This window comes from Lipophrys pholis (genome assembly GCF_963383615.2).
Source record: "Lipophrys pholis genome assembly, chromosome: 4".
In the NCBI taxonomy this organism is placed as follows: domain Eukaryota; kingdom Metazoa; phylum Chordata; class Actinopteri; order Blenniiformes; family Blenniidae; genus Lipophrys; species Lipophrys pholis.
Window position 1 is genome coordinate 24,564,598 of NC_137637.1, and position 56,602 is coordinate 24,621,199.

The following is a 56,602-nucleotide window of genomic DNA, read 5'->3' on the forward strand; positions in this document are numbered from 1 at the left end:
TATCTGTACTATATCTCCAGTTATCCAAGAAAGTTCCACTTTTGTCGGTTTAAAAAAAAAAAAAAAAAACAGTATGACTGATCAACGACCAAACTTGTGATCATTAGGACAATCATGCACTTCAAAATATATTAAACAAACAAAAATGGCACTTTACTGAGGCCAGACTACTGAGTAAGCACTTTAATATTTGCACTTTATGGTAGATTTGTAGGAAGAACAATTTTATCATCTTTGTCTTTGTTTTCCCATATTTTTTAAAATGTTATTATCCTTTTTTTGTATGTTTGTAATCTTGTATGTTTTTTTTGTATGGAAATCAGCATTGTGCAAAATCCGACATATTTAGAGTAACCTCATGATGAGATGGCTTGTTCATTAATATGCACTGTCCTGTCCAAATAAACAAATAAAAGGAAATGATTATGTTGCAAAGCAGAGATTTTTAAGTGTCTATTTGGGTTTGTGTATTGTCTTGATCTGTTATTAATAATGCACTCAGTTGAACCTGGACTCAATAAATGTCCCACATCTGAAAAACAAACTATCAAGTGTGGTTGTCTGACCCACCTGACCGCCACAGTTTTCCTTAGACGGCCAAGCAGCAGAGAATAGCACTAATGCTGCACACTCAGGATGCACCAGCTGCTCCTGTTTCCAATAAAGTGTGGAGGTCAAAAGTCAAAGCTGATGGGTCGCAACCTGCAGGGAGGTGAAGACCCTGCATAAATGATGCAACCAAACGGTCCCTTTCCATTTAAATATAGCCGGAGCTGTAGCTGTGGAGTACAAATGGGATTTCATGGCATCTCCATGAGCACTCTGTTAGCAGTTGTGATTTACAGCTTCAGCTCTAACAGGGTTAGCGCGGGGACAGGAGCGTCATTCCTGCACAAACTACAGGGTCTGTTCAGAGGTCTGACAGGAGGAGCAAGGCTAGTTTGAAAGGCCATGTGAGGATAGAAAGGGCAACTTCTCCTGCAATTAACATATTCAGAAAAGGCCTGTGTTTAAAACGTTTGAACAGGCAGTGATTTAACGTGAGGTATGCCTTGAATAGGCAGCTTTATTGTATTGAAATCAAAAATGGCTATGTCAAGTTTAGTTGAGGTTTGAAGTGGCACAAATGGACTATATGTTATATATTTTATTTCATTTTATGGATATATGATGACATAATAGCTGAAAATGTCGCTTTTGCAAAATTAGGCTAATACAGTATGTATTCTTGTTTTTAATGAAAATCTCTTTGTTGAGAATTCTATCTGATAATAATGAAGCAGTTGGCTGATCATGAGCCACTTTGAAAATATCTGCTATCCTAGCATAACCTGCCATGTTTGGGAAATACATGAGTACTGCTTCACTGTGTACATCCCGGAAGACCTCCTGGGGAAGACACCGTAGCCACCTGCTTCATCAAATCCTTTTCCCAGGACAGGAAGGCTCATTCTGTCCAGGTGAACAGCCAGCAGGGGACACACCTTCACCACCAATGTCTCTGTTCTCACTGTATTTAGCTTGGTTAAAAAAAATATAAGAATAATAATAAAGGAAGATAAGTTCTGACTTACTTTCAGCTCACTGTATTTGATTCCTGTATTGTGTTAAACAACAAAAATTGCAAGATAAACAAAAATGTGTCCAACTCGTCCTCATGCTTACAGAAGACGTATAGCAGACATTCGTTCCATAAGAAAACCTCCAACAGCACAACAACTTATACTTATAGTTTCATGATTGACTAACTTTTTGGTAGGTTCCAGCAACAGGTGATCATAAATTCAGTGAGAGATTTTGTCCAATTTAGGGAATTTTGTATACCAGATGGTGGAAAATTTCCAACAGATATTTTATCACATGTAAATGGTCCAAAGAGGATGTTGTTTCCACCATAACAATCCTTAAATCACTCTCTGTGATTGGCATTTTAATTTCCAAGCTTTTTTATTTTAATTAGTACCTTATAAAAGATGAAGTAGCTATATTTAGATAGATTATACTCATGTAACATTACATAGTTGATACCCAAAAGTGCAAGAACCAAAAAATACCACTCAATTATTGTGATTTGATAATTGATTACTTTTTGCTGTCATGTTACACTCCTGCATAATAAAATAAAGACGAGGCGCTTTCATTTGGCGTAACGAAGCGATTCTGACATCTATGCTTTCTATGAACACTGCGGGGGAGGACCCGGGGGAGGAAGAAGGGGAGGGCACCAGAATTATGAGAGGAAAAAAGTTCCAGGCTCTTTTGGGTTGAGTTCAGCACGTGGGGAAAGGAGTGGTCTGGGACTGCAATAATGAAACCTGGGAGACAGAAAGGGAGGGAAACGGGGCTCAGATTTCAGCCTGACAGGGGGCAAAGGGGGCCGGGCTGATATTTGGGAATATACGAAGATTCATTGAAGGCTGCGGGGACATAAAACTACAGCGTCTGGCCTGGAGCGGTCGGTGCTGAGTGTCTGCTGCAGGTCCGGGTCCTGGCGCTGGATTCCCCCATCGTTTTTTTTTCTTTTTCTTTTTTTTTTTTTTTTTTCTTTCGTTTTGGGAAGGGTGAATGTCGAATGATCCGGCTTTTTTAACTGGGGATATAAAACACTAAATACTGAGAGAAGCCTCCGCTCCTCGCACCTTTATTTCTGCCTAAAGGCCCCCCCTGCATGTCTAATATTTAGACATGTTCAGTTTAATGGATTCCAGGACTGTACTGCTACTTGTAGCAACCCAAGCGTGTCTATTAGCCGTTGTGAGATGTCAGGAAGACGAGCGTAAGTGACAGTTTCATTTCTCTTATGAAAAATGTCTAACTTGGTCGTGAAGTGAATAGAGAGAACAACATTTTAAAATGCATTATGGTTTTTTATTTATTTTTTTTGTCATTCAAATCAACTAACATTTGAATAGTTTTGAGCTCGAGTTGGTGGCTGGAGTGATTTGGTTATCCCATGCAACTTTTACGCACAGAAAGTTTGCGTTATTATGGATGCTTTGTTGCGTTAAACAAGCTTTAGAGGTGATAATAGTCGTCGAGATTCACCTTACCGTAAATGGTAATCGTTTTGTTTCTGTAAGTTGTGGAGCATTTCATAGAAATACAGTTTGTAAAGTGCGAAGGAAATAGATGGAGAAGTGCGCGACTTTTACGCAAGATTATGCGCTCCAAGCAGGAGCGCATAATTCCTTTTCTTGCTTCTGATTTTCTTTCCAGACTAATCTTTTATTTTCATTCTAACTTTAGTTCATAGCTATAATTTGTAAAATTGCACAAATAAAATGGAGAAAGTTTTCCCAGCAGTAAACCGAGTTCAACGCTTCACCATAGCTCCCACTTCTTTCTTGAAATTGAACTGCCAGACACCTGTGGGTGCTTTAGGGGACTTGACAGACTCCTGTTGTAACTGCAGATTCATTTAATATGGGGGGGAGGGGGAGAGGGAAGTGCAAAAAGTGAAAGGTGGTCAGGCTCAAGGGCCTTTGGTGAAAAGTGTTAACATTCCTTTGCTGTCAGAGGGCATCCAGGCGAATCCCAGCTTGTTGGTGCGGAAAGGTGGACTAATAACTTGAATTTCCATTTAAAAAATACCATTTTAAAGTTGCTATCTTGATGTGAACTGCATTAAGGATCGAACCCTGCTTATGTCCATATCCATCCCTAAAAGTGAAAGGACGATTATTTCTCAGTTCAAAACTAGAGTGAAAATATTCATCATTATTATTGATTTTAAGTATTCACAGGAGACATTTGGGAAAGGATGTGTGCCAGCAGATTTGGGGCCAGAAATAATGTTCCATATGATTTCAGGGTTTCCATCTGCTTAAAAGATTACCCAAAAGCTGTGACAGTCCAGCCCCCACAAAAAAGCCAGAGCCAGGGTGCCAGAGAGAGGTGATTGGAAAAATATAAGACAGAGACTTTATTATTGTGGCGTTTAGCGGCACAGTTTTCACACTCTGCAATGAGTCAAGCATACCAACATTTAGAAGCAAAGAAAAGGTATATTTTTCCAGAATAAGAAAGAAAAAAAAAGTGGGAAATACTCAAAGCAAATGCAATTCTCAGGTTACCTTGTCAAAGATGTAGGTCTGTGGATATATAGCAAGCCCTTGTTTTCTAAGTGTAAGCAGTGGGGGAGATGGTAAAATGGTAAAGAGGTCTGACTGTGACCTGAGTACACCTGGATTGGTGACCTGGAGTCACTCACTGAGAAGATGGATCAGGTCTGTTTATTCCTTTAGCAGCTGACTGAAGGTTCATGAGGGCCAAGGGGTTAGAAAGCTTATCATCCACCAATATAGTTACTCTGCCCACAAACTGTGAAAATAATGTCGATTTAAGAGCCTCAAAGTACACCTGGGTTCACTTTACAATTTTCATTGTTCATTTTCCTCCTCTGGAAAACAGTATGGCTGCCAACACACAGTAGAGAAAGCTTCCACATTATCCTCACAGACCCCCCCCCCCCCCCAAAAAAAAACTTTCTGTCAGTTCTCCAACATATAGAGGATCTCTTGTCCCACAGTATCCAATATCAGAAGGATCTTTCATATTTGAGCCAGTGAAAGGACAGGTGCAGGACTTTGATAGTGCACAGAAGAGCCTGCAAAACGAAATGTCAAAACTGCGAGGCATGTGAATGAAAACTGGCCGTTTTACTTTTCTCAGACGTGTTTGAACTGGCATCTGACACAGCTATGGCTTCCAGATGGGGGTTTAAAATGTGCCCCGTGTTTATACAAGGCAGTAGTCTGTGAATTGGCCACTCTGTCCCGTTCCAGAAAGGCCGCATTCATTGCCGCTAAGGTCCGTTAGGTTACCTAGACTTAAGCCGCACGCAAAGGTAAATATAGCTACTGTACTTGCTCCCTGTGCACTCACCCTTTCAGCAGCCTGCACCCTGAGGCCATTCTGTCTGTACGTCAAAAACCCCTCCGCATAGGTTCAGTGGCTCCAGTCAGTCTTTCTTTCAGCACGTGTTTGATCCTATGCTAACAGCTGAGGTAGCTGTCAAACTGAAAATGAACCTAATCATTGTAAACACCCTATATCTAGTGTTTGATATCCTGAGTGGTGGAATTCAGAGCAGGTACAGTAGCTGTATTCAAACTCGATTGGCCCCCCTAATCATTTCCTTGCACACTCCTGGCTGGACTGTGGTTCGTTGAAAGAGAAATACAAACATTTCAATTCGCTGAATGCACCATCTGTCTTCTTTGCACTAAATTAGGGTGTCTCCCGCAATGTAAACTGGCCCTATATTTATCTTGTGGAGGAATTCAGGCAGAGGGTCTCCAGGACCTGTGAAGTTATTGGAGGTTTCCTGTAGGTTTTTCTCCGCTTGAACTGTAATTCTTTGAGGTTAGGCTGCCACCTTGTGGCTACATCTGGCATTGCATTTATATTGAATTATTAGATCCAAATGTTGGGTAATTGGTTGTATTCAATATTAATAGTCTTGAAAAGGTTTGTTACCCGTCATCACACAAGCAATTGAAGAATCATCCACTATTCTGATAAGTATGAAGAGGGAATTAAGAAAGGTCTATCCAAATTGATATGTTCTCCTACAAAGGCCTTTAAAATGTGAGAATTTAAAGGTTTATATTTTTGAACAATAACATAACATCTCATGCTTTTAAGCCATTAAATGGGTTTTTATTGAACCAAGCATTCAACTGTAAAACAAATCAATTAAAATGGGATTTTCAGTTTCTTTAGTAAAATACTTTCTTTTATTACTGGTGTCATGAAATCAGATTCACCTTATTCACCACTGAAATACATGAAAAGTTTATTTTGGCATGTGAACACTGTGTTTAAAAGATTAAGAGTAATAGTAAATAAGATGCATACAGCTGTTATCACGTTTAAAGAGATTTTCAACTTTAGGGTAGCTTTTAGTTAATGCAGTGAAGCCAACCAAACAAATGATTTAATGAATTCAGTCTGCATCATACAAGAAAACACTTTTCTTTACGTTCACTTTATTTTTGTATTTGCACTTTAAAGTAACCGGGTAGACTCAGGTGACCTGTTTTCCAAATGATTTGTTTCATATCTCAAAGGCATAATTTGCATTGTGTTGAATACTTGTTGATGTTGTTGTTGAATGTTTTGCATTACAATGACTGATGTTCACATCTGATGCATAATTTCCCTTTTTCCCCTTTCACTGTCTACCTGTCTGGACTTCTGTGTGTCTCTTGCTATGCCCTGACACACAGAGGAGGATGCTTTTAGCTGTGTACAGGATGGACAGCGGTATAGTGATAAGGACGTATGGAAACCAGAGCCTTGTCGCATCTGTGTGTGTGATACCGGAACCGTCCTGTGTGATGAAATTGTCTGCGAGGAGCTAAAAGACTGCCCCAAACCTGAAATCCCATTTGGAGAGTGTTGCCCCATCTGCGCTGCTGACCAGTCTCCACCCATTGGTTGTAATTTATTTATATCACACTTCTCATAAATAAATTACTGTACACAATCATACAGTTTACTTTGGGGAGAAAAGAAAGCGCCACACTGACCATTTGGTATTAATCAAAGGTTGCCCAGCTGCTGTTTAAGCTCTGTCACTTTAACATAATCAACAGGCATTTTTTTTTTATATATATATACTGCACCAACCTTTGATTTCAATACAGTTTTCTATCCCCAAAGTAAACAAATGATGAGAAATAGCAATAACAGTGGCACATCTGTCAGGATTTCAGCGAAATGCTACCTCACAATCATTTTTCCATGGCCGGCTCACCTTGGCCCCAGCTTGTTTGAATACTCTCTCCTTCCCTGAGAATCATGAAAACATATGGGAGTCATTAAGGAAATACCTCAGTGAGGCAGACGCGGCTTCACATTTCTACTCTATATCCTCTCTGTGGATTTCTGCAGATCTGATGGCAGGGAAGGAGTGTGACACTCTGCTGAGAGTTCAGACTTTTTGAAGGAGCCATTCACCACATTTCAAAGTGCCATTGGTTCCTGATAAACACAGACTCCAAAATCCAAACAGTGCTGGTGCAGCCCTGAAACAATAAACAGCTGAGGAGCATGGGTGAAATCAGATGTGTCACTGTTTGCAATGCATGCTTGTATATTCTAATCGTAATGCTTTTAATGTACTTACTTTCCACTTTGGGACATAATGCCGTGCTTAGTAGGAAATATGTGAAACACATGAACAATTTAAAGTCATTAACCACATAAAAAAACATCATTAGATAATTCATATTGTTCGCTCACTCATTACTTGAGAGGTCATCGTAGAGGTTTGTAAACAAGTCGCAATTTATGCGCAGTTCTTTAAAATTCATCACGGTTAAGTTATAATGCAAATGTATTGTTGATAATACTTTGTGTAGACTACTCCCATTTCTTTGCGCGTAGCTGCAGCTGCTTTGCTTTTGCTTCCTTACTTTAAGATGGAGTGTCAGCCTTCACAATGGGCTCTTCATATTACTAAAACTATGAGTTGGTGGTGGTCTTTACTCTAGTTTCATTTAACGGAATGCAGCAGGTCTCCAGAACAAACTTACTGTCTTACTTACTTTTTGAGAAATATTGCGTAACCCACCTGGATGTTTGTTGTTTTTTCTTTCTTGTGTGGTGTTTTCATTCATTAACTGTGATCTGTTCTCCCTTCATAAACTCTTCAATCACACAACAGGAGCACCTGGAGCAAAGGTGAGAAACTGTAGGGTACTTGAAGGCTTTTTGTGTATGTTTGAGAGAGAGAGAGAGAGAGAGAGAGCGAGAGAGAGAGAGAGAGAGAGAGAGAGAGAGAGAGAGAGAGAGAGAGAGAGAGAGAGAGAGAGAGAGATGCACACAATCAATGGGGAGTTTTTAAGAAACAGCTTCTTGCTTTGAATGACAATTTTTGGTTTTTAATTCTGTCTCTTGTCTTATTCTTGATTTTTATTGTGTCTTTTTATGTCACCTTTAAATAACTTTGTTCATCATTCAAGGTCTCAGCCACTCTCACTACTTGTATTATTTCATGTGAAGCACTTTGAGCTGCACTTCAAGTGCGAGGAGTGCTATACGCATAAAGATTATTATTATCATTAGTGTATGGATTGAGATTGTACTTTGATATCAAAATGTGTTGCCAATTCTTTACATTAAATGTCTGCCACTGCTATAGAGAATATGTTTCTGGAAAAAAATATCCTGATAAAGCTTTACATTTTCCGTTTGAAGTGCTCATAAACATGGTCTCTTTTCACAAACTCAGTTTAGATTAATCCCCAGAATAAGTAAAGGTTTGGTAATCTGTCTGTACTTCTTATCTGATATTCTGTTTTTATGTTTCATCTTTGTTTTGTCAGGGTCAGAAAGGTGAACCCGGAGACATTACTGATGTAAGTAGGCGCCAACAGTGAAAGACACTTCAATATTGTCTTTACGTTACCTGAGGCTGTTTCGTTAACACCAGTTTGAAATCTCTGAAAGAAGATGTGAAAGAAAATTATGGGTACTTCCAAGCTACTTTATATAAGAGTAAATTACTTGAGTAAATGTACTCGTGGATATTGTCCAGGACTGCTGTTACAGTAGCATATTATGCTTCGATCTGTACATGTGTAAAAGCAGCTTTAGTATTTATAACTCAGTCCTATAAAATAGTTTAAGAATATACATAAAGTTTCAACGGATTGAAAAAGAGGAGGAGGAGGAGGAAGACAGTCAAGTACAATATGGGCTCCACATCATCCTCCATAAAGATTCTCAGAGAGAGAGAGAGAGAGTCCCCATCTGCTGCTGCTGCAGCGCCACACCTGGAAATGTTTTGCCCCTCAGAGCGAATACAGATTCATGGTAGGAAATAGGAAGGCATTGTTTATTGTAAGTTTCTTATAATCTTTTGCCCGAAGACATTAGTAATTAACAAGTCTGCCGTTATGGGAGGAAGATAATGCTTCCCAAAAGCGCTCATGTGTAAATACATCTGGTACATGTCAGCCTCAGTGGTCCACCTACAGATTACAGATAACATTAGATACATTGAGAAGTGAACTCTTGTCTTTCTTCCTTTTCTTGCACAGGTTGTAGGACCAAGAGGACCAGGTGGCCCCATGGTAGGCACTTATTTCTATACGTTGATCAAGGATGAATACACAACACACAGACCAACATATTGCTCGTAGAAATCTGCAAGATCATTAAGTGTAACAACATTTGCAGACTATATATAAAGACCCAACAATTGCATCTTGTAATATGAAAAAAATGGTTAAGAAGTCCAGCTTTTAACTACAATTTGGTGTGAGATTAAACTCGCAGTATGAGAGCTGGCATGGGGGTCATCCTCTGACATCTTTGAAAACTCCTGCTGTATATATTCATACTGCTCGTCTGTTTTTTATTGCACAGTGAAAAAAGCAAAGAGTGCATTCAGACAACCTATATAGGTATTAAATTTAATTGGCAGTTACTGTGACAGGAAGTGGAAAGTGACACGACAGCAGCAGAGTTCAAAAGCTCCAGCTGTTTCTGTACGGCGAGAACACCTGAAGTTACTGACTACTTCACTCTCTCCTGTTCGCCCAGGGCCCACCAGGAGAGCAAGGACCCCGCGGATCGAGAGGAGATAAGGGAGAAAAGGTAAGTTAAACACCAAGTTAAAATATGGGGGGGGGGGGGGGGTCAATCTGCTTTTTGTGATTTTTCTCACACTGAACCTGAATAAAGTACGGCACTCAGCTCTCTTCAGAAGCACAGTATGTCCTATTGAGTGTGACTGCTTCTAGGAGGGTGGGCACGGGGGATCTGTCATAGCTCGCAGGTTTACAGAATGGCATCCTTTCATTGAGCGGCTCAGTCTAACTAGTCATGTGTCATTACCATTTGGGTGTGTGGTCTGGGTTGTTTAACAGATGTAAGGCTGTAGGAGACTTGTAGCGTGAACCTCTGCGTCTCTCAATCAACCACTGTGGGAACTCAGCAGCGTTTTTGGCAACTTTGATCGTCTCATCAATGCAACAACACTTTAACGTGATAATGACTGCAGGCAAGGAGTTAAATGCAAGGTGCATTGAGTGTTGGCGAGCACAAGCTAAACAGCATTTCAGGTTGTCGTGCGGCACATTTTTTTTGGTTGGGGATTCCTCACAGGGTAATTTGTCACTACATGCACAGAGGTATGCCAGGCGGTGTGATAAATCATCAGCCTGCGCTGCAGCTTGCAGATTTCATATCTTCAATGGTATATTTAGAAAGGGTTTTCCTTTTACATTTGCATTTTCACATTTGTTGTTATGTGCAATTAGTGTGAGATGATCCTGCCGTGAATCGTTCTTCGATGCAAGCAGGTGTTGGATGGTCGAGTTTTTCTCATGCAGACTGCTGGTGCCGTTTGGAGCGAGTTCAATTGATCTTTAGGCTTCTGTCAACAGTATCCGACTAATGTTGCGGAGTATCACTTGCTATCATCTGTGTAATGATTTATCCAAAGAAATGTTGGCACACGGGCCTGAAACGAATAAACTCTTTTGCTCGGAATATTGAGAACATTTTTAACAGCGTATTTCAAACGGACTCAACAATGAAATTACAACAAAAAGCAAAGAATGTGTGGTTTAGGATCACACACAACACTTAAATGCACTTAACTGAGTAAAGCAGAAGCAGTCATTACCTGATTAATCAGCTCATCAGCCAGAAATTCTCTGATTTGCAGTTTTTTAATTATTTTCTGTTTCATTGTATTGATGGAAAAGCCTGATCATTGTTAGGGCCACAAAAACTGAACTAAACCACTACAACAATGATAGACATGGAAAAAGGGGAAATACGTCTACAAATTTGAAGTAAAATTTCAATGTTTGCAGTTATTGGTTAAAATGTCTTTAGTATATATTATTTATTCAGTTACTCCAATGAATACTACTTTCTGAATTATTACTAAGAAAAACTTTAATCACCGAAATTGAATGCGATTAGCTACTTGGTACGACCTTTTTCACAAACAAAAACTAGAATTTTCAAATTATTAAAACTTTATTCATCTGTTTCAGGGAAGCCCTGGTCCCCGTGGCAGAGATGGTGAGCCTGGTACCCCCGGAAACCCCGGCCCCCCTGGACCTCCAGGACCTAATGGACCCCCTGGCCTTGGTGGAGTAAGTATCCCCCGATGAGCCGGAGTGGTGGGTTTGCATTCCCTGCAGGCGTCAGAGCTGACCGATAGAACACTGATACGAGGCCAGAAATGGGTTCACTGGCTGGAATAAGCTGAGAGGGGGGATAAAAACGCAGCCAAGAAAGAGTCCAGGAGCACAAAAGAGGTTGGGAAACGGCCTGCCATGGGAGGAGGCAGACAGACAACAGTGGGTGGATGCAGACAGAAAGAATAGACCAAATGCCACCCATTCTTTGTAGGAGAAAAGGAGCGAACAGAGAATGAGCTTTTTGAGGAGGGGGGTGGGCAATAAGAAGTCTTTGTGAAAAGTGTTCACATGCCCTCTGTTTGCATCAGGATTCACATAATCTGCTCTGCTACTACGAATCTCTGAAACATGAACATGATCTGTCTAAATGAAACAGTGTCTTCCAAACTCCAGTACAATAAAAACACATTCAACTTTTTAGATAGCTGGTAGATTTCTTACCACCGACTGTTTAATATGTGGTGGAATTTGATGCATATCTCAGTTTAACCTTTTGATTCCTCTCACAGATGCATTTGTTGATGACGGTAAAAGTCGATGAAGACATGCTGTCTTTTGCATTTTGCAGAACTTTGCTGCTCAGATGGCCGGTGGTTTCGACGAGAAGGCTGGCGGAGCACAGATGGGTGTGATGCAAGGACCAATGGTGAGCAAGAGATGACAGGACCTGGTGCCACTCAAAAGCGCTCTATTACAGATGGCAATGGAGACGACGTTGTCATTATTCCTCATCAGGGGAGGAGAGTACCTCATAGGATTTGATCCCATCCAGGAGTTAAAGGAACAGTGAAGACTGGTGATGCAAATACGCCATAATGATTTGCAGTGTTTTGTTACGGTTTTGGGATAAAAGTGAACTTTTCTTGGCGGCAGAGAGGACAGCAACCCAAAATTCCGTCATGATGGAAATCAAATACCTCTCATGGAGTACAGAGGGGTGATTTTATAAGCTGAGGAAACAGCCATTGATTCTCATTATATTTCAAACTTGTGAATAACCACAGTAGCCGCTGGTTAACTGGCATGGCAGCCTGCTTATGATGGCGTTACACTGGGAGCTATTTTGGTTTGGAGAGCCACAGTTTGGCAGCGCTGCAGCAGAGCAGAGCACTGAGACTCCAGGAGGGAGCGGATGGTGGTGGGGCGGGCGGGGGTGGGGGGGAGTCGATAATATCCTCTCAGTCAGGAACCATCTGTGTGGCTTCACTCGGGCTGACTGTCCTGCCACATGTGCGAGCGCGCAGCACAATACTGGGTCAGCCCACGTTTACTTTGGCGTTTACCAGCTTAATGAAGGCGCAAAGTGGAACCAATGTTAAATCTCAAGTCAAGCATGTAACTCCTCCCACATTTCATCAGTACCCCCACTTATATTCACCACCTATATACCAAACACTAACAACAGTCTCACTGAAATATGTGTCTACATACATACATGCACGTCCCATAAACACACACTCTATAGGATATAGAGCCCCATTGATATGTTCCTTCCCTCGCTGTGGCAAAGGCTTCCCACACCCACTGAAAGGTGACTTGTATTCGTTTCTGAGGACCAGTGTGCTGCGCCGCAACGTTTTCCTTGGATACCATTCCCGATCTGAAAGGAATACGTTTTTCATCCAGGAGAACAGCTGTCACAAGTTACCATAAATCAAGATGACTCTTTCTGCAAGAAAACGTCAAAATTGTGAAAATATTATTGAAAGCAGGTGTCTGCAGTTTCATCCTTTTTGTATTCGTCTTGTGTGTGGTGACGAAGAGGGGGGAAAAAAAGCACATTTGGCTTGCCGCTTCCACACAATGTGATTTTCTCTTGTGGAGCGCTGACGCATGAAGTTTGAGCAGAAATCGCTTTGGCTCCTGACTATAGCCAGAAGCTCCCGCACAGCCGATTAAGATTGAGTCAGGCAGAGTTTAGTGAAGAAATTTCCCTCCCTGACGAGAGAACTTCTCTTTGAGCAAACACGTCACCGCAGTGTTGCTGCGTTAGGAAGTCATGGAGAGTTTAATCTCCTCTTTCAAGAGTACAACACCACAGCTGATGACCTTTGAACCACAGAAACACACAGCGGGTGGGAGACGTAGCTGAGAGAAGAAGAAAATGGTGATGAAAAGAGGTGGAAAGAGAAGCTCTGAATGCCACTGAAGAATTTCTTTCAAGATTTATGCTTTTGACAAGTGGAGCTGCTGAGTGTTGAGTAGCTCTGGGGCAACGCAGGTGATATGTTATATTTTTGCTTCTGACTGAAATCCGGCGGGAGCAAAAGTTTAAGACTAAAAATACACAACTGGTCAATTTAAAATATACTCTTTTGTGTGATTTATGTGTCTGTGTGATTTTAAACAGTGCTTAGTGATGAAGGATATAACAACCTGTCATCTTAATCTTTGTTCATTTTCGTTCTCTCCCCTCAGGGCCCTATGGGACCAAGAGGACCACCTGGCCCCTCCGGATCACCTGTAAGTACCTCCTGCCCTCCCAAAACAACCATCGAGGTGCACCTGTAGGTGAAATCCTGTGTTCGGTCACAGACAGGATACTTGGGCTAAATCTCTTAATTGCAATGCGCTGTCGGTGGTGTACTTATGCCACCATTCCAACTTCCTCCAGTGTATTTAATGACAATACTGACCTTAAAATGGCAGTCAACTTTTCAGAGTCTAGAGGTGAATACCGGCGGCTGTTAGATAACAGCCGTCTTATAAGTCTGAGCTGTTTTCCAGAGTAAGGTTACACACAGAGGCTGATTTTTGTCTCCCCAGCGGCAGGCTCCGGGGCTTTTTCCCTCCGCCACAACCCAGACACGCTGCAGAGCACCTGTCATTTTACCCTTCACAATGACTATTTGGACTGACTCTCCCAAACAGAGGCAACCTGCCGTTTCCTCCTCCCACATACAAATAGGCTTAAACCTGTTTTTAGCTTCTTCTACAAGCTTCTTTTCAGTTTCAGGACACACATACAGCTGTTTGATCTCAGCTGAGCTTAACTGAATTATACCATAATTCTACAAACATCTGTTAATCTTTTACATGTGCTGAGTACAAGCGAGCACAAGCATATTTAATGCACTCATTTACAAAAGCTATCATGAACAACCTGTAAGTTGAATTCACGTTGTTTTGCGACCGTTCGCTTTAGACTTGGCAAACGTTTGCACAAACCTGCCATCTCTCAGACCCCACCATTTCTGTAGCTTTCATCATGCATGTTTTCAACAATTATTCCTTGTGTTGTTTGACATTTGGCAAGCAAACGGGTACTGCAGCATCTTACTGCAACCTGCTGTCAAGTTCTTGTATTTTGTTGAGCTATTTAAGCTGATCTCACTGAATCCAGCTGTTACTTTGATTGAAGAGTTTCTGTCAATTCCTTTTCTTTGGTTGTCTTTTGCATGGTCATGTTACGAACCGACTCATGGGGCAGTTTTCTGTTTTTGACACCGACTCAAAGTAAAATTGCTGCATTTTAATGTTGTGTAACTTAGCCCGATACTTTAAACACTCTGAGTACACAAGTAAAGAGACACGTGTTTTGACTTTAATTTGCTTTTCGATAGAATTCAGGAGCAGGATACAAATTCTAAGACTGAAGTTTCTGACACTGACGAGCTTCTCAACAGCTTCTCACTAGAATTGAAATATACAGATTAGAAAACACGCATGATGTGAGTAGCTGTCTTTAAACTGTCACAATAATCGTATTATTATTTAACATTCCGCCAATACATTTGGCCTATAAAATATCAGGATATTGATCACAAAAAACTAAATCGCACTTTTTCTCCAGCCAACCAGGCAAGGCACATACAGTATATTGTTGTTGCACCATTCAGACACAAAGAATTTAAAGTGCATTTCAAGAGTTTAAAAATGCATTAAAATGAAGGAACACTAAAATAAATTCATGCCATTACAAAGCGAGGTGTTAAGATATGACAGGAAGCGCCTTTAAATTGTAAATAGATTTTAAAAAAAGGTCAAAATAAAGAATTCATAGGCTGCAGTAAATGGCCATGTTTCCTATATTCTGTTTACTTTGAGGAAAAACCAACAAGAAATATACATTTAAGAAACAGAAGCCAGAAATTGTAACTAAAATACACTATCTGATATTATGAATAGATTTTATTTTTGTCTTTTCTTTTAATATTAGACACCATTTTTTTCTATTTTCTAAAAGATTGGTCTCATCAGATTACCTCACTTCTTTCTACATTTTAGGGCCCGCAAGGTTTCCAAGGCAACCCAGGAGAGGCTGGAGAGCCCGGACAATCTGTAAGTATCCCATAGTGAACAGTACACCCTGAGCTACAATGCCACATGCTTTATTTTCACTATGTGGTCACTTTGATTTTTGAATGCTTTCCACCTCCCTTCTACCCTCTTTTCTTTACTTCTCATGGCTTTTTAACTTTTTATTTCAGTGGCCATAAAATGGCTTTTTTAATTTGAAATTAGTTGGCGGCAATGCAACTTTATGGATGCAAACTGCAGTTAAACCCAATCATGAATCAAAACAAAAGTAATAGAGTGATGTTCTCTCACAACACACAGACACAGACACCTTCCTGTGATTATACTGCAGTTCATTGCCACCCTTTATTCCCTATATGATTATTTTTTTCAGAATCATAAGCCTCCAAAAACATTCATATCCATAACCCGGTTTTTTTCTCTTTTATTTTGCTATAATTTCTGTAAAGTACATTAATGATTTTGCAAGAGTTTCACCCATTGCCTAACTCACAACCTCCAGTGTTTATTGAGTGTCTCTTGACCTTTGAAGATGGTCCTCAGATATGTCTTGACCCCGAGAGGATTGTCCTCCCCTCCCATCGTTTTTCATTTTCCGTTCTTACGCTCTTTGCTACCAAAATCTTCAATCTGCCCTGTCTTCCTTGTCCTCCCTCTACTCTCAGCTGGGAGACAATAAAAAGCCTCCCCGCTGCTGCATTAATCTGCTCATGTGGAGTTCGAATAGGCTGACCGAACGTCTCTGAGATGCCCCCTGCTTTAAAAATGTGCCAGCACATCATTATGTGCGATTAAAATCAAGCTTCTTTACACAAATTAACCTGACACTTGGAGAGGGGTCACAGTGTTGCTCAAGCTTGGAGTCTTGAGATCATTTAAGCCTTCAAGATGGCAATGAGTCAGAAATGCTCAAGCTGTTACTCTGCATCGTGAGGGCAGATTAGTAAGTCGATTAGACAGAAAGGGTTTTTTTGGTTTTTTTTGGGGTTTTGAATGAGCGACTAGTCTACCTGGTCTATGGAAACATATGAAGTATGTCAGTTTCTCTCTAAAAATGACCTTGAATGTGGGTTTAGATTCTGGTTGCAACAGTAAGAGCATCCAGTGTAACAACTAGTCAAGTCTGTGGTGCAAATTGCAGTGACCTGATATTTTGACAGGTTGTTTGGTTGTTTTTGTTGAAAAACTTGTTTTAAATTCTTCTATCTGCAATTCTTCTCAATGAATGTAAACACTATTAACTGCTTGTGTCAGTGCAAGTAACCGAAGTCATGTGTTCAAGTAAGCCTGTGTCTCATTTAGCTCCTCTCTGTCTAACCGTATGTTTGCACTGATTGCATTGAGAGCAAGGAGTTGTCACCATGAATTACAGTCTGAAGTTTGAACTGTCTAATGTGGCCCTCTGTTGGCTGTGAGTAGCAGCAGTCTTACCTTTGCTTGTGTTCTCTGCAACAGGGCCCCATGGGTCCCCGTGGACCTTCTGGACCTCCTGGAAAACCTGGAGACGATGTAAGTCTAACAGTCGTACCTTGATATTAGCGTGGATTTCTCATTTTACAAGTAGAAGCTCTCAGACCCAGACTGCAGAGTGTTGGCTTAGTGTCCTCTTACAGCAGTTTGTCATTTAAACACTAATAGCATCTTATTATAGACCCAAATTAATGTCAAAATGAACAAAAACTGTGAAGACAGAGCTAAGCTGTTATTGTAATATTTCAACCTTCAGGAATCATGTTACTGTTGTTATTATTGTCAGGGACAAGCTATTATGTGTTTCCCACTTAAGTCAGCATGTGTTCTTACCTCACTGGACTTTTCATCAAAATGTCTATATTATTTGTTTTAAGTCTATTTGATTGATTATAATTTCAAGTAAAATGAGAGAACATAATTCATTCTCACTGGCAGGTGTAGAATTATGAATGAATAAATCTGACATTTGCACAGATGGATCTGCTTTATATGCTCAGGGAAAACATTATTGTTATATTTGTACAGTTATACCAAATTCTGTAATTGCAATTCAAGAAGTGTGTGGAAAAAACTTTTTTTTCTCTAATCTTTATGTATAACAGGTAACTTTAAAACCAAACTGAGAAATATTTTTCCCAATTAAAACCAATAAACATGCTTATCTTTACATTGTGTTTATGTCATAAAGCCACAAAGTGTCTTTTGTTTCCTGTGATCATCATAAATGTGTTCAGGGAGGAACATTAAAAGCAGATGAACTTCTTGTTTGGGCGCAGAAAATACTTTGTATTGTATTCTGAATAACTTATCTCATTATACAAGTCTTATGAAAGTCGTTTTAATTGTACAAATTCTGATTGCTCACTGGTAGTTATCAATATGTAATCCCAACTTCAAACCACACGATGGCGCCAGACGTGATGTAACCGATTGTGTCCACTAGGAGTCCTTCTTCAATCACACTCAACTCCTTATAAGGCAAACTTTTAGAGTGGAACACGGGTACAAACAGGGAAAGAAATGAATTGATATACCTGTACTTATTTGCATGTTTGTGATTGTTTTTCAGGGTGAGGCTGGCAAACCTGGTAAAGGAGGTGAGCGTGGACCTACTGGACCTCAGGTGAACTATCTATCTATCTATCTATCTATCTATCTATCTATCTATCTATCTATCTATCTATCTATCTATCTATCTATCTAGTCAATAATTGTATGAAATTCACCTCAGATTAGCATGATATTCACCCATCCCAATATAAATCTAGAGCAAAAAACAACAATCTCAATTATTTACAGAGCTCTTAGAGACCCAGTTTCCTCTCATAGTTTAAAAATATGACTTTGGATTTGAATTGAATTATGCCGATGAATTTAATATTACCTATAGGTGTGAATGTGTTTGGACTGAAGTACCTGAATTGGATAAAGTGATATAGAAGATGGGTGGATGGATAACACAAAAGTGATAATTAAATAAAAATGACAAGCATAAAGAAATATATAAAACAACTCTCACACTGAGTAAAAAATAAATGAATAGAAGTGAGTGGTAAAATATGATTTAAAAGCCTGCCTGGCATATAAAGGCAGTCCACTCTGAAAGGTTTGGGGCTGAAACTGCAAAAACTAAATCACCCAAGTGGCTACAGGCCTAAAAAGATCTTGAGGGGCAGTGAAGCTACAGCAGGTCAGTCAGATCAGATGGACTGAACCTATGAAGGATTTCCAAAACAAAAAATAAAACTCAATTATCAAAGAACACAAGAATGGGTTTGATGTGCATTTTGTCTTGCATGTTTTGATAGCATGTAAAATCATTCCAATATGAAACAGTATGTTATGTTGGACAATAGGTTTAAATTTAAAAAAAAGAAAATTATTAAGTTTATTTGTAAATACGAGATCTAAAATGGACATGTGATTTTGTGAATTTTGTAGCAGAGGAAGAAAACAGCTTGAATTAAAAATATGGAAAAACTGCACACAGTTGAAATGACAGGGAAATTAGTATTTTGTTTATTAATGTAACTGTAGTGGAGATGTGAAATTAAATTGATATATCAATTAGTTGTTTTTTTTTCTTTGTTGGCAGTAATAAGAGATCACTAATCCTGATCTTGAACAGAGAGGTCAGGGTCCTGAAGTCATTTATGATCACTCATCATTTCATCATAGTGAAGTCTCTAGTCTAACCAGTGGTTAATGCATTGCACTTAATCTGTTTATAAAGAACTATTTGACGGACTGGTGATCTGTCCAGGGTGTATTTAAGAATAATATGTATTGTGTTTTTATTTTCATGGCATAAATGCAGACGTGTTTGCGTGCAGTACTCATCTCAGCAATACTTTGGACTCTTCCCTTGAATGTCTCTGTCACACTGATGTCCTCCATCTTTCCTCCTGCTACGTCATAGGGAGCTCGTGGATTCCCGGGAACTCCTGGTCTGCCGGGCATCAAAGGACACAGAGTGAGTTTGTCTTCTTATCTTAACAGTTTACAGATAAACCAGAAGGGGCGTTTGATACTGTGGTTCCTAACTGCGTGCCCTCTGCTCCTCTCTATGTAGGGTTACCCAGGTCTTGATGGAGTAAAGGGAGAAACTGGATCTGTTGGCTCAAAGGTAGGAGGCTGCAGCAACATGCAGTGATGCACTGGACTGCTGGTGTCTGTCCCCCTTTTTTGTTTTGAATGTAATCCAAAATCGATATAGCAATCAAAGGTATACTTTCATTGACATGCTTTCATTGATAGATAACATCGGAATGAGTCTGTTTTTACACTGATCAGTTATACTAACTAACAACTCATCTCCTATAGGGTGAGTCTGGTGCTCCTGGAGAGAACGGCGCCCCCGGCCCCATGGTGTGTACTCCTGGACGCCAGAACAACAACACACGCACTGTGCACTTGTTTACCTTTGCTTCGTGTTAAAGACATCTTCCGCTGTGTTTTCCGTGTGTAGGGACCTCGTGGTTTGCCTGGTGAGAGAGGACGTCCTGGACCCAGCGGAGCTGCTGTAGGTGTCATTAATCCTTCTCCTTGTTCTGTTGTTGTCATATTTGTTCATAGTAATTGCTCTTTGTAATGAACTACATGAATCAGTGAACATCAGAAAGATGTTTGTACATAGGAGCGATGACTCTCTTCATTATACGTTTCAGTTAAGCCTAAATGAAGCAACAGAGACACAAAATAAACTTAATTCAGGACCGAGTTAGGTCAACGTCCCCACAAGTATTCATTTCTGAGAAATTGTATAGAGTTTCTTGGAGTGAACCGCTGTGCCAATTGGCTGGTTGTAAAAAATTACTAGATCAATTTCATAATAGCACGTCTGTTTTCTCCTGCTATGCGCTCATAATGGATCACTCCCTCTCTTCAGGGAGCTCGCGGAAATGATGGCTTGTCTGGTCCTGCTGGTCCTCCTGTAAGTATCTGTCATTGAACTGGCTTTCATGTCTCTCAATTGCATTCACATATTAAATCCTAGTTTATTCCCACAAATGCTTTTTGCAGTGTGGCTCAGTGAGTCTCCACACCTGGACGTGTCATTGATGAATAGCAGAACTGACACACTGTGTGTTTTGTTCTCTGCAGGGTCCTGTTGGTCCTGCTGGAGCTCCAGGTTTCCCCGGCTCTCCTGGTACAAAGGTAAACCGCAAATTCATCCAAGTATTTCTTTGACTTTGACTTTGTCTTTGTCTTTAACTTCATCCTTTATCGTGTTTATTTTGCTTTTCTCCATGCGCCTCTCGGACATCAGTATCCAGCATAAATTAATTTCAGTTATGCTGAAATATTCCATAATATCTTCCCCTCCCAAAATAAATTGTTTGCTTGCAGTTGTACCAAGACGTTTTGAATCAAATCAAAACATTCATTTGTGAGAAAACGGCCTCACTCAGCTCAGTGAGGAGTTTGAAGGGACAAGATGAAACGCTTTAAATTGAAGAAAGCTGTGCTGCATTGAAAAGTGCTTTAAGATTCCATCTGTGTGGAAAATTGGGCAGGAGGGGGTTTAAAAGTGTTAGTCTCTGTCTCTCGCTCCCTTTTACTGTCTGACTCTCTCTCTCTCTCTCTCTCTCTCTCTCTCTCTCTCTCTCTCTCTCTCTCTCTCTCTCTCTCTCTCTGCTTTGCGTCTGATTTATTCCTTCTGCATGGCAGACAGACTCAGCTTTGTGCTTCAGGCTCCTGCGCTGGAGGTTTGCTTTCTTCTGCAAGCTCTTTGATAGGTTGGGAAGTCTCCAGGGATTTACAGATGAAGTTTCTCTTTACTAAATCCCGGAGTTTCCAGTGGTGTAGTGAAGAGACGCTCAGCTGAAGATGTGGGGGAGGAAGGTGGGGGGGGGGTTGTTTATGTATCTTATAAGAAATACATGGCATAGGTAAATGTTTGTCTGCAGGAGAGTCTGAACACTCAGTGTGAAAGATATCAGTGGATGCCCCATGCTGGGAGAAGGTAAAATCGTCACTTTGTTCAGACTCGACCTACTTGTTAAATCCCAGAGCGTTCATGTCACACAGACCGCTTTTGTTTTGTTTCTTTCTTATTGGGGTTTAAGTCTTAAGAGCACAGCTTTGCACAGTTAAAAGGACCAAAGACCAACGCAATAAAAAGACAAACAGCGCAGCTCCTTGTACCATAGCTGAATAAACAAAGCTCCTTTTACTGAACAAACAGGGACATTTTCCTCTGCGTCTGAACTGTTTCTGTTCTATATTAAGTTGAACTATCCTCTCAAAAATGCTGAGAATTTTTCCCCAACTAAAAAAAACCAAAACAACTGGCAGCTGTTTCAAACCATTTCAGAGCCAATAAAATAATATTGTTGTCGATAAACTCACCAAGATGAAAAAGTATCACTTTGCAATATTACATAAATATTTTTTCCACAAACTCTCATTATGTCACAATAAAGACTTACAATGCTGCAGCTGAGGAATTCCATTCAGCAGCACGAGGCTGCATACCACTGGCCTGGTAAAATGTCTGGCTTGTGTCCATAGGAGGAGGAGGAGGAGGAGGAGGAGGAGGAGGAGGAGGAGGAGGAGGGGAAATTTGACCTCAGTTCATCTCAACAGAAGCGAACGTCCTTTAAGCACACTGACAATGATTTGGGGGAAACTGGTTGCCTTGAAAATGCAACACTTAATATACAAATACCAAAATTAATGGAACTTAAAGCCTTCAAACGTCAGAAATCTGAACATGTTCATGCTTTGAACCGCATCTACAACATTTCTATCATGAGAAGAGAAACCCGCTGCGGGTGGTCAGGTTGAATATCGACCTCGAGTCTGTTGTCATGTTAAGATGGAAGAGCTGAATAGACACTTGCGCGTCACAGTTTAGAGCTCAGCCACATTGAGATGGTCTGGATATGTGCTGAGGAGAAATAGTGTAAATATTCTATAGAGGGTGTTATAAATAAGATAAGAAAAGAAGATTTTTTTTTTTCTATAGTCTACTGTTCTATCCTTTGTTTGTTTTTCTGTTTTTATTTTCTCCAGTACAATATGTAGGTCTGGGGTGACACTACAACTGATAAATATAAACAGACACATTTAATATTTAAATTAAAATGCATTTAGTTATCAGCAAGGGGTGGTACATACAGACATATCAGTGAATGCAGTTTTTAGTGTAGATTCATTAATGTATAGTTACAGAATGAAAAATAAACATTAGCTGTCATTTAAGCCATTTTGACTGACCACTATTTATTCATTTAAAGTAATGAATGTTTTTGTTTTTGTGTGGCAAAGATGGCAGCCTCCCCCAAAAAGTATTGAGGAAACGTCCTGTTGTTATTTTTTGGGGTGATTTACTGATATTGGAAGAGAACTCTTTCAACTTCCTTCAAATCAGCAGCAGTACCACCACACTCAGGAATATGACTGAAAACATTGAGTAGATTTTTAAGAGTTTAAGCACAAACAACCACAAAACAAAATACCACCGAAAATACCCCGCAATATAATGAATACAAACAAAATACACAACACATAGAAATGGCATAATTATAACCATCAATAGAGGATATAAGAACACATGGTTATAAACATGTATGTTTAAAGACAAAAAGGAAATATTCAGCTTTGTGATATGAATTAAGGTCCCATCTGTCAGGAAGCCTCCTCCCCGGTGACATTGGCAGTGTATTTTATCTTTAACCAACAGAACAGGCAGCGTTAATAAGACAGGCCTGTTTTGAGACATTTCAGGACCAGGCTTCAAATTTGAATCTATGCTTTTATTTAGAAACAGCTCTGAGGAAGTCCCGTTTCTCATGTTGCCAGGTAACATTAATAATCATCAGGCCGCCCAAAGTGCTTCAAGCTTTTATTTTTCTCTTTAAGCTACTGATAACAAATTAGCATTGATAGCATTCAGGAGACACTCAAAACATATTTTTCTTTCATTTTTAATATTTCTTCTCACTGCGACATGTTGCACAAAATATATTTATGGAAGCAAAACAAGTTAAAGTTATTACAGAAGTGGATGCATTTGACCACCGTATAATATAATGATGTTTTCTTATACATTAAACTCCATTTCTTTTTATTTTAATCTGGCTAAAATAATCTGTTTAAAATTGCAATGCAGGTTTTAAACCCGGGAAAACATTTATCATACTAAATAATCATTTTTAATGTGTACAAAATAATACAGTCAGAAAATACTGTCCAGCTCTTGTTCTGACAATTTTATTGAGCCACTGTCATACTCTGTTTATACTTTGATGACTCCGCATTTATCAAAGCTGTTGTATTGTGCCTGTTTTGAATAAACTGTTCATTTTACAGATTCCAATTTTTATTATTATTATTATTATTAGTAGTAGTAGTAGTAGTAGTAGTAGTAGTAGTAGTAATTTGTTTTTTCATTGTGTTACATTACTAACATGCTAATTCTATTTTCTGCATCTGTATATGTGACTTTACAAGTAAATCCAGTATATTTTTGCATGTTTTGACATCCTAAAATAATGCGGTAGTAATAGTGGTATATTTAACTTTGGGTTAATATGAGCCCACAATAGAAGACTTTTTGTACCTTTTTTTTTTCAACTTACCAATAGAGAAAACACAGTAAATTAGTAAAAAGTATTCCTGCTCTATATCCATACTGACTTGTTGGCTCGTCTGCTTGTGTTTGGTGATCAGGGAGAAGCTGGACCTACTGGTGCTCGTGGACCGGAGGGTGCTCAGGGACCCCGAGGAGAGTCTGGTACTCCTGGATCATCTGGGCCTTCCGGAGCTTCTGTACGAGATGTTATACATATCATATGGAGAAAAAATAAATAGATAAATAAGAGAAGCAATAACAGAATCCAGGCCATAATTGATTGTCTTGTCTGTTTTTCTTATCCAGGGTAATCCTGGAACTGACGGCATCCCTGGTGCTAAAGGATCAGCCGTAAGTGATTCTGACCTGTGAACTTCAACCAAAGTATTCAGTATACTACAGTTTCTTTGTTGCACCTGAAAAACTTGAGACAAAACCTTCCCTCGCTGCACAGCTCCGATAGTTGTAATCATACTTTTTGTTATCACTGATACTTTTATCCAGCAAGTACTGTAATGTACTTATGTTGCTATTTTTCTGATGATATTGTGGAAAACTCCCGATTTCAAGACAAATAACTCTACTTTATTTTCCAGGCTGAGTTCTTCTTTAAAACTCTGCAAATGATGATTCAGAGTTTTAACGAGAATTTATCACAGCAGCAACTGTTAACCAAGCTGGAGCTACAGGAGTAGATAAAGTGAACAAGTTGGATGTTTGCTGAATACAAGAACTTATATTTCAAATGTATAAATGGACTGAATTGCGTTTTATATAAAGTACAGCCAGGTTATAACTGCTTTTTTTTATGATTCAAAACTATGATACAAGCTGAATCATTATTTGTTTCATTGATAACATATAAGCTTCTTTCTCCATGTGGTCAAATAGTGTTATGATGACAGCAGTTTCTATGTGTGTGTGTGTGTGTGTGTGTGTGTGTGTGTGTGTGTGTGTGTGTGTGTGTGTGTGTGTGTGTGTGTGTGTGTGTGTGTGTGTGTGTGTGTGTGTGTGTGTGCATATTACTTCCCATCATCAAAAAAACGGTTCAAGATTCCTTATCAAAAGCTTTAATTTTAACTTTCAGAGGTGTTTTGGTTTTAGTTTTTTAGTTTTTTTACACAACTTTCTCTACTTCCACTTTTTCCATGTTTTTGTGTTGCAGAAACGAGCTCAGCTAGAATGAGACTGCTGGCAGCTCATTGTTCTCTCAACGGGAGCGTTCAGACCAGACCAGACTAGTCAAATAAAGATTTAAGTAACGCAAAATAGCAAATGAGTGTAGAAACTGTAGCTCCAGCAAGTGGCCCTGCTTTCGCTAGATCGTACTGGACTTTCCTCGGTGGAGAAAAACACTCCTGATTTCGATGGATGATTATCGATTTCTTTCCTTCTCTGTGTGTAGGGTGCTCCTGGTATCGCTGGCGCTCCTGGCTTCCCCGGACCTCGAGGACCTCCTGGTCCTCAGGGAGCCACTGGACCACTCGGACCTAAGGGAACATCTGTATGTTCAGAAAACGAAATAATAACCTGATTTATTTATTGTTATTATTTATTTTACTGTTAATAATTCCTGCTTATATCATCTGTCTTACTGAATGTCCATGACTGTTTAGGGAGATCCAGGTATTCCAGGATTCAAGGGAGAGGCTGGACCCAAAGGAGAAATTGTAAGTGTCTTATTGTTTGTTTTTACTTTTACTTTTACTTTTAAACCACTACTGATGCAATGACGTGTAAAAAGTCAATTCATAACTGGTGCTTCAGCAGGTTTTGTTTACATAGATAATGACAACATCTGAAAATGTGTCACTTACACAAATTTTTATGTGTAAAGACAACAAATGTCCTTTTTACGTACTTACATCATCTATTATATCCGTGCTATCCAGGGACCAGCTGGTCTTCAGGGACCAAATGGTCCACAAGGAGAAGAAGGCAAGAGAGGACCCAGGGGTGAGCCTGGTGCTGCTGGACCGCTCGGACCTCCAGGAGAGAGAGTAAGTACCACGAGTCATTAAAAACAATACGTTTTTGTTGTTTTTTTCTAAATTTTAAACGTGAAATCTGTGTTTTTTTTAAATGCAAGTGTAACTCAGATTTTGTGTTTTCTGTTCAGGGAGCCCCCGGTAACCGTGGTTTCCCCGGTCAGGATGGCCTGGCTGGTCCCAAGGTGAGTGATTTCTAATCATACTGAAAATAAATCTTTTCATTTTTGATCTGGGAAGATGAGATGTGGTACTTTTAAATTACTCATATCTGGCCAAGAAAATAAGCACTAAAGGGTTTGCAGCTAATCACTCATATATAAAACTGACCATGAAAATGTTCATTCTATTTTAGATCGTTAATTAAAACTGCCACTTGATATCATTCACATTAAGTTCTTTTTAATTTTATTGTAGTTATAAAAATTACATGTTCGGATTGGCAAAATACAACGCTGTAAAGTTCCATTCAAATTCTGCTTTTTCAGTTCAATATATCTCACAATAAACCATGACATGAGGATAGTTTGCCATCATCACAGCTAAAAAGAGAAAAGGTTTTCTACTATGTATTGAACTGCCTACAAGAAACTTTACCTTTTTTATGAGCGTTTTGTTTTTTTTTAATATATAAGAATATTATGTTATTTTACAGTCTCTGCATTTGTCGCATCAACAACAGGATGCACATTATATTACTGTATATTACTGTAATTGTGTATTTTCTTTTTTCATAAATTTAATTATGTATATCTTAAAAAGCAAATTTCCCCCTAATATATTTAATTTCCGCCTCAAATATGTGAAGAGAAATTTCTACGGCTCTAACTTCAGCCAGTCTCTCTGACATTTAGCGTTTGAACGCAAGTTGAAATTGATGTGACTGCACTGTGAGGAAGGCAGCCATGAAATAAAAGGAACGGAGACATTAAGATCATTTTGGTAATTTCTCTGAGTATTTTATGGAGTCATCCAGTTAATACTCTGGAAATGATAATATCTTGCATCATTAACTTGTAATGATCAAGTTGAATTACCCAAAGTGGCCTAAAGATTTTAAAATGATGAGGTCTATTATGCATGTAATAAGTTTCTCTATGTTCAAGTTCACATTGAGCTCTGATTATCACCTTACTAACAACTTCATTAAAGATTATTGTCATTAGTAGTCGTAGAGGTATTTTCTTAGGCCGATCAGGTGTGTGTAAGTCTATCTTATGGCCACGAGGTGGCAGCATGGCTCACTTACCCGTCACATGGCTGACCTACATGCCCCATATCACCCCAGCCAATATCTCATTTAACATTATCTTACCACAGACACTTTCATTTATAGCAAAATGAGTCTGTCAGGATTTAATCTCCTCGTCTCCAGCAGGTCAATGCAGCTCTTTGGCTCTATTAAAAGATTGAATTCATTTCCTCTGGAGTTTCTGATTTGTGTCACCTCGGTAGTAATTGACCTGATTCCTGCTTTCCACCCCAGGGAGCCCCAGGTGAGCGCGGACCCTCTGGAGCCAGTGGTCCCAAGGGGGCAAACGGTGACCCTGGACGTCCCGGAGAGTCTGGTCTGCCCGGTGCCAGAGTGAGTATTAACTTCTTCAGATGAAGGATTTGGTTCAAACAAAAGTTCTATTCCAGACATATACTGATGTACCACTCTTGGTCTTTCAGTGCATAGTTTCCTTTAGAGTCTCCACAGTACAGACACTGATATCATTCACTCTTTAGGATATTACGTGGTAGACAGCATGTTTATATTCTTATTTAACAAATGAGCTACAGATTTAACAAATTGCTATATATTTGCACTGTTTGTAAAAACATTTAAACATTTAATTAGCTTTCATAAAAAGGATCTGCCTTTTCACCCATTGAGACATTTATTTTATTTGGGGTCACAATTTTCTGAGCTAATAACAGAAATATTAATGAGACCATTTCATTCACTTTAAACTGGAGAAAAATACAAAAAAAAAAAAAAACCAGTCTGCAACTCTGCACTTCTCTCCGGGTAGCTAATAGCGTTATTACGTGAGTCAGAGTGAGTTAACTCAAGAAGGAAATTAGAAAAGGGTTGATATTGTTTCAGTGCAACCAAAGACAATAATTCTGCTCCACGTTGTTTTTCCCTCCTCGTCTCAATTCACCGCCTGTATTAACCAGCAAAGCTTCATCTCAATCTCCAAACTGGAAGTTAATCATAGCGTCAATTCCCCTGATCAATGCTACAATCAGCTCAATCTGGTCGTTTTTCTGTACTATATAACAGCCGCTCCATCACATTATTTGTAGCTTTGTCTTTAATTAATTGTAGTGCAGTGCTTCTCTAATGGACCACTGGATCGATTTCAGTCCCTGTTAGTTTTTTCAGGCTTTAGTTTTCACTTTTGTATTTTCAAAGTTAGAAAATGTTTTATTTTAGATCATTATTATGTAAAAAAAATCTTTTTACAAGTGGCTACTTGAGAATTTTGTTGTAGAAAAGATAAAATCTCATGTGATGCATTGCTTGCTGAATTTTCTGAATGGCATACATAAATGATATATTAGACATATACATTTTTTTGCATCCCAGTGCATGTGATCAGTTATTTTATTATGGTATTTAATATTTTGCCATGTTTCAAAGCATGTAAGAGGTAGTGATTAGTCAGATAAATGGGCAAAGCACCACAATATTTGTGTGATTATCAGATGTTTAAAGCAGTATTACCAACAAATTCTCATAATTCTCATAAATTCTCTAAAACTGACCCAATCCGCTCAGTGTATAGCAATCATTATAATAACGATTCTACAATCGTTATTAGATTACTACTTTTAGATTGGAAGGAATAGAAAAAATTAGGGAGTTACCAAATGTTCTTTTTTGGCCAATAAAGGGTTAAAGCTCTGAGAGCCACAGATATTTAGATATATGTATGTATGTAGATGTATGTAGATCATCTGAACGTTCCCCCAGTGTGTTTCTGTTAAGCTGTCCTTCATATGTTAAGGTCCTTCATTTATTTGAGTTGATTCAACCGGCTCAAATCTTAAATGGACAGTATATATTATTCCACCCGGAGTAATTTAATTAGCGAGCCGTGGCATGAGTGGCTGTCACGGTTTGATTGTAGTCGCTCCAGAAGAAATGTGAACGTGTAGTAAATGGAGCTCATTAGCAGCGGTAACCTTCAATGTTCCCTCGTTCATCTTTCGGTTCTTAGTCATCCCCATCAGGAGGTGCTGAACTGCACGCAGGTTCCAATCACGGGTGTAAATCCAGTTTCCCACCGTGCCCTATCCTTATCCTCAGTGCTCCCACCTTTCATTAACACATGGCCGCGGAAAAGCTGCCCGATGACTCATCAGGGCTTTTTTTCTCATCTTCTTCTCTGACAGGGCCTGACTGGACGCCCTGGTGATGCTGGTCCTCAAGGCAAAGTTGGACCTTCTGTGAGTGCAAGGTTTTTTTGTTTTTTTTTCATGATCTGATAAATATTGTAGTTATTTTGTGTTTGAAAATCAAAAAAAATATCCCACTCAGCGTGAACCTGGATTCTGTATTTGTTGTTGTTGGTTGTTTTTTTGTTATTTTAATATCACATGTGGTACAACACAGGGAAAAGCTTGTAATTTTATCAAATGTTGCTCTCATCACATAATGACTCATAAGTGGTTACATCAAATTGAATTGCGGGAGATTTATCCACTAATTATCCGGCAGCTTCACAAGGGCCGCTTGCTTTAACAGCCACATTTGGTTCAGAGCGCCTTTTATAGAAAACTACCGGGTTTTCAAGATTACATCCAAACTGTCAGAATGTTGTACCGCAGCATGTGGATGACATGAAACAAACCTACACCACTACATTTTGAATGTAACTATGAAAACGCCATTCCCAATTTGGGAAAAATCTATAAAGCCACTGCAATTATTGAGTTAAATAAATCAAAAACCAATCAGTTAATGACTCAATCAAATAATCCAATAACTCAATCATCCACACAATCAATCACGTTTAGTGATTTTTTTCAAGTCAAGTGACTTAGCACTGAATTAGGAAATATTTGTCATGTGAGATTCGAGCCGAGTTCCCCCACCAACACAACACACACAACCTTTATTGATTAAGAGCCACGCTGAAGCAGTGCGTCGGTTCAAATCGTGTGAGGGTTTCACTTTGTGTGCCAAAGGGATATATTTTCACATGTTGGTTCACAGATTTCTTTGCTTTTTGGGGGGTTGTGACATATTAGAAAATGAGCGCTTGTTGGCAGATTAAGCAGCTGCCTCAGATTTGGACTGTCTGACTGAGATCTGGCACGTGGATAGAGTGAATATGACAGAGAATATCTGAGTTGAAAACACGGGGCATTTCCTGGCTTTCCTACTTTATTAACCCTCTGTGATATATTCATTTACTGTTTGTTTAGAAGTCGTTTGAAACAAAAATAAAAAGTCAGTTGTATATGTTAAATTTGTAACACAGGGGAAATTTATTTGCCCCTTCTTCCTGAATATCGTCACCCACATAACCCAGTTATCCCCAAACTATGTTCATCATGAATTATTCCTCTATTATAAATGTTTATGTTGGGAAATTGGATTTTTGTCTGTAACTGTTGTCTGGACTTTGCTTTAACAGGGAGGTGCTGGTGAGGACGGTCGCCCCGGACCCCCCGGACCGCAGGGGGCCCGCGGACAGCCCGGTGTTATGGGATTCCCTGGACCCAAAGGAGCAACTGTAAGTACAACATAGTTCAAAAAAGCTTATGTGGCAAGTTTCTCAGTATTGTACTTTGAAATACTGTAGGTACTGCACATGTCCATACATCTCTTAGAAAAAAGACTGCGTATCTGAATTAGTTCCGTCCTATTTTTTACTTTGTACTTTATTATTTTTAGTGAAGTGAAGAAGTTGAAACTAAACGTTTTGAAAATATTTTATACATAAGTACTTCTACCACCTCTTCTGCAGGAATGTGGATGGTGTAGTTAAATATATCCTCTATATCAAAAATATTTCCTACTGTTCAACATATTGTGACATTTCCGTTATATATATATCCTGATATTTGAATTTGTCCAGGCTCGAAATAAACCCTTCCTGGATGGAAAACACAATGTACTGCTTTTTCAGCAACATCTATAGTGCAGCATAGCAGTAATACCCCACTTGATGTGTGCCACCACATGAACTCTGTGTTCTCTCGAAATAAGTGCCGCACCGATCAGATCAGCTGTGGCATTTTGTCTTAAGTGCTGCATTTTCATCCTGTTGGTTTTTTTTTTTGTTTTAGGGTGAACCTGGCAAGTCTGGTGAAAAAGGACTGCTTGGAGCTCCGGGTCTGAGAGTGAGTTTACCTTGTGTGCACGAATCATCTGACAACAACCTTTGAATACTCTGTAACAATACACTTTAGGTTATTTTGTTTTTTGTAACATTTTACAAGTCATCTTTTCACTATTTGACTGCTATTTGTAACACACTGTGCACACACGCTCATTTAAATGCATTGAATAAGCATAAAGATTCACAATAGAAATGTCTGCCACAAATGTGATAACTACTAGTTATGTCATGATGTTGGCTAGTTTAATGTTAGCCAGTTTTTAATGTTACTCTTTAATGTCATATCTTATGTGATTATTGGCAAACTATTATTGCGACAGGGACTCCATTATCTCATTACACTATCAGCTTACATATTACATTTGAAATGGCCACAATGATTACATTATAGGCCATTATTCCATTATTCCATTATTCCTTGTTACAGCCTGTTTTGGAGTATGCACCATTTAGAAACCAGATAAACAAAGCAATATAGTGATTGTCACAATGTATAAGAGAATAACTTCAGAAGTCTCACATGTCTGCATAGTTAATAGCATCACCTTTGGCCCAACTGATATCTATCTATGTGCTGTCTCCTCTCCTCAGGGTCTGCCTGGCAAAGATGGAGAAACCGGTGCAGCCGGACCCCCAGGCCCTGCAGTAAGTATCTCTATCTACCTCCCATCCCGCCTTATATAGCTTTCGACACTGATATTATCGTCCTCTTTGATAAGTCTGCACTTAGAAGCAACCTTCAGTATCTCCATTTCCCAGACTGTCTCTACGATTGCTCTATCTGGGGGGGGGGAGAAAGACAAAAAAAAAAAAAAAAACTCCTTGACACAATGTCCGTACATCATAAGATGGCAATATTAACTCATGAGCGCTCAGCTTTATTTGAAGGTTTTCTATCGACGTGTGTTTCACCTGAGCAATGTTTGAATGTCAACGTGTAAGAATTTAAATCAGTTATCAGCAATGAAAAAATATAACAAACCACAAATTGAGAATATGATTGTATTTTTTTTTAATGGACTGGGACTTTGATTTTTAATGGTGAATTATGTGTTTAGGGTCTTGCTGGAGAGAGAGGAGAGCAAGGACAGCCGGGTCCCTCAGGCTTCCAGGTAAGTCTGCCTGATCAAACTTTTACCTCGTCTGACCTCTTTAAGCCTGCGTGGATTTTTTTCTTGATTCACCATCATGCCACTGCTCTTACATTGAAAGACCAGAAATTGTTGTTCAAATCACACCGTTTATCAGTGGCGTTTCCTCAGTGACACTGAATATAGAAATGTGGAAGACGTCTGAAATCCACATTAGAGTGAATCAGATCTGATATTTCTTTATGAGGCCCACAGCTGGAAGATTACAGTTGTTGGTCAGAACAGTGCAGGGTAGTAAAGGAAAAAATATATGTACACAATATAATGTATCAATTACACAATAAAGAATAATATACACAATATAAGACGAAACATACCCAATATAACGGACTCATTACTGAGCTTTAAAATACCCCTCAAAACCCACCTGTTCAAACTTCCTTTACCCTAAACTCTTATTTTCATTGTTACTTTTTAATTTTTTGGTTTTTGCTATTTAAAGCGTCTCTGGTTGTATAAAAAAGTGCTCTATAATTTTGATGTATTATTATTATTAATATTATTCTTTATAAATATCCAATAAAGAAAGAGCACATTGTCAGATAAGATGTACCATATTGAATAACACACATTTTATAATAATATACTTTAAATATAAGATAGTATATATACACATCATACAATAATGAATGTACAATATAGTCTAACCCCAGTATAATATAATATATGAACCTCATAGAACAGCTCTGGGATTACAGCTGCAGTCATTGTCACCAATACATCGTACCAAAACGTTGTACTTCAGATGTTGCAACTGTATTTAGGAGGACGGGGAAAATATTGCATTTCTACCCAGTGAACAACTTCCAGCTTTAAATTAAGTCAAACTGAAGTGGCATTATTTCTATTGCTGGACTATAAAATTATGAACGCACTCACCAGACATAATGAAAACACACAAGACGCAAACTATATGTACATCAAAGCAACAAATGTACTGCATACATCAGCATATGATGATCTAGTTAAAGTATTTTATTTTTACTTAGGGAAGATGGCACTAGGTGATGGTGTAATGTGGTAATTAGTGAGACATAAGAGATTTTTAACAAAAAATGTGTAAACAGCAGCAATAATTGTATAAAAGTTGTAACTGATCTCGACCAAATTCCCTGATAACAATCAGTAGTAGAAGTTAAGAGAATATCCCCTTATGTATTTCTGTGTTTTCATGATAGGGAAACCTTCTGAGCTATCCTAACCAAACACCCAGACTGTTCATCATGTCAAAAACTACCAGAAAGTAGAGAAATGAAATTGCACCTACCAAATGCCGACAGCTCAGAGGACCGTTTGACTGGATGTTATCCAGAGATCTAAACAAATCAAAGTTGTGAACACAAACAAAATTTGTGAAACTTTTACATTGGAACAAATTTGAACTCTTAATGGAGAAATCACATGCTTGAAAGTAATACTCAGTATCTAGTGTTACTCTTGATAGATATTATACATCTTATTAATTTTTATTGATACAAATTTATCTTTTCCTTTCTTCTGTCACCACTGGCTTGATTTGGTATGTACACGTCTCATAATCATAAATGACCATTTTTGACATCGAGGAAAAAATAATGTGGGGAAATAGTGCTTTGCACTTATACATAATTCATTATGGCCCCGGGACTCCTTATATAGAACTATCCAAACACAAACAAAATTCACCAGCGTGTCACACATTTGTAAGCTTAATGAATTAAATATATTAAGCAGTAATATTATAGAAACACCAGACATTGAAAGTTAAAGTTATCTTGGGAAAAAGGGAAGAAGCAACTCACCCATTGTACATCTTTTGACAATTATACAGCCATAAAATTAAGCTGAATCCTCCGGTAGTACAAGTGTTGAATACGCTGTACGTATTCAGCGCTCAACAATTACCTTACGAGTTGCTTAAGCTCAGCTGCATGTGGTGCTACAATGACTCATGGATGATTTTATTGGACAAAGATAAATTTAACTGCATAGACGATGTGCTAGAAACACATAAAATACAAAGTGTGACTGCTGCAAGCAGCCAAGCAGGAAAGTCTTTAGCTTTCTACTCTCTGCCCTCAATAATAAAGGTCACTAATTGTTATAGTTTTTCCTGCTCTCCTTTTTCGCAGGGTCTGCCTGGACCTCCTGGCCCCCCTGGTGAGGGAGGCAAGCCTGGAGACCAGGTCGGTGCAGCTTCCAATGATATGTAGTACATAAGGTCACACGACACATTATAATTCACAACCTGGAAAAGAAATGTCTGTGAATATGAAGAATGTCGTTATCTAAATTGCCTGCCAGTGTCCTGTAAAGAGGTTAGGTTCAATTTAAAGCTTCAGTGATTACTTATTTTCTTTATCAAATAGTTCATCAACAGAAAAATTAATTACCAGATATTTTATTAACGATTCATTTGCTTTGAGTTTTTGAAATGAATCACCGGCTCCGTCAGTCTTTTATTGAAGAAGTGAATATGTTTGATGTTGGACCTTCGATATGTCTGAAGCAAAGTGTTGTTTGATGTTTTTTCATTACACAATGACAGGAAAACGTTTTCAGAAGATTACTCGATATAAAGAAAATTAGATACAGCCTTATTTTTCACCCCCCTGACATTATCGGTGTTTTTCTTGTTAACATTTTTTTTCTCCTAAAACGGGCTGAAGATTGAGGAAACCTAGACTATTGTGTTTGAATAGTTCTTTTCAGTTAAACTGTTGCTATTTATCTGCATGCAGGAAAAACTACAATGATATTAAACTGAATGAAACACTGGTAGTATAACAACCTCACTCAGACAGAGAAACAACAGCTATAAGTTATTTAAAGAAAAAAACAATAGGAAGTTCCGAGCAAATGTTATTATCACACAATTTTTACCTCAACTTAACTTGATTTTCTGTGTCTGTTAACACATTTTTGCTTTTTCTAATTCCAGGGTGTCCCTGGAGAGGCTGGAGCTGCCGGTGTCACTGGACCCAGAGTAAGTTCACAGTCCTAATTGCACCTCGTCGCTCCGTATTATCAGACAAGCTGCTGATTGCCTCTGTGTCACTGCTCAGGGTGAGCGAGGTTTCCCCGGAGAGAGAGGCGCCGCTGGTCCTCAGGGTCTGCAGGGACCGAGAGGTCTGCCAGGGACTCCTGGAACTGACGGACCCAAGGTGAGTCGAGTGACCCCGAGAAGAGACAAGAATTTCACACTATTAAATGTTGCTCCCTGAGCCGCAGCTGCACCTCTCGCAAACGAGTTCCTTTGGTGCTCGTGCCAGATTTCTAAAATTGTTATCACACGCAGCTGTAGAACTACAGCGATCAGTGCATACGGTTGAATATAATAATGACCTGAGGTGCGTGTGAGTGCGGCTGGGCACAGTCTGTGTTTTACACCAAAAAGTGTGTAAACTCCCCGCTTTAGCAGTTAATTTAGTCGATGCAAGCTTGTGTGATGTTTACTGTCTGAAACAAAATCTTTCATCACTTTTATTGTTGCTGTTTTATGAAGATGAATTACTTTTCAGGTCCCTCATTGGCTTAAGACAGCAGGTTTTAAATTAATAACGTTGGAAAAACTGCCTCTTTTCCTCCCTTTGTAAATGTATTTATTTATTTTTTAGATTGCAAACGGGGTTATAAGTGCACAATTTTAGGTCACAATGCCGAACATGCTCAACTGGCTATGCTATTTCAAGCATGTCTCCCAAATGGAATCCACTAGACTCCCTAGTAGGTTATTAGGTTGGACTCTCTCTCATGGGCATCGAAGTGTCGGTCGCCCACATATCAACATCCTGCAAACTCTTGCTGGAGACGTAGGAACCCTCCTTGGCGACAGCTGCAACATCCCAGCAGCCAAGCGGCTCGTCGAAGATAGAAAAAACTTTGAGACTTTTCCTATCTGCCCCGCAAAAGCGACCAGGCAGACCCACCCTCGGGTGGAATGACTTTATCAAGTACAAGTACATGAAAAAACATATGGAAAAGCGTACTCGTGCATGAACTGAAGCAGTTTTAAGGAGTTCATAAACTGTCGGAGAGAGAGGTTAAACATTTTTCACATTCGCACAAGTAGGAGCTCGGTCTATTTTTGTTAAGCCACATTCTCACTATCGCAGTCATTTTAGCACGACTGAAGAAAAAAGGGCTCAGAGCGACCGCAATTCTCACTGTTGGTTTGTTATCTGGTCAGATTTTAATCCCAGTTCATAGGTTTTCATCCCTTAAGGTCAGACGGGAGCGGATAGAAAAGCTGAGGATTATAGAGCTGACAGGACTGTTATGGTAGTGGTGCAGGGGGAGGTGGAGGAGGAGGAGAAGGAGGTGGAGGAGGAGGAGGAGGAGGAGGAGGAGGAGGAGGAGGAGGGCCAGGCTGACAGATTCTAGATGGTTTCTGAGGAAGCTGTAGAGTCATTTCTGTTCATCTGCCCCTCTTGTTCCGGAGTATTCAGAGCAAAAATGTCTGCTGCAGAAATCACTGCTGATAAACCTGGACCTGGACCTCTTGAAAAAAAAAAAGAAACACATATTTAAATCAGTCTGCATTTGCTTTTTACAGTATTTTGAAATACATGTTTTCCTCTTTGAAGTCAGCAATAAAGATAGATCCAGGCAAAAAAATTTAAATAAAAACCTCATCAATTATCATCAGTTATTATTTTTTTCTGCACTTCTAAATTCAAGCCAGCAAAAGAGTTGCAATATGATGCTACTTTATATTTAATTAGATTTTCTGTGTGATTGAAATTACAGTCAGACCTGTTCATGATAAAGTCAGAATCCATGAATTCAATCCATCAGATTTTTATCCTACCGTCTGTGACGTTACAAGAAAGAAAAAAAACAGAGGTGGCATGATACTCTTGGTGTAGTTAAATCACTCTGACTGTATCCTATCTCATCCTTGCTCTTTTAATTCTGACCCGTGACAGGGAGCAACTGGACCTGCTGGTACTGGCGGAGCTCAGGGACCCCCTGGCCTGCAGGGTATGCCCGGAGAGCGAGGAGCTTCTGGCATTCCCGGACCCAAAGGAGACAGAGTGAGTCATGACTGCAATGATATGTCCAAAATTTTATTGTAATACGTTTCAAAAATGTCATTTTTGTTGTGTTTTTTTCCTGATGACACCGTTTTGCTTTTTTTAATCCTCTCAGGGCGACCTTGGAGAAAAGGGACCTGAAGGTGCTCCTGGAAAAGACGGCGGGAGAGTGAGTGACTGTGATCTGATTTTGGTTTTCATGAACGACGACAATACAGAATCACAGCTGTGCAGTGGTTAGTGTCGTCACGTCGCAGTGAAAGAGTCGCTGGTTTGAACCTCCTGGATTTCCTCTATGGAGTCTGTACTTTCTGCCCGGTCTGTGAAGGAGAACCCATCCCGTCTGTAGCCCACCTTTTGCCCTGTGTTGGTGGGGAGCGGCTCCAGTGTCCCTGGCTATAAGAATGAGGAGGAGAGATGAACAGTAATCCTCCTCTTCAAAAGTTTTGAGTCTCATGTTTTCTATCTCAGGGTCTCACTGGTCCCATTGGTCCTCCTGGCCCTGGTGGTCCCAATGGTGAGAAGGTGAGTCACATTTTCAACAAATAATTTCACAATTTGATTGATTTATTTTCTTTACTTCATCATTTATTGTAGTAAGACTTTTTATTAAGTGTAGATTTACCATTGACATTGCAAGGCATTGGCTCTACCGAGTGCCCGTCAATATATGTAAGTCTGAAGTAGCTGCTGATGGCTTGATGCTCTTGTGTTTTGTTGTAGGGTGAATCTGGTCCTGCTGGCCCCTCTGGAGCTCCAGGTACCCGTGGTGCTCCTGTAAGTATGACTTATCTTTGTAAAAAAATAATATATACAACTAATCAAATTACAACATTGTTACTTTGTCGCCCAAAAAGATCAATTTGTCATTAACTTTCTGTTTCTGATATATTTCCATGTTAAGTTCACAGAGGATTCCTTTGAATAGTTTTTTTTCCACAAACAAACAGTTTGAAAGTCCTTAAGTCTGAGCTTTTGTGTTTTAGGGTGACCGGGGAGAGACTGGACCTCCGGGACCTGCTGGTTTTGCTGGACCTCCTGTAAGTTGAAAACTTAACTGAACAACTGTGCACGCTGGAATTAAGCATGCTGGCTGTGTTAAAAACGTGTTTATGTTAAGAGGCATCTACTTTACATTATAAACAAAATTATATATGTCTAATGTACTATGTGCTACATTCAAACTATACTAAATGTATCAATGAACAATTGAGAATAACTTGTGTTTTTTCATATAATTGTAAATAATTGGTGGCTCGTTGGGTTGGCCAGTAGAATTCAGTGTACGCACATTAAATTAAAAGTTACAAAGCATTAAACTTTTATTGTCATAAACCCCAGTATTTCCCAAAATGCAGCTTTTAGAGAGGAGGAACTGTAATCATTTAACAAAAGAAAAAAAGAAAAAGCTTCTTCTACATAAAAATAGTGAAGAACTTTAAATCCAATATTGCTTATTCTCTATATTAAAAAATAAAGATATATGTGTAGTGTTAGTATTGAACTGTAAACTGACAGAAGTATGTCTGGAATAATATATTCTCAAATCTGCAAAAATGGACCTTCCATTTCATGCCTCAAGCTTTTGCCTTGGCTTAACTCGACTTAGTGTATTCTGAATACACTCGTTCATTCTGATTGTCCCAAAGACTTCAGAAAAACATCACAAACAAATATTTTTTTAACAGCTTCCTTTCCCTTCCCTTCCTTTCACTGATATATTTGTAACAACACAATTTATCTTTGTTAGGCAGCACTGCGATTAATTACCGAATTTGTGTCAGGGTTGAATAACACAGCAAGGAGTCCAAATCATTTTCGGATCACGGCTCAAAGACTAAGAAAACAAATTGTCCCTGCAAAGACTGAAAGCTGAAACAGACACTGCACAAAAAAGGGCGTTAGAGCCCTCGTGATCCCAAACAGGTTTTGTGTGTGAACAAAATTAAAAGTCATGTTGTTGATTGTATTTCTTCAAGATCAGAAATAATTTGATGCCGCTAAAAAGGGAGACGGTGAAACTCAATCAACTGTTGAAATAGGTGATGATTACACATTGATGGAGGTGGCACTTAACAAAGTATCTGTACTTTGTTACTTTATGTTGGTAGTTTTTTTTTGGGAGGCTCAATTTGTCTGAGGACTCTTTACTTCCACTCCCTACATTTGAACAGAAATGTCCTTACTTTATCCTCTTACATTCAAGTTACTTTTAATTTGGTGGGATGCTGGTTGTTTTATAAACAAAAGTTTTTCTAAAATTAAAGCTTTTAAATGAAATTCAGTGTTTTTTTTAATGATATACAGCAGGTTTCTTTTATTATCTTGATTCAAATCAGTAATTCAAAACTATCATACTAGATAAATCAGGCTCTATCGTTGTCATTTCTAATGATTCACTAATGTATTCACATATATTTTGGATAGACGTGAGACACAGTAGTTACAGTGTGTACATTTGAATACATGTATGTGCATAGAACTGTAATATTAATGTTGTTTATGTTGTTATACTGTATCCCTTCCATAAGATTCACCAGAGTGCTATAGAGTTTTTCTTAATGCAATTATAGTACAAATCTTTGTAATTGTAATTTGCAAATGTAATCTAAGAGAGTGACAGAGCTTAGTAACAGTAGTTGTACTTGAATACATTTGATCATCCTTTCTACCTATGCAGTGTGACTGGCTCTGTAAAACAGTGACAAGTGAACGCACCATATATTTTATAGAAATGACGCCATGTCTCTTCAACAGAATCAATATTCCTGCCATTAGAGTCACATTCATTTTCCCTTTTTAGGAACTGTCACATCCAGAAAAATCGACATTTATGCTTTACTGACTATTTTCTCTTTTTACTCTCTGTCAGGGATCTGACGGTCAGCCCGGTACTAAGGGAGAGCAGGGAGAGTCTGGACAGAAGGGAGACGCTGGTGCCCCTGGACCCCAAGGACCATCCGGTGCCCCAGGACCTTCAGTGAGTGTCGCTATGATCTTCCACAGTGTGCCTGCAACCATGCAACTCCTTTTTTGGCCTCATCTAAAGCCAGAATAATGAGGCCTTGTGACGAAATACTTTAACCTCACACTGTGAAACAATAGGACGGACAGTCACTGATCCTGAAAACAAGAAATAGTGTCACAACACAATATGATACGGTCAAATCAGCAGAAAAATTCCTCCTGATTTGCTCTGTGTTGCCAGTGACTGCTGTCCTTGCCAGAAATTGTGCTAGAGGAGGCAGATTATAAACAAGCTCAGGCAAACATCCTTGTATTAAACATAACACATGGTGTCAATCAGTAACATGCATTATTGTCTGCTTTAGGGTCCGACAGGTGTTTTTGGGCCTAAAGGTGCTCGTGGTGCACAGGGACCTTCTGTAAGTCACCTTTTCCAATTCTTCGAAAATATCCCCTAAGTTTGCCTGAACACAAATAATGAGGCATGATTTCCCCTAATTATTGTTTCTCCTTTAGGGTGCGACTGGATTCCCCGGAGCTGCAGGCCGAGTCGGACCCCCCGGTCCCAACGTGAGTCCTGATAACGTGATCCTACAGCATGCATCCGTGCAAACCGTCAAAATACACAGATGCTAAAGGAGAACGATATTAATTACCATTGTATAGGTCATTTGGCAGCCGGTTCTGGTTGCATCCTGCTTTCGCCCAGTTGGGATGCCAAGTTGAATAAAGCGGTGGATGGATAGATGGGAGGATGGATGGATAAGTTCTAGGACTATTGAATACCTTCTGGTTACACTGAAAATAACTAACCTTTTACCAGTCGAGCAAACAATCCTTTTAACTTCTGAATCGCTTCCTGATTCTTTTGAATTAACTGTACATTTTCTTATGGGTTGATGCTGGTGTGTTCTGTTTTTCTGCAAGTCGATGTTCCTTCTTGTCAGTTCTTTTAGCTTGAAAATATAAATAACTAAGAAAACCCACATTTGAGCAAAGCATTGTATGTATTAAATTAGTTCAAGTTTTAATTTATTTGCCTAATTATATTATATTTGAGCGTTTCACAATACCTTTTAAAGTAAAGGAATATCCTTAGCTGACCCTTGTGGGTGATACATATCAATGGAAGCTATATAAAAGGGTTGAAACTGATTTGTGCAGAAGAATTGTTCACATGAAAGAATGAAGTGAAGCCAAGCAGATACAAAAGTGCTCCTGTTTCTAAACGCCACCTGACTTGTTGTGGACTTTTAATTTGCAACAGTGAAGCACGTAGTCTTGGTGGTTTAGCACCTTCATGCTACCAAAATAATATGTCTGGGAACAGAAGGCGCTTATTTATAATATCGCTACAGACTCGTGAAAGGAAGTGGAACATATTGTGAGAAACCGGTCTGATCCTGTGAGACGGCTTGTGGATACAGTGCGTGTTATCAGAAGTCTCTCAAAGAGATACAAAGGTTTATTACAGTAACAATGATGCAACTTTTCTCTGCATCAGGGTGCTTGTACACACTTTACTATATTGTATTCAAAGTATGACGTGTCATCCTTTTCACATTTATCAGGGTAATCCTGGACCCGCCGGTCCTGCTGGCCCTCCCGGTAAAGATGGACCTAAGGGTGTAAGGGGAGATGGCGGACCCCCGGGCAGACAGGGTGACGCTGGACTACGAGGCCCCGCTGGAACTCCCGGAGAGAAAGGAGACGCCGGAGATGATGGTCAACCTGTGAGTTTTCCATTCCTTAATCATTGTCCTCCTCCATCTGACACTCAAGACACTGGCTTTTACATAATCAGTAACATCTTGACCTTGCACTGCTCGGAAAGCCACTCGAGATGCCCCGGCACCCACATGCTCAATATTTCGCCACTCGAGAAAGCCACTCTGGAGAGAAGAAAATGATTAAATGTGGTTGTTTTCTACATTTATGTCGACTTTTGTGCGGCTCTGTCAGCTCAAAAGAGCCAATTCCATCAGTAATGGACACACTCTCTCCATTAATACATAGAGCTGTCAGTATCCATCACCCACTGTAATAGCAGACCGCGACACATGACAGCACGGGGCAGCACAGTCCTGTGACAGACTGATGACAGTACCCTGAGCTTTTACCTTGCCTACACACACACACACACACACACACACACACACTATAAACACGTGACAGGCTCTATCAAGATAATAGTATGCAGCACCACGTATGACGGCCTCCTCAGACACCAAGACAGCTGCTCAGTCGGGACCCGTCGTTCCAATAGATTACACGTATGAAATCTTGAACCTCACCTCAAAGTCTGTCCGCCGTGCGTTGTGCCTCGGGTGTCACCAGGAGTCAGGTGTTGGTTGTGAACATGTGGCAGAGCGGGCTTGCGATGTGCGGTGATGAAATAAACCAGAGGCGTGATGGAGAAGCTGATGTTGAAATTACCAACTGAAGATGCAGCAAAGGACAGAAGACATAAACCGCAGGTCCTCGCAAGGCGAAACGCAATATCCGAGAACAGGAGATGGAATGAGCCGTTCCTCGAATGCAACACTTCTTTGATTTGTTTTGTTTTGTATTGCGTTGTGTTGAGCATTTGTCAACACCGCTGATGACTGAAAGGAGTCTTTTTCAGTTTCACTGAGCACCTCACGGCAACAACAAACCAGTAGAATAAGCACCGCTGGCTGAGAAGAAGTGTGTCATACGGCAGTTTAAAGAGTAATTCAAATGAACATTTTGCAGATTTGTACAGTTGTATGTGGGGTTTTGTTTTGTTTTAGTTTTTTTTTATTGACTCTACCTATATTTGGTTTGGGTGATGCTTCATGACTGGAATTAACATGCACATGTGAAAATGTATTTAAAAAAAAACTGGTGTCAGTTTGTTTGAGCTCATCACAACATTTATTCTCACAGTATTAGAGGCAACACTTTACTCTGTTCATGTCTATTTCACTCGGTAAAGTTGGTTCATCCCTAATGACTGACAAAGAAAATAAATATGAATCAAATAATGCCACTTTTGCAGTGTGTTAACTGTAGTTCTGCCATTTGTCTTACCCCTCAGGGTCCTCTCGGCCCATCAGGCCCTGCAGGATTGGCTGGTCAGCGTGGAATTGTCGGTCTCCCCGGACAACGTGGCGAGAGAGGCTTCCCCGGCCTGCCTGGACCTTCTGTAAGTATTCACCTTTCAGTTGTTTACAGCCAGGTTGTTTATTTGTATATGTCACATGCAATATGCACAGCAATATATATTCAAAAATGATTATTTTGCATTTGTTCTTTCTTATTCTTACTTTCTTTTTTGTTGGGTTTTGTGGGGTGGGGGGGTGGGGGGGTGGGGGGGCGTAAATTTCATACACCCCTCACATCAGTATTCAAAATCTTCCAAAATGTATTTTATATGAGTTAATTGTCATTCAACAGCAACCAGATAGTTTGTCTCATGTTTGTGCTGCATAATTGTTTGAATTTGAATTTGTTTTCTCCATTTTCGATTCCAAATATTTGCCCTGTTGGAAAAAATAGTCATAATATATAAGACAGTTCATAATATAACCTTATAAGCTTAAATGTTAAAAACAGACACAACCCACTGCACTGCAGCTAAATTGAATATGGTTTTTTTTTCCACGAGGTGCAGTGTGTTTAGCTCTTTTTGGCATTTTGCATCTGAATTGTTCTTATATTCTATGAATCAAATAACTAAACTAAATAAACCAGAACACAACTTGCACCATTCAATGAGTGAACTACTCGTTAGCAGCAGCCAGAAGCATTTCCCAAGTGCATTTCAGAAAGGTTGTTTAATTGCTTTATGATTGCAAAACTGCTGTAAATGACTTGTGTGTTGTTATTCAGCATGAGGTGTTTCTGTTTTACTGCTGATGGTTAGATTGTCTATCAGCTTTAAACAACAAAGGAAGCTGTTTACTCCATAAATATTCATGATTCTGCCTGAGGAGCGGAATTTTTTTGTGTTCGCCACTCAGTACAAGAGAAAGTGTAAAACCTGCCCAGCATCTCAGAACTGTTGTCATTCAGCTGGGGTCTAATTGGATCACAGACAGACCGCATTGCTCATGAGCGGGAGCTTTTCCTCGTCGATGTGCAGCATGACATGTGACAAGGCGCCTCCCCTGGTTACAGCGCCCACTATTTGATATGTGACATGTGCCATGTCGCCTACTTACAACATCTCAGTGGGTTCGTCCTCACCATTAAATATTTATCAGTACACATGACAGGGATGCCAGGAAATGAACAGCAATGCCAAAATCAACCAGGAATATTTTGAGCACCGAAACAGTCAATCTGTTCCTTTTTCTTCTACAAAACTGTCTTTGTCATGAATCTTGATTTTGTTGTTTAGCTTTAGGTTTAAGTCTGGACTTGAGAGCTTTTTTGTCTTGAGTTTTTTTTCCAGTGCAGACATGGGTTTTGTCAAGGTCGCCATCTTGGATTGATGAGAAAGATGGACGGATTAACACTTTCTGCTAATATACTCTTGTGTGCTCGAGAGATAGTACTTCATACCGAATTTTCCTCCTTCAACAGCTCTATAAAGTACTGCATTAGTATTGTATGTGTGATCAGATGTTTGCTGGTTGCTTTTGAGAAATGTGCTGTTTTTCATGTTGGTTTGAAACCTTTTTTTTTCTTTTCTTTGGTTTAGTAAAGATAGCCACCAAAAGCTCCTTGGGACAATAATGTTTCTGATAAATGTAATGATTCATGTCACATATCACGTATAAAGTAGATGACATGCTGGACCTTGCAGCTCTATCGGACTGGACATAATAGTTTCTATTTGTTTTGTCTCGTTTGGTATTACTACTGCAACAGCACATCATCAGTATGGTCTCATTAACTCAGCTCATGTTCACTGGTCACCTCTCTATATCTGTATATCTATCTTTACTGCTGTGTATCTCAACCTGTGAACACACAGCATACAATGTCAGATTTGTATTTGTTGAAATTTCCTTTAGAAACGTGTTGTGGTTCAACCCAGTGTGTAATGTCTCATTTACAGAGATTTCAGTCCATATCTGATCTCTGAAGCTTTCACCAGGGAATCACAGGATTAGTCTGTGTTTCTGGTCACTGATCAAGGATATCTTTATTATCCCGAAGGATAACTTGTACGCTCAGCAGTCACCACACAAACATCAGAGAAGCAAGACTGCGTGTTGCCATCACCCATATCATCACAGACTTAATGTAATGAGCCTTTTCCCCTCCTCTCAGGGCGAGCCTGGTAAGCAGGGAGCTCCTGGTGGCAGTGGAGACAGAGGACCCCCTGGACCTGTAGGACCTCCTGGACTCACAGGACCTGGAGGAGAGCCTGGCAGAGAGGTCAGACTCCCTCCCACACACACCATATGTGTGTGTTGGGGTTCACGTTTGCTACGTTGTGCAGAGTTTAGAAGCCCCGCCAGCGCCAATAAAATGCACCGCCATTTACGTCATATGGATCCGCATTGTGTTTGCACCGTATCGTTATCGCGTTTTGTTGGAGCGGGGAATTCATTATACAGCTGATCTGTATTCAGTAGGACATCTGGCTTGGCGGAGGTGGAAACTATTAACACTGGATGTTCTCATGCCATCTGACAGGGAAACCCTGGATCCGACGGTCCCCCTGGCAGAGATGGTGCCACTGGAATCAAGGTGAGAAACACGTCGTCGCACGCTGCTCCAAATGTGGATTATTTAATCAGTTCTGCCAAAATCCCTCAATAGTTAGATTTATTTCCAAAATACTGAAAGGTTATTTAAAAAATGTTAAAAGTAGTGTTAATTTAGTGATGTTAATGAATTATTGTTGATGGTAGCTTTGATTCAAGTACTATAAATGTGATATAAAACCAGTCCATCAAATCCTATCTATAAATTTACATTGGATCAGCTCCAGACCTCTATGACCCTAAGTTCAATAAGGGACCAGTGCTAAAAAGTCCCAAAAAAATTATTCTTAGTTATAAAACTTTGGTCCTGTATTCACACTATCTGTATATCTTTGCTTGTATTGACTTTTTCACCTTCTGTCCTGCAGGGTGATCGTGGAAACACCGGCCCTGCTGGTGCCCCTGGCGCTCCCGGTGCTCCTGGTGCTTCCGGCCCCGTTGGTCCCACCGGCAAACAAGGAGACAGAGGAGAGCCCGTGAGTAATGTTAACACATTTAATAATATCAGTTACCTAATATGATGAAGTCGAGTGATGTCACATTTATTCCTAAAGCACACTTAAAAACATTACTTCACCCACAATGGAGTGAAATTAAAGTAAAGTAGGGCTCAAAAAAAATATATTGCTTAATATCCAAGATAAAACTGGATTATATATTGAATATTATATAAAAGGCACGATAGAATTATGAACCTCACAAAGCAAAAAGCTGGCAAAACCATGAGAATAACCTCAGAGTTAATATAAAGTGACATTTTTAGAAAACCTGCTGTTAAAGAGTCCAGTTTGTTTGGCATCATGAGATTTATATAAATTGATTTTTTTTTTTTTTTGTCGTTTGAAAAATAGCTTATTATCTGCTAATAACTATGGAGGAAGATGTCTCAAGTGTTTCGTCCTTGACTGACCCGAATGTTTAAAAAAAAGAAAAAGTCGACTCTGTAATTGCTTTTCATATCATGTAACATTCATTCTGTGTGTTATGTTATGTTAGTGAAAGCAGTTGACTATTGTAGGAAGATTTTCTCTTTCAATCCAAATCCAAGCATTTCTGACCTCTTCGGTTACACTGATGGAAAATGGCCCTTTCATCTCAAGTAGCTTTAATCACCGAGATACAAACTGGTGTGTTAACAGGCAGATTGCTGCACAAATCCCCCGGTGAAATAAGGACAAGTTGGTACTCGGGTGGTGCGCAGATTGAATCATATCTGATTAAAGGAAAATCACAATGCTGGTCTTTAAAAAAATATAAATAAATAAGAGAATACCATATTTAAATCCATTTTGGTCCTCAGTCCTCAACCCTGTTGTGTGTTTGATTTTCAGGGTGCCCAAGGACCCGCTGGACCTTCAGGACCTGCTGGAGCCAGAGGAATGCCTGTGAGTGTCCTCACACCGTGAACACACTGCACAATTGTATATGATCTACACACACATAAGTGAACACAACTCTAGTTTAGCTGTTGCAATCAAGTGAAATCAAGCCGAAGATGTCATACATTAATTCAAGTTTTCCTCAAATGTTGCCTTCAGGGACCACAAGGACCTCGTGGTGACAAGGGTGAGGCTGGCGAGGGTGGTGAGCGAGGACAGAAGGGACACAGAGGTTTCACCGGTCTGCAGGGTCTCCCCGGACCTCCTGTAAGCATTCAAACTGCATAAATATATTTGTAATGTTTTACTGTTTATTGTGAGCCTGAATCTAAATAACAGATTGTAATCTATTACAGTAGTACTTACAAAAGTACAGGCGATCTTTAAGCGCATGTACAGATTTGTTTAAACTAAAAAAAATTGTGACATTTGCATGTTTTCTGTCAGTTTTGTGCGAATCGGCCAGATATTTGGTAGTGTAATTGTCATGTAATGATGTCTTTATACTGGAAACTTTTCGACAACTTAATTTACAAATCATTTAGGGAGTCCCTTATTAGCATGTTTGAAAAGGAGTCTTAATTCATCCCACAATTCAGCAAAGAAATGTTTGCTGGCATTGTGCTGAGAGGCATGGATTCATCCGTCCCCCCACCAGTTTTTTTTGTGCTCAGACTTTCTTCAGTTGCTTTTGCTGTTTTTCACTAATCAATAACTACTTTATGTATATTTTGTGTGGGGTTTTTTTTGTTTTCAATTTGCTGGATGATTGGATAACTTTCTCCACCGACACGTCAAACTCTACGAGATAGCATTTCATTTTTGTGGTTGCGGGCCACTTGACTCTGATTTTCCATTGTTAATACAATAACACATGCAAAAACCATCATTTACACACTCTTGTGTGTGTCGCTATGATTTTTTCCTGCAAATGAACAAAAAACTGAAAATGCAATCTGTGTGGGGCACAGATTGCAATAACGTGTAAGGGGCATGCAAATACACGTTATTATTTGACATCTTTCTAAATCAAGCCCTCATTGTGGTGAATTGATTCTTGCTTCGAATACATTTCCCTCGTTATGATTCTTCCCGTGCTGACTGAGGTTTAATCTGTCTTAGGGTCAAGCTGGAGACCAGGGAGCTACTGGACCTTCAGGACCTTCTGGACAGCGCGTGAGTACAAACCTGCCAAAGAAAACCCAACCTCAAGAAACCACTGAGAAACTATTTGGATTTAAAAGAAAATGCATCATGCCGTTTCTTTGAAGCTGAAACTCTCCGTCGTTTGTGTATGCAGGGACCACCTGGACCCGTTGGCCCCGCTGGAAAGGACGGCTCGAATGGTCTGCCAGGGCCGATTGGACCTCCTGGACCTCGTGGGCGCTCTGGAGAGACCGGTCCTTCTGTGAGTAACAACACAATTTTATAAAATCAGTTCCGTGTGACGATACTCTCAAAATGTATGAAGATGCTCTGCATAATGTGAAAAAACCTCTCATCTGTATTACGTTCTCATAAGCAATATCATCTTCACAAATGTAAAACCGGCTCAGATCGGGAAGAGATGCATCCTGAAAGTCCTTGAAAGAGACGAAGCCTGACTGAGCAAAAACATAACAAATAGCCTCTTAAGCATCCGCTCGCAGCTTTACTGTTCCGGGATATAAAGTGGATATATTTGTGTGAAAAACACTCGATGTGCTCCGGTGCCGTTTCATCCCTTCATTTCATACATCATATGAATTCCAAGTGCATTTCCTTTTAGGAAGTAACACTCGCGCAAATAGCAGAACATGATGCAAAGCTAATATTTGAGCAGGAAAAATGTTTTTAAAATATCATGTTTATAAATACTACGTGCTAAAAAAAAAAGAACATCACTATGTCATTCATATACTTACCTTGGTAAATTTGAGATTTTGCAACTTGGGATGACACATTTAGGTCTTCAAACAATAAACATTCATAGGACTTTTTAAAAAATACAGTTCAGACATATTTTTGACATTAAAAAAAAGATGGTTTAATGGAAGAATCATCCATTTTAAAACTTTTATGACTTCTCAAAGTTAATGAAATGCTGTTTTAGGTCATAGATATAAAGTAAAGCCAAGTATATAGTATAAAACTGATCAAGATCATCCAATTTAAGAATTCATAGTGAAGAAAATGACTTTCATGTGGTGCATTTGTTGTTCCAACAATATATATAAAAACACGCACACATAATCGCACAGTCAGTGATTGTCAGAAATGTGAAGAAAGGGAGAAGTTACCAAATATGGCAGTCGCCCAATAAAGAGTTAAATACATTTATTCTCAATGCATTATTTGGTGCGAGGACCAGTTATTAATTATTAATATATTCAGACAAAAAGCAACTCAAAGGGCTTTGAATACATTAAAATGAAACATTAAGGGACCAGAATTCATTACAAAGAAAGCTAAAAGCAAGACAAATGTTAAAAACATCCCGGAAATTGCTTTTGAAAAACAGAAGTTCATATCAGAAACAAACAAAATTTTCATACATGGCCTGATATTAACTGGCATTTATTTATAATTCCCTGCGATAAATAAGTGTCCGTGAGAGATAGATTGTTAAAATGTAAAATACTCAAATTCACCGAAGAACCCTAAAGAGCACACAATAGTCCCCACTGTGGTTCTTTTATTAACACTTATATTGTGCTCAAACAATAAATTGATAAAGTTGCACTTAATTCTATAAAAAAAAAACTAGAAGAATAATCCACAATTAATAAGAAGTAACAATAACAGTGATTTGTGAGTTAGAAAACGTGTTCCGTAACCCGTCTGAATTTCTTTCAGGGTCCTGCTGGAAACCCCGGACCCCCTGGTCCTCCAGGTCCCCCCGGCCCCGGCATCGATATGTCTGCCTTCGCTGGTCTGGGTCAGACTGAGAAGTCCCCCGATCCTCTCAGGTACATGAGGGCCGACCAGGCCGCCGGAAACCTCCGTCAGCACGACGCCGAGGTCGACGCCACGCTCAAATCTCTCAACAACCAGATTGAGAACATCCGCAGCCCGGAGGGCTCCAAGAAGAACCCCGCTCGCACATGCAGGGACCTGAAGCTGTGCCACCCTGACTGGAAGAGCGGTGAGTGACGCCTGGAGGAATTGGTCAAATTGGGGTGAAATGATAAAGCACACAGCTGCGATAGCAGCTCCGGAATTTTTTTAGTTGTTTTTTTTTTAAGTTTCTGAGTTCAACGTGATGTCGTCTGGGACGATAAGCTGCTGAGGGAAACATAAGCGTGTTGCAAATATCACTCAGTGATTAATGATCAGCAGCTTTTTAGTGAGAGACGAGGGAAGACGTGAGGGAAATCCTTCAATATGGTTCTTCTTTCTGTTTGTAGGAGAGTACTGGATTGATCCCAACCAGGGCTGCACAGTCGACGCTATCAAGGTCTTCTGCAACATGGAGACCGGCGAGTCCTGCGTCCAACCTAAACCCACCAGCATCCCTCGCAAGAACTGGTGGTCCAGCAAGAGCAAGGACCGCAAACATGTCTGGTTCGGAGAAACTATGAATGGAGGATTCCACGTAAGTTGCACCAGTGAACGATTTTCCAACTGTTTCCTCGAGTTCTGAAACAATAGAAACACTTGGGACATTTCCGATTCTTAGTTTCTTTAGTTGAGCTGTATTTCCAAGCAGAAATGTCGATGTCACATGACAATAGACCTTTAACTGTTATCGTGGTCTTCTCTTCTTCACCTCCGATCTAATACAGTTCAGCTATGGTGACGACAGCCTGGCACCCAACACTGCGTCCATTCAGATGACCTTCCTGAGACTTCTGTCCACCGAGGCCTCCCAGAACCTCACCTACCACTGTAAGAACAGCGTGGCCTACATGGACGCCTCAACGGGCAACCTGAAGAAGGCCGTGCTGCTGCAGGGCTCCAACGACGTGGAGATCAGAGCCGAGGGCAACAGCCGCTTCACTTACAGCGTGATGGAAGACGGCTGCACGGTAAGGCTGCGAGAGCGCCACCAGACACAGCGAGGAATAGATTAAACCTACAGGGAGGGAAAAGACATGACCGCTCACCACATGATTTTAAGCATTTCCTTTTTAGGCCTTCGATTTCAGCAGTAGTTTAATGGATTTCATAAGCTTGATCAATTTCACCACACTCTATTTTTTTTGTGATAAATGTTTTTATTATGTTTTTGTTACGTGAGACAATCTTACAGAAGAAATACAGTCAATAAGGATTTCACAGCACAGCGTCACTTTTGTGGTGTAAATATTTCTGCTGCTTTTCCACTGGTTTCTCTGGTCTTAACCAGCGAACGGCAGATATGAAGTCACGACAAGACATTTCACCGCAATTGTTCTTCTTTCATCCAGGACAGGCCAAGATTAGGGTGTATTTATACTTGAGTCTCATAAGTTCACACACGGAATTAATCCGACCGAGTGCCCGTTTTGGAGATATAATAGGTCATTCCACAAACCGTGTGCTCTCCTCTCTCCACACAGAAACACACGGGACACTGGGGCAAGACAGTGATCGAGTACAGATCGCAGAAGACCTCCCGTCTGCCCATCGTGGACATTGCCCCCATGGATATTGGCGGAGCAGATCAGGAGTTTGGGGTGGATGTCGGGTCAGTCTGCTTCTTGTAAAGCAGGAGGGACTGAAGAGGAGAGAAAGAAACGAAGTGGCAATTTGAAATAAATAAGCAAAAGAAAGAGGAGCACGGAGGAGAGAGAAAGAAAGAAAAAGAAAAATCAAGACACTTTTTTTTTTTTTTTTTTTTTTTGGAAATGGGACTTTTTTTCTAAGTAAAAAGTGCTTCTTTTTTTTTTCCAAGTCGAACTCCGTAGGATATCTGCACTGAATGGCACCAGCAACTGTCATTTGTGATTCACCCAGCTCGGCTCTCCAGTCAGCTTGCCCCCCCACCCCCCCTCCCCTCACCCCTTCTTACTCCCCCAACTATGGACACTGCATTCCCCACATCTCCCCCACTTTACCCTTTGTTGTCAGCAGTCTTACCCATTTATCCATGACCAAGAAGGAGGAAGTACGAGGAGAGCCCAGGAGCACACCAGGGAGCAAGAGAGAGAGAGAAAAGTGTCGGCGTTATTTATTTATTGTTTAGGTTTGGGTCCCAGGTGTGGTAGGACTGTTGCTTCGTAGAAAAACAGCCCACTTAAACATATTTAATAAAAAGAAGAAAGAAAAAAAATAAAAACCCACCTAGTTTTTCTCTTACTTCCTCCTTTTTCTTTTTTTAAATCACCCCATCACTCATGTAAGTCATCCACTAACTAATACATATCTTTGAAACCAAAAAATTCTCTGTGAATAAAGTGCAGGTGTTCTTATTTCTACCACCACAGTGTGTATCAAAGATTACTGTGTATTATAATAAAGTCAATGGTGCTATTGTTGTAAAACTGTTTGTTTTTTTGTTTTGTGTTTCCTAAACAATTAGATATTCACATGTAGTTACATCTCTATGTATATATGTATGTGTGTATACATATATATATATATATATACAGCTTCTTTAAGATTTATGTTTCTACTTTGGCCAACAGTCCCACAAATTTCCCCAAGAGTTTTTTTTTTTTTTTAAATTCAATTTGTTTATGGCCAACTTAAACCAAATGCATTTAAATTTTTTAATTTGTTTTGGATTTATTATTTTTTAAACTACCTCACCCCCCCCCCCCCCCCCCGCCCCCCCCTCAAAAGAAAAGCTAACAAGCTTTGTCCCCTTTGAATCTTTGTTTACAAACCAAAATATTTCAGAGAAATATCCAATCCTGCCCCCAGTTACTGTCACTGCAGACTTCTTAAACCCCTCCAACCCCCCCTCCACCCCCCGCCCCCCCACCAAGCTGCCTACCCCCCTTCACACAGCTAGCGCCCCCCCCCCCCCGCTCAGTAAACACACTCTCACACAACACACACACGCACACAGATTCAGGGTGCGTTTGATTCCAACGCCCCGGTTCCACAGCCAGAGCAGAGGGTTGGTTTGTGTGAGGTTGTGTATATTTTTGGATTATTAATAATAGAATTATTATTAATAATAACATCCGCATTATAAATATGACTTGTTTTTGTTACGTTTTAATTAATGTAAATTGGAAATAAAAGACAAAAACCAAGTAACAGGCTGAAGTATCTTTTTATTTATATATACATATATATATATATATATATATATATATATTTTAGGGGTTCTCCCCCATATTGAGACACTCGGGGCATTGTTTTTTTATTTTTTTGTTTTTTTAAAAAGTCACACCTAAATATCTGACCGTGCCCTGCTCACTCTACATTTAGCTCAGACGTCAAGGAAAGGCAGTGCAGAGATGGACGGATGGATGGATGTGGGGCCATTTTGATCTGGCCCTGAAAGATTATGATGACAAAATATGTTGAAGCAGGAGATGCCAGTTCATATCGTGTATCTATATGTGTAAAATAGTTTTCTGATGATTTCCTTTGCTTTTATTGCATGGTAAGTTAGCAATGAGAAAAGCTGCCGACCATGATCAGCTGACTGTAAATTGATGTCCTCCTGTACTGATATTGCTTTGATTATTCTTCCTTGCCTTTTTTCAACCTAAAGCAGCAATAAAATGTAGAAGCATTTCTATGCAAAAAGTAAAGCAAAGTTTCTCTCTTGATGCATCTGCCTTTCTTTGCTTGAAAATGCTTTTTCTTTGGGGGGAGGGGGCTTCCGGTCTATGACTTGATCCAAGTTTGACTAATTTAGGGGAAACAAACAGGAGAGAGAAACAAGTGACTTGGACAGACATACATCGCCAATAAAAAAATACACACAGAAAAAAAACCACTTCATTGGGAGGATATGCTTGCTTCTTGGGTCTTCAGTTGTTAAATCGCTTCAATCGCCCCGAAAAAGCTTGAGATCATATTGATGGGGATCTGCTATGCTTGTTTATCCGTCCTGTCACATGTATAATGTTACAATTTTGTATGTTTACTTAAGAATAATGTCTATTGTGATAGATAAAGTGTCAAGTCTATCCTAACTACCTGCCTTCACAGAATTAGTCACCAGCTTCAGTAATAGCGGCACTAACAACTATTGAGGCTGGTGTCATATTACATGCATGCTTCTGATGCTACTTGGGGAAGAGAGTTCTAAATTGGATCAATTCAATACAAATTTGACCTGAAATTAATTTAAAAAGCACTTATTTAAAGGAATATAATATATATCAAGATTGTTATATTCTTATATTCCTGCTTTTGAAACTGTTTATCATGAATCACTTACACTGTGTCTTTAATCAGTGAAAACAAACATAACAGGCCCCCTTTATAAAAACAAAGATGCATTCAGGGAAACTGAAGTCCGTCACATCAACATTACATGAACGACAAGTGGTGGACTCGGATAACATCAAGGAAACAGTCTGAGTAAAGTTACACCATCACAAGTTTACCCACAGACAGTGACAGATCAAGTGTTCGCCCCCTTTAGATTATCATTTTCAATCAAGACCTGACTCACAACATGTGAACAACAATCTTCCTCTGCACACCCCATTAAGTACATTACGCTACACAAAAACAGCTGATGTGTTCTAGGATCTGCCTCATGCCCTCGCCGCTTTACCCAACAAATTCCTGCATAAGAGTGAGGTGCTCATATGACCTTAAATATCACGAACACTTAGACGTTTGTACACTTTGATTGATCGCTTATTAAAGATACATGAATATGATAAGATGAAGCTGTGCTTGCCGCACTAAGAGGCGGATATTCAGTTGAGTGGTGCGTCGAGCAAAACATGCTGATGTTTTTAGCAGATACATTTGCAATGGCCATTTTTGCATGATGACGCAACAAAAAAGCCTCAAGAACTGCAATTGGCAGAGCAAAAATATCCTCTGAAACAAGTTGTCCCCAGTGTTTTATTGAGGACCCGTTAAAAAAGGAGCGTCTAGCAGTCAATCAGGAGGGTTTTTTGCCGTTTATAGCCATGGCATCAATGTATTTAGTGACTAGTATCAGTACATAAAATACCGTCCGGTGCTTACAAAGGATATGAGGTGGGCATCGAGGTGTGTCCTAAAATATTTCTAATACAATGGGAAATGAATGTGTCCTGAAAATGTGATAAAAACAGTGAAACATGCACTTTATTTAAGTATTTTCAGCAGTTTTGTATCGTTCTTTATCATTTTAGCTCACAAGTCATGAAAATCAACTACACAATATCTCAAAATGCTAAAATGTTTTAGAAAATCAGATGTTTTCCTTATTTTTCTTAACTGAGATGCAATGATCATTATCATTGAAACGCATGACAAATGCTACTAACGTTTTAGTTTATATATTATGTGTGTGGAAATAAATTAGGAAACAATGAACTTTTCAATGATATTAAAATTATTTGAGACGTGTCTGTACGTGAAGGGGTGTGTCTCATAAATAAGGGGCGTATCCAGGGGTTAAATAGGTGGTTTTAAACAGGGGAAAAATCTAACAGCAGCTTGGCTGGTGTGTTTGGCTGTCAACCCTGTTGTGAATATCCATTTGTTAACAAATATTAAAATTCTCGGAAGACGGAAACATAAATGTACTTCTGAACCACTTTGATTGGTTGGCATCGTTACCTATTTCTGCAGGGAAAGACAAAGTTCAACTCATTTTGCTGAATATTTGCTAATATTAGTCACTAATACAAAGGTGGGGAAAAGATCATAAGCAGAAAGCAAAGAAAAATATAATGTTTCTTTTTTTTAAAGTTTGTTAATTTAATAATTGTCCATCCTCTTACTGAGACCACTAACATTAATCCACACAATTACATTGAGGAGTAAATGAAATAAGCTCCATTTACATTTTTGTATTAAACAGGGACAAATGATCAACTTTTTAATTACATCAGCTCTTCCCTCACAAAATGCTCCACACCAACTATCACAGTAAATGTGATTACAACAGTCTCACATAAAGCTCAGGGCATCTCATAGTACATTATACACATCAACAATGGCCTTAATTTCAACATTAAATGTTTTGAAAACAACAGTTACATGTATTACCAGTGCTTAA

General features: G+C 39.5%; 1 protein-coding gene across 4 annotated transcripts; it reads left to right on the top strand.

Annotated features, from left to right (window-relative positions):
* The first annotated feature begins 2,421 nt into the window (after nucleotides 1–2,421).
* col2a1b (collagen, type II, alpha 1b) lies at nucleotides 2,422–52,949 on the top strand. 4 transcript variants are annotated; one of them, XM_080460743.1, is made up of 54 exons: nucleotides 2,556–2,776; nucleotides 6,231–6,440; nucleotides 7,673–7,689; nucleotides 8,334–8,366; nucleotides 9,051–9,083; nucleotides 9,556–9,609; nucleotides 11,022–11,123; nucleotides 11,740–11,817; nucleotides 13,590–13,634; nucleotides 15,399–15,452; nucleotides 16,887–16,940; nucleotides 17,974–18,027; nucleotides 19,324–19,377; nucleotides 19,477–19,530; nucleotides 19,728–19,772; nucleotides 19,873–19,926; nucleotides 20,293–20,337; nucleotides 20,508–20,561; nucleotides 24,081–24,179; nucleotides 24,289–24,333; nucleotides 25,388–25,486; nucleotides 25,599–25,652; nucleotides 25,875–25,982; nucleotides 26,102–26,155; nucleotides 27,457–27,555; nucleotides 29,358–29,411; nucleotides 30,605–30,703; nucleotides 31,260–31,313; nucleotides 31,904–31,957; nucleotides 32,371–32,424; nucleotides 34,575–34,628; nucleotides 35,384–35,428; nucleotides 35,508–35,606; nucleotides 37,371–37,478; nucleotides 37,594–37,647; nucleotides 37,950–38,003; nucleotides 38,202–38,255; nucleotides 38,465–38,518; nucleotides 40,351–40,458; nucleotides 40,811–40,864; nucleotides 40,962–41,015; nucleotides 42,017–42,178; nucleotides 43,507–43,614; nucleotides 45,690–45,797; nucleotides 46,059–46,112; nucleotides 46,498–46,605; nucleotides 47,461–47,514; nucleotides 47,668–47,775; nucleotides 48,631–48,684; nucleotides 48,809–48,916; nucleotides 50,344–50,632; nucleotides 50,895–51,082; nucleotides 51,273–51,515; nucleotides 52,029–52,949. In XM_080460743.1, the coding sequence occupies exons 1-54, from the start codon at nucleotides 2,686–2,688 to the stop codon at nucleotides 52,173–52,175; spliced, it is 4,473 nt and encodes a 1,490-aa protein (XP_080316869.1). In that variant the 5' UTR covers nucleotides 2,556–2,685; the 3' UTR covers nucleotides 52,176–52,949. The 4 variants fall into 4 exon arrangements, with proteins under 4 accessions (XP_080316871.1, XP_080316869.1, XP_080316870.1 ...); XM_080460744.1 differs by lacking the exon at nucleotides 6,231–6,440; XM_080460746.1 differs by lacking the exon at nucleotides 7,673–7,689 and having other exon boundaries at nucleotides 2,589–2,776; nucleotides 6,231–6,443.
* The last annotated feature ends 3,653 nt before the right edge of the window (nucleotides 52,950–56,602 follow it).

Coding starts and splice junctions, on each gene's coding strand:
- col2a1b (XM_080460743.1), top strand. CDS start 2,686: ATGTTCAGTTTAATGGATTCCAGGACTGTACTGCTACTTGTAGCAACC. Junction 30,704..31,259: donor CTGGACCCAAAGGAGCAACT/GTAAGTACAACA, acceptor TTTTTGTTTTAG/GGTGAACCTGGCAAGTCTGG. Junction 47,515..47,667: donor CTGGAGCCAGAGGAATGCCT/GTGAGTGTCCTC, acceptor TGTTGCCTTCAG/GGACCACAAGGACCTCGTGG.